The 54124-nt window shown below is 39.8% G+C and overlaps 1 protein-coding gene across 1 annotated transcript; it reads right to left on the reverse strand.

Annotated features, from left to right (window-relative positions):
* Positions 1–11602: 11602 nt before the first annotated feature.
* On the reverse strand, positions 11603–39012 carry LOC125914294 (dynactin-associated protein-like). The gene is given in 6 exon segments (XM_049619551.1): positions 11603–12206; positions 18949–19106; positions 21229–25230; positions 31845–31927; positions 31930–31972; positions 38947–39012. Coding segments are annotated over 4 exon segments (1068 nt in total). The 3' UTR covers positions 11603–12206; positions 18949–19106; positions 21229–24354.
* Positions 39013–54124: the final 15112 nt, after the last annotated feature.

Below are 54124 nucleotides of genomic sequence, written 5' to 3' on the forward strand. Positions count from 1 at the left end.
GGGGGGAGTCACATGAACTAGAACAATAGATTATTTAAAAATCTCTTGCTTTTGAGACAGGAGTATCTTCCTTGATGTTTAATCATTCAAAAAATATTTATTGAGCAACATGACCTCCTTGTCTATCTCATGGGTGGAAAAAAACATTTCTCTACACACTTACAAATTATTCTTTAAACTATTTCTAACTACATTTCCACATTTGTTTCTATTACCAAGACAAATATAAAGACAAAACAATGGGTTAACTCTTGGGTATGAAAAACATAACTGCCAAAATGATGTCTACATGAACCAGGGTTTCTTGGTTGTTTCACTGAAGTTTTAGAGTACATTTAAGATTAATTTCTTGATTTTCCAAGTATTAGAATTATTTGAGAATTTTTTTTTAGAATTTTTTTTTAGAATTTTTTTTAGATTTTTTAGATTTTTTTATTATTTTTAGATTTAGATTTTTAGAATTAGCCTTAAAATCTAAAAAATAAATTTTTAGAATTAGCCTTAAAAATCTATGAATTATACACCAAAACTTAGATATCAAACTTAAAAAAATGCTTTTACAAATGCTGAACCTCCTTTATGCATGGTTATAACAGCATATTATATTTTAATTGTAGTCCCAGGAAAATACTAATATTTTAGGTTAATAACACAGAAAATAAAATTTTAAGTTATGTTTACATGTAGCACAAATAATACAAGATTTCTGATTTATAGGTATTGGTTGAAAAGCTAATAAATTGCCCTTTCCTTACCAATTATAATTGTTTATGGGTTTTTTTGGTAAAGAATACATAAGCATTGTTTCTGTGATATTATGTGAAAAGCATTAGGGTTTTCTATTCAGACTAGAAATAAAATTCATATAGACAAGTTATCAAATGAAACAACAAATACTCACAGGCTGGTTTCTAGAGGATTCCACATTTACTATGTATTTTCCACATTTCTTCTCCATTCTTGAGCTGTCAGTTTAAACCCAGGACTATTTTTCCTTTCGACCACTGACATTTACATCTGCAACCTTGTGTAATATTGTAGTTGACAGAGGGCAGATTGACTGTGATGCACCTGGCAGGTGTTGATAAAATAAATATTAAATATCATTCCTAACAGAGGACTCACCTTAGAGTCCTTTAAAGTAAAATATTAATTAACGATGGGAAAGAAGAAAAGCAATGCCACCTCTGAGAGGTATTGTTGCTTTTCTCTCTGCAACCCACCTAGCAGAAGCAAACTATGATAATCTTACATAATACTTCCTTCTCTCCCCATTTGTGAGCATACCTCAGACCTCTTTCGTCCAGAGTTCAAGGCCAATCTATGATAGGATTCTGAAGTAAAAGAAGTTTCCAGTTGCTTCCTTTCAAACCTAGAATGACCAGCCTTTCTCCCTATGTTGGTACCACCTTTATGGCATTCATGCCTCCTGATCACCTGGCCTTGACCTTCTCCAGCTGTCCCCAGTGCTATGAACCAGCACTGTGATAGTGCTCCCTGCATTTGACAGAATGAAATTCTGGGTCACATTGGCTTAGGTTCCAACTCCATGTTTCCTAAAGTGAGAGCAACATGATCTAATAAATCAGGAACCACTAATACATCTGCCAAGTTTCTTTTCTCCTTGCAGAGTACTAGATAAACATAATTGTTTAGGCTGTTGGCACACTTTTGGCACCTTAAGAGTTATAGTTAAGAGGTATAACAGTAAGCATTCCATTCTAGTCCTTCCATTTTACCTCAAAGGGAACCTTCCCTTTTCCTCTTTGTAGAAATGTCTTTATTATCAAGATATTTTTAGGAGTTAAGAAATAAGTTAGCTACTGAACGGAAAAGCTACCCAACAGAAATCAAGCACATATGTCCAAAGTTACCTACATAAAACTAGCATGAAAAAAATTGGGGTGAGAGTTATATTAGAATATTTTAAAGTTTTCAACTAAATTTATCTGAAGGACTAGAGTAATCATAAATAACCCCTTGCAAACAAAGCGATCAGGGTAAAATAATTTGGTTCTTTTGGAAAAAATGCCTCCTTGTCTAGACATCCATCAAATTTGTCAGACCAAAATCACCCACTGACAGGCTAAAATGAAAAGACATCACCAAGACATTAAAAACGACATTACCAGGGCACCTGGGTGGCTCAGTCAGTTGGGCATCCGACTTCGGCTCAGGTCATGATCTCACAGTCTGTGAGTTCGAGCCCCACATCGGGCTCTGTGCTGACAGCTCAGAGCCTGAAGCCTGCTTCAGATTCTGTGTCTCCCTCTCTCCCTGCCCCTCCCTTGCTCATGCTCTGTCTCTCTCTGTCTCAAAAATAAATAAAAAATAATAATAAATAAAATAAATAAAAATGACATTAACAAGTGTTGGTGAGAAGTGGACCAACTAGAACTCTCACACATTACTGGTAGGAGTACAAAATGATATTACCATTTTGGAAAGCTGCAGTTTCTGCTAAAGTGATATATATGCCTATCCTATGAACTAGCAGCTCCCCTCCTAGATAGATCCCCAAGAGACTGAGTGCATATGACCAAAAGAGGCATATAGAAGAATATTCATATACATATAGCTATTCATAATAGCCATAAGCTGGAAATGATCCAAATGCCCACAATGAATAAATTGTGGCATACTCACAATGGAATTCTATACATTATATCAAACTCATACATACACACACATATATTTTTTAAATCAGCCATTATTAGATATGACATGTTCACTTACTCCATCTAGCAAAGGAAATCAGACATGTGTATGATTCTATTATACGAAGTTCAAGAATGAACTAAAGTAATCAGATGGTGATAGAGATCAGAACTATTGTTTATCCCAGGGTGGGGTAGACGAGTTGACAGGAAAGGAGCATGAGGGAACATTATGAGGTACTAAAAAACTTTCTAGATCTTGATCGGTGTGGTGGTTACACATGCGTATAAAAACATAAAAATGTTCTAGCTATACACTTTAGATCAATACACTTTGTGAACCCAATCCTTGAATAAAATGGAAAAGAAGTAAAATTAACCATTAACAGAGCTGAAAGCGAATTCCCGATGAGGAATCTAAAGTCTAGGAAGGATCACACATCCTATGGAGTGTGGATCCCATGCTGACGGCTCCATCTGTTAGTCTTATGCCCTTGCCCACTGACCATCTCCTAAGAGGCTGTATAGAAAGCTAGACATTCTAGTAGATAACAGGTCCTTTAAAACACAAAGAAAAGCAAAGACTGAAGTCTCAAAATTGGAGAAGACCCTACGTGGCAACTGCTCTTAAGTAAAGATTTCTGCTCTGCTCTCATCCCAGACTTAATGATAAAATGGATCTGAAGTTGAGGTTTTAGGACAGAAATTTAGATGATACTTATATACCTAAGTGTTTGAGAAACTCTCAAGTGGAGATATTTATAATACATAAGATATACCCTTTAAAACTCTTTCAAGAGAAATATTTTAATAAATCCAATTTTTCTTAAACTTAAAAATGCTTAATTTTTTTAATATGAAATTTATTGTCAAGTTGGTTTCCATACAACACCTAATGCTCATCCCAACAGGTGTCCTCCTTAATGCCCATCACCCACTTTCCCCTCCCTCCCACCCCCCAACAACCCTCAGTTTATTCTCAGTTTTTAAGAGTCTCTTATGGGCCCATGAAAAGATGCTCAACATCACTCCTCATCAGGGAAAACAAATCAAAACCACACTGAGATATCACCTCACACCAGTCAGAGTGGCTAAAATGAACAAATCAGGAGACTATAGATGCTGGAGAGGATGTGGAGAAATGGGAACCCTCTTGCACTGTTGGTGGGAATGCAAACTGGTGCAGCCACTCTGGAAAAGTGTGGAGGTTCCTCAAAAAATTAAAAATAGAGGGGTGCCTGGGTGGCTCAGTCGGTTGAGCATCTGACTTCGGCTCAGGTCATGATCTCGCGGTTTGTGAGTTCGAGCCCCGCATCAGGCTCTGTGCTGACAGCTCAGAGCCCGGAGCCTGCTTCAGATTCTGTGTCTCCTCTCTCTGTCTATTCCCCGCTTGTGCTCTGTCTCTCTCTATCTCTCAGAAATAAATAAATAAATGTAAAAACATTTTTAAAAAATTAAAAATAGATCTACCCTATGACCCAGCACTAACACTGCTAGGAATTTACCCAAAAAATGAGGAAATTTTTAAAAACAAGTAATTCATTAAAAAATTATTTAGGGTCTATGCTTTATACTAATTGCTAAGTGTTCAGTGGTAAACAGGCAGCGTTCTTGCCTGCTGGAACATAATTTTATAGATATCAATTATGATTTTAAAGCAAAATATATGATCTTTGCAAAAATGGTCTCATAAATCTGCCTTTAGCTTATAGAATGCCACTGGAACAAATGGAAGCTAAATAACATAGCTTAAACTCTCACAAGGAAGGAAGTTCCCCCCAAGGGACATCTGGCAATGCTGGGAGACAATTTTGATTGTCGCAGCTGCTGGGAAGGGTTGTATGGGCATTTGGTGGGTAGAGGACAGGCATGCTGTCAAAACACCCCCTAATAACAAAGAATTATTAATCCAAAACATGCCAAGGTTGAGAAACTGCTCTAGAACATGATGAGCATGAAAAATCTGTGGAAAGGAAAAGGTAAGAAAAAAATTCTTCCAAGGAGCAATGAAAACATGATGACTGCTCAGCAATAAAATTAGGCCAATTAACTGCTGTGAGATTATAAGGGGATGAGGGGGGGCTCACATCATGTGAGAGTTTCCATGATAATGAACATGAACACTGAATTTAACTAAGTCCATTGAAAAACAGTATGTTATTATTAGCCAACAAAATTTATGAACCTTAAAAAGAGCAGAAATTAAACTGGCCTTTCTTTAAAAATCTGGCTACATATTTAAAAACACAAGTTATCCTAAGTAACCATTCTTCCCTTCATTCTTATTGTAAGAGAACCCCCATATGGTTAACCAGGCATATGGATAGAATGAAGACCTCATTTGCCAGTCCCCTTTGATGCTAGGTGCCACCATATGACTAAATCCTATCTAATGGGCTATTAGCCTAACGTTACATTGTCAAGTCAAAGTGAGTCATTGAAAAGAGAGGACCTTACCTTCTTTTTTAACTTCCTACTAGCTGGAATGCAGATGACACGATGCCCAATCTCAGACTGTACGTTTAAGGTCAACACCGTAACGATAGTGGAACAACACGAGACGAGGTGAGAAGGATCCCGGACCAAGTCTGTGTAGAAAAACTCAGGAACAGCCTAAGACACTGCCTTAGTACAATACTGAGATGCACATTTTAATTTAGCACCGAGACAGCATAACTACAGAGCAAATGGGATTCCATAAGCATTCGATTGTACCTCAATGTTATCTAATAGCCTGGATAGTGGTACCTCCATCCATCATTCTATCACTTGTGCAGAAACTTTTAATGCCCATTGTCAAAATCCTAAATGACAATGTTATTGTGTACAATCATGCATTATGATAGAGTTTTTTAATCCACATTCCTTATGCATTTCTTATTCCATAGATCAAAGTAATTAGATTAGAATATGTACAAAAAGTATCTGGATATATCTCACTATTTCTCATACTTTCTTATGAAGACTTGTTTTTTGTTTTCTTTTTTTACATTCTATTGATTGATTGATTGATTGAGGACAGAATCTGAAGCAGGCTCCAAGTTCTGAGCTGTCAGCACAGAGCCCTACACAGGGCTCAAACCCACAAACCATGAGATCATGGCCTGAGCCAAAGTTGGACTTTTAACTGACTGGGCCACCCAGGCGCCCCTGAAAGCTTATTAACTTGAGTGAGCATTTTGGCCAATTGAGAGCTTTCATATTTGAGTTTTTGTTAGCCAAGCTTGTTAGCAGTGGACCATTTTAGAGTTCTTCTATTAATAGAGTGAACATCAATATTATCTTAAATGCTGGGTCATCACTGACTTTTTAAAAAATCATTTTATCCATATAATATGCTTTTGTGGATGAAATTTGACCATGAGCATCATGTTGATAATTAAAACATCTGTGTGTCCCTCCTTTTCACTATTGCTGAGAACTAATATCAAGCTCTCATAAATCTAAGAGCTCAAGCTCTTTAAAATCTGGCAATCAGTTAAGCAAAGGGATTATTGTATCTATTACATTTTCTTATGTCGTTGATGTAATTAACTAGCCAGCTATCAAATTTCAAAAGCTTACTATAGTTGTTATACCATTTAAATAGTTCTAATATATAAGAATACCATTCACAGGAGATACAAAAGAAACTTTCATGAATGATATTGGAATCATTATCAGGACAATTACTGTGCTGCATAAAATATAATTGCTTAAAATCATATATATCATATTCTGTTATGTTAATATAGATTATTATCATAAAATAAGTGTTTTGATTGTATTTTTCATAGTTCATGAAGCTTAATGATATTTTGAGTTGATGCTGTAATGGGTTGACTTGGTGAGGGGGGCTTAGGATGGAATGAATGTATTTTAGATGTGGAATGGATATGAATATTTGGAATCAGCAGATGGACGTTAGTCTGAACAATGTCCTCCAAAGTTACATATCCTAATCCCCATGTTACCTTACGTGGCAAAAGAAGAGATTTTGCAGATGCAATTGAGTGAAGGATCTTGAGATGGGGGGGGGGGGTATTAATCTAGATTTACAAGATAAACCAAACATAACCATAAGGGGACTCATAAAAGGGAGACAGGAGGGTCAGAATAAGAAAAGGAGATGTTGTCAAAAGATGGAAGTGATTCAAAGAAGGGGCCATGAGCCAAGGAATTCAGCAGCCTGTAGAAGCCAAGTAAGACAAGAAAATACACCTTCCTGCAGAGATAATCATTTTTATTAACTATATTTTAAGATAGTAAAATCGTGTTGTTTTAGACCACTACATTTTTGGTAATTTGTTAAGGCAGCAATAGGAAACCAATACACAAGTCAATTAACATTTATCTACACACATAGTTATGCAGGTAGTTAGGCAGGTGAACAACATGGAACAGATATTTATTAAGCACCTATGTCTCCAGCCTCATTTTTAAAAGAGTGTGTGTGTGTGTGTGTGTGTGTGTGTGTGTGTGTGTGTGATTGACATGACTTGAAGAGAAGGCAGTCAGCAATGTCCATTATGGTTGTAAATTCAAAGTATGCAAATTATAGGTTTGCCTCAAGTACTGGCTACAGAGAGCTGAGAAGTGAAGTTTGTGTTGGCTGTCATGTCAGTGATTGTAAATTCAGCTGAAGTATTAGTTGCCATTGTGGATGTAGCTTCAACTGAAGCGATTACACTTACGGGGGTTCCAGATTCACGTGAAGGGTTATAAATTCTGTTGAAGGGTCGTTTATCTTAATAGGAGCTCCTGACAAAGGTGTGAGTGGTTATTTTTTTTTCAAGTGTGAGTGGCTATAAATGTAATTGAAATTCTGGTCCTTGTATTTGGATCTCTACACATTTAGTGGTATCTATAGCTTCAGTTTAAGTAGGAAGGACTTTTCTGGTTGCAATCTCAGTGGAACGGGTAGATGGTTTAGGTTCACTTCAAGGATAGTTGGTGCTGCGGCTAAGGGTTTAGCAGAAGTGGAAGTCTGGCTTCTAACGTTTGTAGTTTCAGCTGAAGTGGTTGTTCTATTTCTAGGTGTAGCGGGATCAGTAGAAATTGTAGTGTTTTTAGGTTCAGGGGATGCATGTATTATAATTTCAAATGAAAAGGCTATGGTATTTATAACAGCAGTAGATTCAGCAGAAATTGCAGTGTTTCCTCACTCACTGGAAGTGGTCGTTTCTCTTGTGGTCATTAGTTGAGGTGAAGCACCTGCCATGAAACGGGTCACAGGATTAACCAAAGAGGTGATATTTACAGGTTCATGTGAAGCAAGGATGGCTGTTGAGGCAGGCTCAGAAGAAGTTGCAAAGGTCATAGGTTCAGGGGGTATACGTTCTATTGAAGTGATTATTGTTGCAAAGTCTGTTGGAGGAATGCTACTTATAATTTCTGTTGATGTGGCTATAACCATTGTGCTGGTATTATGCTCAACTCAAACGGGAGATTCAGTCTGGGTGGTGGTAGCATCCACGGTAGTAACAGGATCAGTTGAAATTCTGGGAGTCACCACTACGGTAGTAACTTCCACTATGGTAGCCACTATGGTCGCCACTATGGTAGTTATATTTGTAGGTTCAGTTGAAACTGTGTTGGTTGTATATTCAGGTGACAAGGCGGTCGTGGGCATTACGGTAGTAAGTTCAGTTGAAGTGGAGTTGTCTGCTGGGGTGGTTGTGGGTGCCTTTGCTGTGGTCACAGTAGATCCTTCTGGTGTAGGGGCCACTGTAGGCTGAGAGGTAGGCAGTGAGGTTGTTTCCGGAATGATTATTATAGGTTCCCTATCTTCTGAGGATATACGGATAATAGCGGCCACAGTATTATTTCCCCCTATGCTGACCAGACAAACTATGAGTACTGATTGCTGTTGTTATTACACAGGCTAAGAAACTAATAAGGAAGGTTTTCCGCAGAGACCAATCACCAGATAGATTCTGTGCTACCTAAAAAGGATTTAAATAAAACAATAGTAAGAGTGAAACCAAATATTTCAAGAAAAATAATGGTCATTTTCATTTTAATTTGTACTTGCAATTTATAGTTTCTCACTTATTTACAATTTGCTTCGTGAAAGAAAAGTATAAATGTCATTATTATTTGTCCAATTTTCATAATAAAAACTAAATATCTACACTTTCATCCCTGGAAAAGGATTGGTCTTGTGCTTTGCATATCACTGGAGTAAAGAAATGTACACAGCTATTACTTTTTTTAATTCTTATGTCTGAATCCATTAAAGGTTAAAAAAAATAGCTAAATACTATTAACACCTATCCCAAATCTCCAAAGAAAGAAAGTTTAATGATCCCATATTATAAAAAATGGACCCCGCAAATTCTCCTGGTTAACATACCCTCCTATCTAAGCCTGTCAATACGCAAAATTCTCCCAATGATCAGACTTCCCAGAAACCTTCCAGTGATATACATTTTAATTATTAAACCAAACACATACTTTGGCTGATCGCCAACTCAGATTAGGACTTATCAGCATGAAATGTTTCAGATGGAGCAGCTTCTGCAAGCTACCAGCTATTGTCGCTTGGAACATGGCTCATCCTCTTTGATGTTATGTCCTCGTCTGTAAAAGGCTAGTAGCAGGAACAAGTGACTTCAGTTCTAGCATAAAGACAAATGGAGGTGAAACTGCTTTGTAAACTATAAAGTGCTGTGCAAGTGAGAGGCTGAACACATGGTGGCTGGAAGGCACATAGTCTGAGCTAAAACAGCCGGGCTCTGCCACTCACGTTGTGGCCTTGGGTAAGTTAATTCAACTCTGATCACGGTCTTCATCTGTAAAATGAGGATAATTATAAAACCTGTCTGATGAGGTCTTTTGTGAAGCTTAAAGGAGATAGTATGGGTAAAATGCTTGTATGACTTCCTGGCACTTAGTAAATGCTGTAACAGTGCCTGTGATTATGTTGCCAGTGATGATCATCATCATCCTGCAACAAATATTTTTTGTTACTACTTACTGGACAGGCAACATGGTAGTGGGAAAATGATACATTTTTGTATTGAGCATTCCTAGGTTTAAGTCTCAAAACTATGAGATCTAGTAAAAGCTTCTTAACCTGCCTATACTCGTCCCATCTCAGCCAATAACTAGCTGTAGAAATTCTAGCGAAAGTTTCAGCTTTCCTGAGTTCTTTTTTGAGTCAATAAATGAAGACTGGATTAAATGGTATCCAAAATCGGGGTGCCTGGGTGGCTCAGTCGGGTAAGTGTGCAACTTTAGCTCAGGTCATGATCTCACAGGTCATGACTCTGAGCCCCACGTCAGGCTCTGTGCTGACAGCTTGCAGCCTGGAGCCTGCTTCCGATTCTGTGTCTCCTCTCTCTAACCCTGCCCCACTCCTGCCCTGTCTCTCTCTGTCTCTCAAAAATAAATAAACGTTAAATGGTCTCCAAAATCACTCTCAGCTCAAAAACTGAAATACTTTATCTCACCTTTGCAAACAAAAAGAAGCATCCTCTTACCTCTCCCCTTTCAAAATCTCCCTCCTTCCACATTGCCTCAGCTCCACCAAAATTGACACTTTATTACTTTATTTCAAGAACTCGAGCTCCCATCCCCCCGAAAGATGCTCCACAGCAGCAAAATGCAGAGTGGAGGTAGATTCAGAGCCAGGATAACCCAGTCCAAGTATTAAGCATGCCACCCATGGAGAAACGTCAATTTTATGCCGAGGTTGAGGGCTGAAGGGTCATGCTATGAGGGGAAGTAAACACAGTAAGCATGACAAGAGCACAGAAATATGGGAGATTTGAGCCTTGGCAACAAACCAAGAGGGAAAACACTGGGAAACCAAGTGAGGTTTCTAAGCAAAGGTTAAAAAAAAACTAAGATCAGAACGCAAAGCGCTAAAGACAGATTGTGGTCTCTTTCTTAACTAAAAGAAACCAGGGGTCCTTGGAGAAATAAGCAATTCTAAGTGTGGGTCAAGGAAAGTACAAAATGCTACTCCTAGGACATCTTCTTATGCCAGAAAGCAAGTCTGCCAACTACTAATCAGGCTTTGTCAAGACACAGAGCCAACTTGAAAGGGCTCCCAACTGGCCTCAAAGGAAAATTCAGGCAACAAAAAACTAACGACTGAAATCAATTCTGAAAAAAATATCCATTGATCACAACCGGAGGATACACGACCAACTCATTTCTGTGAAAAGTAATTAAAAAAATAAAATATTTGTTATCTTTTCTCTGAGAACTGTATTCCGGGATAATGAAATCGCTGGTTATCCTTGCCAAAGAACTCCAAAGAATGTAGATGAAAATATATCATCAGAAAATTACCATTTTCCAATCTCTAATGAAAACAAAGTGATCTAGGCAAATAATTACCAATAGATATTAATACCATTAGGTGAAATAGCTGAAGAAAAATTTGAATGGAGGTATGAGCTTGATGCCATCTGAATCTATAAATAAACCTAACATCACAAAAAGTACAAAACCAGACTTAATATGTGACACATGATTTCATGCAGTAAAATGAACACAGTGAACACACATAAATTATTCTTGTCTCTGGTTCGCAGGAAATAGAGTATAAAGAAACAGATCAAAAGATATCATGAAGGAGCAACCAACTCAATCCTGAATGTGGCATATTCTACACAGCAAATGACCTAGTGTCTTCAACAAATTAATGACATCTAAAAGAGAGAGAGAGATGTTTTCACTCTTAGGTGGATCCTGAGAAACTTAACAGAAACCCATGGGAGAGGGGAAGGAAAAAAAAAAAAAGGAGGTTAGAGTAGGAGAGAGCCAAAGCATAAGAGACTCTTAAACACTGAGAACAAACTGAGGGTTGATGGGGGGTGGGAGGGAGGGGAGGGTGGGTGATGGGTATTGAGGAGGGCACCTTTTGGGATGAGCACTGGGTGTTGTATGGAAACCAAGTTGACAATAAACTTCATATATTGAAAAAAAAAAAAAAGATCGACATAGCAAAAAAAATAATAATAATAACATAAAATAAAAGAGAGAGAAGGGGGAAAATGTTTTAGGCTAAAAGAGATACAGATACGTAACAATCCAAGTAATATGTAGATTTTATTTAGATCCAATCTTGAACTATTTGTTAAAAAAGAAGTCAGAGTCCAGAGTCCTGAAGGAAAGGCATCCAGACAGACTTAGAGGCTGGACTGGGGTCCGAACGTGAGGCAGGTCACCACAGAGCAGAGCCCTGAGTCCTGGAATGCTGACTGTGCACCTCCACTGTGAAATGGGCATAGTTCACGTGCCATACTCTATTCCATATAAATATCATTATGTCTTTATAACATTGCATATGTCCATGTGTATATACATACACATAGTATACATATACTGAACCAAGGGCACTGCCATGGGCACAACACTGGAAAAGCAAACAGTGTTGTCACAAACATTACCTGTCCTTGTTGGAACTGCCTTTTGGGGAATTTCAAGTATTCAAAGGTTTCTGGGTTGGTGCAAGAAACAGTGACAATGGTACAAACCACACCGGTGACCTCTCTTGATGGTGGAAACTGATATGCTGAACTGTGGGCTTCATGGTCATTTGGACTCTGGAAATATCTACAGGAAGAAAACAATGAGACAAACTGAAAGAAAAAGAAGCCACCACGATGAATTTTGAAGTGAAATTATTCTGAAAATTCTAAACAAGCTTGTGACACGTCATGAGATTATTAGAAGATCAGTATTTAAAACAAGATTTCTTTACGGAATCAGCCAATGCCACATTTTATTTTATGAATAAATAAAATTTTCAAATAATATTTCATTTCAAAACAATTAAATCTGGTCACATCATTACCTTTTCTTATTTTAAATACTTTATTAATATTTTGGGGTCAAGATTACACACCATCAAATGATTATAATATGACATTTCTTTATTAAATATCTCCATGTTTCTTTTTTTCTTTTTTCTTTTTTAACGTTTATTTATTTTTGAGACAGAGACAGAGCATGAACAGGGGAGGGGCAGAGAGAGAGGGAGACACAGAACTGGAAACAGGCTCCAGGCTCTGAGCTGTCAACATAAAGCCCGACGCGGGGCTCGAACTCACGGACCGTGAGATCATGACCTGAGCTGAAGTCGGGCGCTTAACCGACCGAGCCACCCAGGCGCCCCAATATCTCCATGTTTCAAGCGTATAGGCGCATCCTATACAGTTGCCCTACCACGGAGCTTTTATGAGGTATAGAAATAAATGCTTATAGATCATCAGAGCTAAAAGGGACTAACAACTTGCCTAAAGCAACCTCTGCCAGTTATTTTTGAAATAACAATTCTGAAACTAAAAGTGGTTCAGAGACTTGCCCTTAATGACACAGTGTAAAAAGTGCGGGCCGTCCAATTGTCTCTCGCATCTGTTATAAATTAAGAAGTATTTGAAATAGTTTTTAAACTGTTAAAAATGATACACTATAGCACTCAGCAACATACTATATGAATAGAAATAAAAGATTTGTAATTGCCAATGAGTAGTTGATGAGTTTTCCTTAATAACTAGAGGTATTCATTCCTTTGTGTGTGTTTTGTTTAACATTTATTTATTTTTGAGACACAGAAAGCAGAGCACAAGCAGGGGAGGAGCAGAGAGAGAGACAGACAGAATCCAAAGCAGGCTCTAGGCTCTGAGCTGTCAGCACAGAGTCCAACATGGGGCTTGAACTCATGAACCATGAGATCATGACCTGAGCCAAAATAGAACACTTAACCAACTGAGCCACCCAGGCACCCCTGTTTTATTTTATTTTTGAGAGAAGGAGAGCACATTCATGAGCAGGGGAGAGGGGTGGCAGGGAGAGAGAGAGAGAGAAAGAGAGAGGGAGAAAATCTTAAGTAGACTCAATGCTCAGCATGGAGCCTAACATGGGCTCAATCCTACAACCCTGAGATCATGACCTGAGCCGAAATCAAGAGTTAGACAGTCAACCAACTGAGCCACCTGGCGTCCCCATTCATTTTTTGAAGTTAAAAAAGTTAATAGAATTTCCTATAAAGACTGAATATAAGACTCAAATAAATAAGCTATCAAAATGGAAAAACAAATTCACTGGCTGTTTTCCAAGAGGATTCAATATTCACCATATATTTTCCATGTCCTTTCTCCATTCTTGAACACTGACTACCACATACTTAACTCCAGGAACAATTTTCAATTTGGTCATTGCTCTTTATATCTAAAATGTTAAGAAATAATTGAGTTGGTGGATATTACTATGTTATCAACTATGGCACAACTAAGATGAACTAAATTAAGTAATAAGCTGTTATTCCCCAATATTCACCTAAGAGGAAAAAGTAAGGCAATAATTAATACAAAAAACAAGATAACCAGTCTTGTCTCTGGAGCTATTCTAACTTTCCTCCTGGGCCTCCAGACAGTAAAATTCTCAAATTATAGGTCATATTCTTCTACCTTTTAGCAACATTCCTCATTTACTTTTCCCTCTAACTTTGGGGACATCTCCATGAAAAATTCTGGAGCAGGTGGCATTTACCACTGCCTTCTTTCCAACAAAGCATGGCCACCTTCCCTCCCATTTTTGGCATCTTCTCTAGGGATCCATAGTTCTCTGTTCATTGGGCTTTCACATTTTCAGACTTTCCTCCCTTGCTCTAAACCTTTCCAGAAAAGAAAGGTTTCCAAAGCAGGAAAGGCTTTTCTGCTCCCTCAGCTTCCAGAAAAATGTGGCACTATCCTGAGCTCACTTCCTCAGGGCCCCAACTCTGAGAGCTGGTGAGTTTGATATACAAATAACTGTTAATATGCCCACCAAGGTCCCTCATCTTTCAGAAGGGCACTAAGAAATGTAGTACAGGGGAACTTAATTAAGCAAGGATCTTCCAACATCTTCGTACTTAATCTTCATACTTCAAAGGCAACCTCTGCTTTACACAAGTAGGGGTGTTCTTGTTATTCAGCAAAACCTAAGTGGCGAGGGCTGGAGTTTAGAAATAACTGTCAATTATGGGGCGCCTGGGTGGCACAGTCGGTTAAGCGTCCGACTTCAGCCAGGTCACGATCTTGCGGTCCGTGAGTTCGAGCCCCGCGTCAGGCTCTGGGCTGATGGCTCGGAGCCTGGAGCCTGTTTCCGATTCTGTGTCTCCCTCTCTCTCTGCCCCTCCCCCGTTCATGCTCTGTCTCTCTCTGTCCCAAAAATAAATAAAAAACGTTGAAAAAAAAATTAAAAAAAAAAAAAAGAAATAACTGTCAATTTAAAAGCTAACAGTCAGCATCCAACACAAGTACCCAGGGAGATCTCACAAAAGTGGCACAGAAAGTTCTTGGTGAAGAACAGTCTCTGAAGGGGGGGATGGGTGAAGTAGGTGAAGGGGATTAACAATGCACTAATAAAAAATAAATGGCATATGAATAACATAAGTTTTTAAAAATGACTCTTAGACAGTGAGTAATCAAAAACTAATTCAAAAGTAATTTTCTTTTATGATAGATGTATCATTAGCACTAATTGAGGAGGTAGAGATCTATCTAATTTAATACAGCTCAATCTTCCAATGATAGAGCTCAGACATGTAGGCGACCATCTATTCTAACCCTGACATTCACAACTGAAAACATCTAGGCTCCAAGAGAAGTGACACAACCAGTACAATAATCATGGTCAGAAGCTCTCTGTTGTCTTTCAAGCTAGGAGCCACCTATTTGTCCCAGCCCAGGATGGAGGGCAGAAGTCCATTAAAGGGTCCATTAGATCTCCTTTTGAAAACACAGAGAAGCAAGTAAATCCAAGCCCAGAGTTGGAAAGGGATAGGATATTTTTGGAGTGCTCATCCCTGGGTCTCACACCAGACTAAAGAAATCTGAAGGGGTGCTGTATGCTGCTTAGACAACTCATATACACCCAAGTCTGAGAACATCTAGTTTAGAAAATGTTTTAAAGAGAATTCTCTGAGACATTTAGGAAGAAGTAGTTTGTGTATGTGAAAAATAACCCTAAGTTTTCAAATTATGTGGCTAATGTTTGTTTATTCATTCAACATATGCCAGGCATTATGCTAGATGTTAAGTGAACAAACAACGGCTCAGCCCTTTTGAAGCAGTACCAGAGAGGGGTGTGTGTGTGCATGAGTGTGTGTGTATGTGCATGTCTGTGTGTGCACATGCTTGCGTGTGTGCATGTGTATGTGTGTGTATGTGTGTGGCTTAACCTTTTCAAAGCCTTATCATAAATGTATTTGCTATTGTTAGCTGACGAATTCTAATTTGAATCAACCAAAACAGTGTCGTTACTTGTAAAATATACTGGCGATGAAAACATTATGGAAGAGGGGAGAAACTGGGGGAAAGATTGGTCCCAAAATCAGTATAACACAATGCCTGCCAAAAAATGAATCTTGGGGCTGCAGGCTATAAAAATCCATGTGACTGAAACATTTCAATCATACTGAACATTGATAGTATCAGCAAACAAATGATACTGCACTTGAAATGACCACAAATTAGGCTTTTTTTCCAGGCTGCATACATGTTAGACACACTACTAGTTATCCCTAATTACCGTTCTCTCTTTCACTTTCCTAATAGGCAAACCCCAAAGTTTTTAGCTGGGTTCATGCCTGCCAACACTAGAGGCTACACTACCCAACTACCCACGTAACAAGGTGTGACCTTATGACTGAATTCTGGCCCAAGGCATGAAAGCAGAAGATAGGTATACAACTCCTGGGTTGTGTCCTTAAGAGCAAGGGGTATGCCCTTCTTTTCCCATTTCCCTTCCCTTTTGTGTGACTATAGATCGGCGAGTGAGCCATCCAATAACATAGAGATTAGGGCAATATTCTATGACCAGAAGAGCAGCGAGCTGAAACAAACCTTGGACCCCTAACTCCTTAATAATGGAGAGCTATATAACATAGGTAAATATGGAGAGCTTCTATAACAGCTGAATTATATCCTTCATAATATGCTATCTTACGATGATATGGAGACATATCTCGATTTGGCCCTGGAGCACCATAACCAGAGAGTAGACAAAATTGTGCATCTATAACTTATTTGGATAGCCTACAGAGGAGTAAGTAAGTTCTGATACTTGTGTGTAACTGGAATGTTCCAGTTTCAAAATGCCTAATTAATTAAATTAATTTCAAAACAGTGAAAAGATATGTTACTATGAAATTCATATGATCTCTGTCTTCTCAAGGAACACTCCTTATGCAGGTATTACTTACTACCTTACTCAAGAAGCAGAACACATCTGGTTTAATATAAGAGAGCCTATGGGTAAATCCAGGATTGTTACTTTGCCCAACATCAGGGGTGCTTTTGCATCTTGTCTTGTGAAAATGGTGGCTCTTGCAATTAGGTTTCAAATTATCTTCATAGTCATATTTTCTATAACTGGGTATATTTCATAGCAAAGGATATTCCCTACGAAGATTCTTCAACCTCCGGTGAATTTTCAGCCACAAGAATTTGGCAACCTTACTAAATTAATCCAGTAGTTAAAGTGTTTTGTATTTGGCCATTCTTTAGACAAAAGAACTGGGTGGTTTCTTTCAAATTCATCTATTAATGCTATGTCTGATAGCTTTATTTTCACCCACAAGAAAAACTCAACTTAAATTTCACTTTGGTCTGAGGTCAGTTAAAACATCTTTGGTCCACTAATTGGCTGTGTCCAGTCCATTCTCTTATTTTTGGCAATTTTCAGGTAAAAGGATTGTTTTCGTTCATACCAGACAAGACATTTAAAAATATAGTGCAGTTAGTTGAATCATATTATTCAACTAAGTTAAATGTATGAAAAAAATCATTACAAACATATACCAAGGGTACAAAGACATTTTCAACAATGCTTTCATAATTGGTATTTAGTCTATTAGTGCTTTGCATAAAATCATTAAATGTAGAAGTTAGGGATGCCTGGGTGGCTCAGTTGGTTAAGCATCCTAATCTTGATCTCAGTTCACGTCTTGATCTCAGGGTCGTGAGTTCAAGCCCCACACTGGGCTCCATGCTGAGTATGGAGCCTACTTTAAAAGAAAATGCAGATGTGGGAGAAGAATTTGATGTATTTCATCTCTCTCCTTAAAGAAAAGAACCAGGGTAAACAAGTTGAAGTTACTGAGAGGAAGACTTTGACTCAACATAGAGAAGAATGATGTCGCAGGAGAGTCAACCCAGAAAGGAATATTGAACCCTAGAAAATGGCTGGACTCCCTGATCACTGCAAGTGGCAGTGTTTAAAAAAGAACAATTTTATGTATTCTTTCATGTGATTATAATAAAAGATAAGGGTAGCTCTCTTTTACTCAATTTGATTCTCAATATCTATGGCAGATGTCATCTCAACAAATTAGAATTAAATGAAGGGTTAGTTAAGTAACATCTTGGACCAACAAGATTATCAGTACTACTCAACATAGAACCAAGCAACTGTCTGACCCATATCGGTGATTTTTTTTCTAATCTACATTACTCTACATTCCATTCTAAGTCTACTTAAAAACATCAAATGCATTTTTATTGGTAGAATATTAGAAGGGTTCATTCAATAAATGTTTATAGAGAATATACTACTATCAGACATTTTTGTGGGCGATGGGGATTTGTACAGCAGTAAGTAAAACAGACAAGTGCTTGTCCTATTAGAGTTCCCATTCTAGTCTTATTATAGCCTGCACTACTTGTAACATTTGACTTGTGATTCCAAATTTCAAAGTTTATTTATTTTTTTTAAGGTTTATTCATTTCTCAGAGACAGAGAGACAGAGCATGACTGGGGGAGGGGCAGAAAGAGAGAGAGGGAGACACAGAATCTGAAACAGGCTTCAGGCTCCAAGCTGTCAGCACAGGTCCCGATGCGGGGCTTGAACTCACGGACCGCGAGATCATGACCTGAGCCGAAGTCAGACACTTAACCAACTGAGCCACCCAGGTGCCCCACAAATTTCAAAGTTTATTTAAATAACAGTTGTGCTTATGGGGAGCCTGGGTGGCTCAGTCGGTTGAGCATCCAGTTTCGGCTCAGGTTATGATCCCCTGGTTTGTGAGTTCGAGCCCTGCATCAGGCTCTGTGCTGACAGCTTGGAGCCTGGAGCCTGCTTCAGATTCTGTGTCTCCCTCTCTCTCTCTGCCCCTCCCCTGCTCATGCTTTGTGTGTGTGTGTGTGTCTCTCTCTCTCAAAAATAAATAAACATTAAAAAAAATTTTTTAGTAATAATAGTTGTGTTTCATTGCGAATAACACTCTGCTTTTATAAATGCATACATTATGTTTGAGTTAAAAGGACCCCAGACATCTAGGTCAAACTCCAGTGAATGAAAGTGAACTCTTACCCCACTCTCTGTGTGCCACTTGCAGTGATCAGGGAGTCCAGCCATTTTCTAGGGTTCAATATTCCTTTCTGGGTTGACTCTCCTGCGACATCATTCTTCTCTATGTTGAGTCAAAGTCTTCCTCTCAATAACTTCAACTTGTTTACCCTGGTTCTTTTCTTTAAGGAGAGAGATGAAATACATCAAATTCTTCTCCCACATAAAGCTTAGTTATTTTGGCACCGCATCGCGTCCCTCGTCGTTCATGTGTGTGTGTTTAACCTACTTCTTAGGAGGCAGAAGGGAGTCATCTGATTATTCTTTTTAATGTGCGAGAGGTTGAAAAAAAGCATCATAGCACCATCTATTGCTGCAACATGTCACTACAACGTCCTAAATGAGTCTTGACACCTGCTGCATCAGCCATCTGGACTCAATAGGGCATATGTAGTGATTTGTCTCTTAGAATGTGAAATGGGCACACAGATGCTCAATGTAAAATTCTTTACGTCTCTTTGTGTATTTGAAATATTTCCTAGTTTGAAAAACAGCATGGCTACAACATAGCAAGTGTTATATAAGCGAGCACACAATGATGTTTGAGGGATAAGCAGGGGCTAAACTTAAGGTCTCATGGGGCATGTTAAGTTTTAGCGACTTTCTCTCTGTAATACCATCAGCACTTACTTAAGCCTATCAATTACCAAAAATTTAAATAACAGAATCCAAATTTGTAAGTTTATTACCATCTGCATTGCTATTTTCTTTTTTATGAATTTTCTCCAGCATTTCGGCAGATAGGCCTAAGTACATGTTTACTCAAAGTATTTAGTTGGGTGTCTTTATAATGTCACTGTAAAAAAGAGTAGAAAACAAATTTTTAATTGAAAACAGTGATAACACATCTGTTAATATTCCTTAAAAACCAAAATGATTTAATAGAAAATGAGGGGCACCTGGGTGGCTTAGTGAGCTAAGGGTCCAATTCTTGATTTCGGCTCAGGTCATGATCTCATGGTTCATGAGACTGAGCCCCACGTGAGTCTCTGCACTAAGCATGGAGCGTGCTACAATTCCCTCTGTCTCTCTCTGCCCCTCTCCTGCTGTGCTCTCTCTAACATAAAATTTTAAAATAAAGAGAAAATCAAAGGAAAATAATTTCACACAATCTAAAAAGAAAATGTGGTACTGGCACTTGGGTGGCTCAGTTAGTTAAGTGCCCAACTCTTGATTTCAGCTCAGGTCATGGATCTCGAGGTTCATGGGATCGAGCCCCACAACAGGCTCTATGCTGACAGCATGGAGCCTGCTTGGGATTCTCTCTCTCCCTCTCTTTCTGTCCCTCCCCACTCTTAGGTGGGCACATGTGTGCTCTCTCTCACAAAACAAACATTTTAAAAATAAAATGTAATACACAAATGTATTTAATATACCCTTACCATATAGAATGTTCTTTCTCTATTACATATGGAATTTGTGTATTAAAGACTAAAACTTCAGAATAAAAGACTATACTCACAGTAACCTTTTATTTAATCATAATAGGTTTTCAACATAAATACATACATTGGATTTACTTTGTGTGAAAACTGTACTAAAAATTCAAAAAAAATAGACACTCTCCACATTAAATGATCAGGTCTAAGAAATGATAATATTAATGTTTTGGGAGTGAAATTCATTATCATTATGATGATAGTTGAACTGGTCATTAAGAAAATCTTGTGTTAGAAGTAGTTATGTCGGTAACTGTTATAGTTATATGTTGGCAGTTATTGGCCATGGAACCACCTATGGTATGAATAATAGATACAGGTTCTGAAGTGGGGGTGATAATAGTGGATGTTAGGATTTAATTTGCAGGCCTCCTAACTACAGCTGCAATGGAAGAGGTCATTATGAATCTGCCATTTCTGAGTGATGGTGTGACTTACTGGATTTACTGGAAATACCGGCAGCATTAGTTCAGAGGAGTAAGTAATGGAGAGTTTGAGTAACATGCCCGTACAGATTATAGTGCTTATAGATTCAGGTGAAAGGTACTGAAGGGTTTGGTGGAGTTTTGTCTGTTGTAGGAGTACATACGGTAGAAATGGAAGTGTAGAAACGGTTTGCATAGAAATGGTAGTATGACTGTAAGACTGACTGATGCAGTGACTTCTATCATGAAATTTCAGTAGAAGTTATGGTGCCAGCATGCTTCATTAATGTAATGCTATTATTGTGGCTAAGGACTTATTTGAAGGGGTGGGGCAATGGCTAGCTGTATGGCGATAGATTATTTAAAATTTGTGGTTGTACTTTCCATTAGCAGGTAATGTTGGTCATAGATCATACATTCAGCTAAAGTTACTATGGTGTTGTGATGGGAAAGTTCGTTGAGTTGGTAGCATGCGTAGTTATTTTATTTATACTTGAGGTGGTGGCAGTGGAGATCAAAGGTGATGTTTTAGTGGAGTCAGAAAACAGACTAGATTCAGTCATTGAAGTGGAGGTGGCTCTGGAAAATGAGGTAAATTCAGTCGAGAAGCCAGGAGGAGTACCTAGAAATCCTGTCAAACTGATGGTCATCATAGGTCCATTTGAAACAGGAATGATTCAGATCTTACTGAAAGTTGTTGGATGATTTATGTAGCTGTACCTTCAGTGGTGGTGGGAGGGACTGCCAAGGTGGATTGGAAAGAGCTGAACTGGTACTGTAATCTGATAGCAGAATTTTCAGTAAAAGTTATAACAGTCATAGATTCAGTTAATACAGTCCTGGTAGAAATGGCCGTGGGCACAACCAAAACGATAACAGCAGTTGTGGTGATACGTTCCGTTGAAAGACAATGCTTGGAATTACGGTGGTGGGTTCAGCTGAATAAAAGGTGTTGCCGTTGTGCTTATGAGAAGATGAAGCGGCAACTGCTGTGGTGGTTACAGATTCGATACAAGCAACAGTGGTGGCCACTGTGGTTCTAGCCTCGGTGGCGGTACCGGCAATCATTGTGGTAGTGGGTTCAGTAAAAGCAGTGGCTATTGCTGTGGTTGTAGGTTCAGTCGAGGCAGCAGTACTGGCTGTTGTGGTTGCAGCCTCTGTGGTAGTACCACTCGCAGTCACTGCAGAAGCAGTTCAGTGGAAGTGGCGGCAGTTCCTGGGGTTGTAGGTTCAGGAGAGTGGTATAAAGTGTAGCGATGGCTGTGGTGGTCATAGGTTCGTTAGAAGTAGCAGTGGTGGCTGTTCTAATTATAGCTTCCGTGGTCATGCTGGCAGACATTGTAGTAGCTGGTTAAGATTAAGTGGTGGCTGCTGTGGGGGTCATAGGTCTCGCAGAAGCACTGACAGTGGCCATGGTGGTCACAGGCTCAGTAGAAGTTGTAGTGGCAACCATGGTGGTTGTAGCCTCAGGGGTAGTGCTGGCAGTCGTCGTGGTAGTCAGTTCAGATGATGTGGTGGCCATAGTGGTGGTTGTGGGTTGAGTAGAAGCAGGATTGGTGGCTGTGGTGGTTGTAAATGCAGAAGTGGTAGTGGTGGCCGTGGTGGTTGTAATTTTGGTAGAAGTTACAGTGGTGGCTGTAGCCTCAGTGGTAGTGCTGGCAGTTACTGTGGTAGTCAGTTCAGATGCTACAGTGACTGCTGTTACGGTGCTAAGTTTGGTAGAGGCAATAGTGGTGGCTGTGGCAGTTGTGGGTTCATTAGAGGTTGTAGTGGTGGCTATGGTGATTGTAGGTTTGGTAGAAATTATAGTAGTGGCCGTGGTGGTTGTAGGCTCAATAGACACAACTGTGGGTGCGATGGTGATTATAGGTTCGGTAGAAGTTGTAGTGGCGCCCACAGTCATTATAGGTTCAGTAGAAGTGGTACTGGTGGCCGTGGCGGTTGTACCCTCAGTGGTAGTGCTGGCAATGGTTGGGGTAGCCAGTTCAGATGAAATGACGGCTGTGGTGGCTGGTGGTTGTAGGTTCAGTAGAAATGGTAGTGGTGGCCCTGCCGGTTGTAAGTTTGGTAGAAATTATAGTGGTGGCTGTCGTGGTTTCAGGTTCAGCAGAAGTTATACTGGTATTTGTGGTGGTTGTAGCCTCAGTGGTAGTGCTGGCAGTTATTGTGGTGGTCCGTTCCAATGAAGTGGTGGCTAATGTTGTGGCAGTAAGTTCAGTAGAGACATAGTGGTGGCTATGGCAGTTGTGGGTTCGGTAGAGGTTGTGGTGAGGGCTGTGGTGGTTGTACCTTCGGAGGAAGTTATAGTGGTGGCCATGGGGGTTGTAGGCTCAGTAGAAGTTACATCGGTGGCCATGGTGGTTATAGGTTTGGTAGAAGTACTAGTGGCTGTGGGTAGAAGTAGTAGTGGCTGTGGGCTTTGGTGGAAATTGTGGTGGTGGCCATAGTGGTTGTAGGTTCAGCAGAAGTTATAGTGGTGTCTATGGTGGTTGTGGCCTCAGAGGTAGTACTGGCAATTACTGTGGTAGTCAGTTCAGATGCTGAGGTGGCTGGTGTGGTGGCTCTAGGTTCAGTAGAGACAACAGTGGTGGTGGCCATAGCGGTTGTAGGTTTGGTAAATGTTGTAGTGTTGGCCGTGGTGGTTGTAGGTTAGGTAGAAGTGGTAGCAGTGGCCTTGACGGTTGTAGCCTCAGTGGTATTGCTGGCAGTTACTGCGGTGGTCAGTTCAGATGCTGTGGTGGCTGCAGTTGTGGCTTTAAGTTCAGTAGAAACAACAGTGGTGGCTGTAGGGGTTGTAAATTTGGTAGAAGTTGTAGTCATGGCCGTGGTAGTTGTAGGTTCAGTAGAAGTTGTAGTGGCTGTGTTAGCTGTGGCCTCGGTGGTAGTGCTAGCAGTTATTGTGTAGTCAGTTCAGAGGAAATGGTGGCCATAGTGGTTTTTGTAGGTTTGGCAGAGTCAGTATTGGTGGCCATGGTGGTTACAGGTTCAGTAGAAGTTGTAGTGGTACCTGTGGTGGTTGTAGCTTCAGTGTAGTGCTGGCAGTTACTATGGTGGTTGGTTCATACGCTGTGGTGCCTGCTGTGGTGGTGGTGAAGTTTGGTAGAGACAATAGTGATAGCTGTGTTGGTTGTAGGTTCATTAGATATAGTGGCGGCCATGGTGGTTGTAGGTTCAAGAGAAGTTTTAATGGTATCTATGGTGGTGGTGGCATTAGTGGTAGTGCTAACAGTTATTGTGGTAGTGGGTTCAGATGCCACGGTGGCTGTTGTGGTGGTTATAGGTTCAGCAGAGACAACAGTGGTGGCTGGGCGATTGTAGGCTCAGAAGTGGTTGTAATGGCGGCCATTGTAGTTGTAGGTTCCATAGAAGTTGCAGGTGTGACCATGGTGGTTTCAGGTTCCACAGAAGTTACAGTGGTGGCTGTGGCAGCTGTGGCTTCAGTGGTACCACTGGAAGTTGTGATAGTTGGTACTGATGAGGTGGCAACTGCTCTAGTAGTTGTAGGTTCAGTAGGTTGTAATGGTAGCTGTGGTGGTCATAGGGTTGCTAGAAGTCGTGGTGGCCATGGTGATAGCAGTTTCAGTAGAAGTTGTAGAGGTAGCCTTGGAGGTGGTAGGTTTAGTAGAAGTTATAGCAGTGGCCTCGGGGGTTGTAGGTACCGCAGACATTATAATGGCAGCTGTGGTGATTCTAGCCTCAGTGTTAGTGCTGGAAGTTTCTGTAGTGGTCAGTTCAGATGAGGCAGTGGCCGCTGTGGTAATTGTGGGTTTGACAGACAGAGTGCTGGTGACTGTGGTGGTTGTAGGTTCTGTAGAGGCAGGAGTGGTGGCTGTGGTGGTTGTAGGCTCAGTGGTTGTGCCGGTAATCTTTGTGGTAGTGGGTTGAAGTGAATCGGTGACTGTTGCTGTGGCTGCAGGTTCAGCAGAAGCAGGAGGAGTGGTCTTTGTTGTGTTTGCCTCAGTAGCATTGCTGGCAGTCATTGTGGTTTTCGGTTTAGTTGAATTGCTTGTTCCTGCCGTCGTTTTAAGTTCAGTAAAAGTGGGAGAAGTTGCAGTGGTGGCTGTTGCTATGAGAGTGTCAGTAGAAGCAATGGTTTTTGTACTAGTTGGTTCTCTTGAAGTGCTAGCAGTGGTCATAGTGATGGTAGTTGAATCGGATGTGCTGGCAGAATCTGTTATCGCAGTAGGAACTATAGTTTCAGAACTAGTAGATGAGGTTGTCCCGTGGTTTTGAGGAAGCTGAATAACAATGGAGGTATTATTCTTCCCATTATACACCAGGCACTCTATGAGTACTCCAATTGTTGTTGTTATAGCACAGGCTAAGAGACAAGCCAGGAAGATCTTCCAAAGAGACCAGTCGGTGAAGAAATTTTGTGTCACCTGGGAAGGATTTAAATAAATTACTGCAGATGAAACCAGATGTTTCAAGAAAAACTAATGCCTTCGATAATCCTTTGTATATATAGATTACTTCATTGAAAGGATGTACAAACATAAGATACTATTCTTAATGGTGTCAGTGATATATATTGACTTAATTTTAAGTTTGTATTTAGGAAAGACTTTGTCTTTATACTGTGTTTAATATAGGAACAAAGAAACTTCCACTGACTTTCATGCTTTCTTTTCATATATCTGCATCTCAAAGTAAGAAAACAAATAAATGTCTTCCTGGAAATTCCTTCTTCTTTCCACTATCAAAAGAAGTCTCTATACATGTTGGTGGCTCCTGTATACTGTGACTTGAGGGACCCCAAAGATCTAATTAAGTTTTCTACCCCTTTGGGCATTTCCTAAATTTGTCAGCTTTGGAGCCTTCTACTTTAACAGCATTAATTAATGCCTTATCCAATTTCCTGGCTAACTTTTCACACAGGTTAGTATTTGGCAGCATGAAATTCAGAGTCTGAAAACATTTGTGAAATCCACTTTCTGCTACCACCAGCTATTTTCATTTGGTAAGATGTTTCTGTGACCCTATTCTTTCATTCCTCTATAAAAATTTATATAATAAAATTAGCATCAGGATTAACATCAGTAAATTTACTTTGTAAATTCTAAAGTACTATGCATACATACTTTGTTATTGTAGAGGAAACACTGCATAGTGTAAAACACGTAAGTCTTGAGATCAGAGAGTCTTTAATTTAAACGCCATACCTCTAATATTCTGAGCATGTTTCTTAATTTGCCTATCAGCTGGACTTATATCAAAATTGGGGATAATAATATCTATCTCAACGTGTTAAGAAAATTAGAACAAGAGGGGCACCTGGGTGGCTCAGTCAGTTGAGCATCTGACTCTTGGTTTCAGCTCAGGTCATGATCTCATGGTTTCGTGAGTTTGAGCCCCACGTCAGGCTCTGCACCAGCAGCACAGAGCCTGCTTGGGATTCTCTCTCTCTCCCTCTCTCTCTCTCCCTCCCTCCCCCACTCATACTGTCTCTGTCTCTCTCAAAATAAACTTTTTTAAAAATTGAATAAAATTAAATTAAAAAAAAAGAAAATTAGAATAAGAAATATCCTCCATAATTAGATTTTTGCAGAAGGTAGTACACTGCAGTAATTAAGAGCATAGGCATTGGACCCTAACAAATTCAGGTTTAAATTTTAATGCCACCTTTCACTGGATGGATGGAGATATGTGGAAATTTGCATTATCATGCAAAGCCTCGATGCCCTCACATGGATAACATCACCTATTTCATAGGGTTGATATAAATAGTAAATAGTAAAACTGAGTGCATAACATTTTCCTAACATTTACTAAATATTCAAAGAAACATTTGGTTTCACTAACTAGCCCATTCTTATCCCTTTTCTCATAACTGAAAATAGATCACTAAAGGAAGCAAACAGAATAGACACCTCTGGAGCATGCCAAGCAGCTCTTGAATGTCCCAAATATGGGACACTGTTTCAGATGATAAACCTCAGTTTGGGTGTTGTGAGTGGTGCTTACTAGGCAATCAGGAGCAGTGCAAAGGCACTGGGTACCAAGGCCAAAGGAATTCAGGGCACCAAATAAGAGAGCCCAGAGATAAATGGTACCTCCTGTCCCATGTCATCTAGGCCTTAGAAAGGAAGTTAGAGGTGAAGGAGAGGAAGGCCTATGCTCATTTCTTAGATAAAAAAGGCAATTACCATAATTTTCTGTTTGAATCTTCCAAAAAAAGGAACAAGATTAATGGAAACTCATCTAAAGCAGACTTCAGACCTGTGCTCCAGTGTCATTAGTTGCCACCAACCGGCTTTGTGAATTCTTACAAAAACATTCTAAACTTCCACATTGTTTCCCATGTGTGGCTAAGTAAAGGCAGCTAACGTAACTCAGTTCTCTGAATCATCAGAGTCATATTCCCTAAATAATTCTCATCAAAATTAGTCTTCCACAATGTCTCTTAACATAGAGTTTGTCTTCTCTCAATTTGTCACGGTCTCTTCAAACTATTTCTACAGCAGGATTAATCAGAGGAAGGGTGTAGTCCAGAGCTAGAAGCACTGAACCAAATTGCCAAGATCATCAGCAAAATCAAGTTCTTCCCTTGATGGAAAATTTCAGACCTTAAGGTGAAGAAAAGAGAATAACAAGTAACAGTAAAGAATATAGGAAATCTGCTTCTGGACACCAAACCAAGATGGTTCTAAATGGTTTCTGAGTCGAGGTTGAAAACACATGAGGTCACAACCAGGAGGTCAACAGCAGCCCCACAGTCAGGCTGAAAGGAAGGAAGGGAAGGAGAGTGAGACCCGCAGACTAGAGCCCCAGGGCCTTAGCACATGACTTTATCTTCCATTGAGCGAGGGTTACAATGTTATTCACTGCCAATGCAGTTGCTGTCACCATCTACTCAGCCCTCCAAACAAAGGGACCTCAAAACTTTGCTTTATTTCCTTTGACCTTATATATTGTCTCTCTTTTGTTCTATCAAGATCATTAGCTCCTTAAATGATGACCCCCATAAATCTATGCCTTTCGCATTCTCTCTCAGTGACTTGACATGTTCAAAAGATGATGTACATTTTCAAAAGAACAACAGTAATGTTAATTGGTTGGATGTTTCTCCTTCAAACTATTAGATCAATATCATGTGGGTTACATCATAACCCAGAGAAACAGTGTTGCCCCAAACATTACCTGACAATGTTGGAATTCTCTGTTTGGAAATGCTGAGTGTCCAAGGGTCCCTGTGTCAGTGCAGGCACCAGTTAAATCAGTACCAGTCACAGTTACATCACCAGTCACATCAGTTGATGTTGGAAATTGACATGCTGATCTGTGAGCTTCATGGTTTCTTAGGTTCAGGAATGACTGTGCAAAGAAAAGAATGGGGAAAAAAAGAAGCTATTGTATTTGATGCCTGAAGTAATATATTCTGACAAATATAAATCATACTGTTAAATATCATGACATATCTATTCAAATAAGATCATGTGAACCCTGATTAAAGGAATAAAAGAACACATTCATTATATTTATTCTCAAAACATGGAAATCTAGTGACATCATCCTAAGTTAAATTTAATTATTTTATACAATTATTGAGGTTAAAATCCAGGAATACGCACTATCTTTCATCCTCTTCACATTTAATACATTTGTTAAATATCATTACATTGCAAGCTGGTGTAGGGAGATCATATTAAGAAAAAAAAGTGCCACTATGAAAATTCTAGAGACCTTAAGGCTTATCAAGAACAACTCTTTTGGGTTATGTTCAAAATGAGAAAACCAAGATCTAAAGAGGTGAAGTGAGGTTCTGGATTTAGCAAATTGCAAAAAGCCACTTCTCCCACTACAATAAACAAACAAACAAATGAAGAGCTTTGAAAAAACGGAAGTTAGATTATTTAAAACTTAAAAGAAGAAGCTTTTCCAAAGTTGAATCTTACATCATAGGCCATCTTTTCTGGGGACATTTGTGGAGCCTGAGCATGAGCCTATGGTTCTGACTGCCAAAAGAAGTCAGCAAAACTTTTGGTATTCATGTGAAGCTGACCGGACTTATTTGAAAATAAAGGAGCCCCAATGTAAAGTATCTTTAATGTTCCAGGATAGCTCCAGACGCTAGAGGCCTGGGACAGAAAGGCAGAGTCAAGTCTACAGCAGTATCATAGTAAATAGAAGACAAAATCACTGTAGGAGAAAGAGACTTAACCACAAACACAAGACTGGTTTCCCCCCTCAGGACATTTGTCAGACTTTGAGGCTTCTGGAAACAGGAAGCTAAGGAGTTATCTTGAATCCTCTGAAGATCAGTCTCTCAAAAATATAGGCACAAATATTCTTTAAAGAAAACAGGAGTAAATAAAATCCAAAAATGTATAAAATTCCAAAAATTTAATGACCATTTATGGTGAAATTTCTGGGCAAGCTAGTAATAGAAGGGACTTTCCATAATATGATAAACAGTAGCTCCATGAAACCTAAAGCTAATGTCATAATTAATGGTGAAATATTTCATACTTTCCCCGATGAATCTGGGAAAAATGCAAGATGTCCACTTTTACCACTCCCATCCAGTCTTACATCGGAGGTCTTAGCCAGTGCATTTAGTTATGAAAACAAAATGTGTTAAAATTAAAAAAAAAAAAAAAAAGAATAATGACATGACTGTGTTTATAGAAAATCCAAAAGAATCTACAAAGAAAATATTAACGAATAAATGAATTAGTGAGGTCACTGGATACATGGTAAGAATACAAAAATCATTTGGATTTCTGTAAAATAGCAAGAAAACATTTGAAATGGAATTTAATGTACCATTTAAAACAACACAAAAATCGGGGCACCTGGGTGGCTCAGTTGGTTAAGCGTCATGATCTCACGGTTAGTGGGTTCGAGCCCCCCGTCGGTTTCTGTGCTGACGGCTGGAGCGTGGAGCCTGTTTCAGATTCTGTGTCTCCCTCTCTCTCTGCCCCTCCCCCACTCGCACTCTGTCTCCCTCTGTCTCAAAAATAAACAAACATTTAAAAATAATTAAAACAACACAAAAACATCTAGAAATACATCTAAAAAGAAAAATACTTAATCTCTACATTAAAATCTCAAATGATTGCCAACAAAAATTAAAGAACACCAATATAAAAGATAAAATAAACCATGTTCATGGATTCGAAGAATTTAGATATTAAGATATAAAGTCTCACAAATTAAAATGAAGATTCAATAATCTCCCAGTCAAAACTGCAAAAGTATTTTAGTAAAAATCAATAAGTGGATTCTAAAAATTTATATAGAAATGCAAAGGACCTTGAATAGCCAAGATAACTCGAAGAGCAATGTTTAAGTACCACAAAATTTTAAGGCTATAAAGCTAGAATAATAAAGAGAGTGTAGTAGTGGTACAAGAACAAATAGAGCAATGGAACAGACTAGAGTCCTAAAACACACCCACAAATATAAATCACTTGATTTACCAAAAAAGCATCAATTCAGTAGAGACAGGATGATTTTTACAATTATCTGTACAGAAAAAAATCTCCATATTGAAAAAAATGTTTAATCCTACTTCCTGCCATATATAAAATGAATTTTAAGTGGATCATAAACCTAAATGTGCAAGTGAAACAATCAAGCTTCCAGATAAAAACATTGGACTTTTTTTTTTTTAGTTTATTTATTTATTTTGAGAGAGTGTGCACAAGCACACAAGAGTGGGTGAAGGGACAGAGAGAGACTCCCAAACCAGCTCCCCTTTGTCTGCACAGAGTCTCATGTCAGGCTCGATCCCACAAACCATGAGATCATGACCTGAGCTGAAATCAAGTTAAGGTGGCTTAACCGACTAAGCCCCCCAGGCACCCCAAGGACCTTCTTATCTGAGTATCTTGACACTATGAAGACACAGGGAGAGAGTTGCAAGGCTAGAAGGACCATGAAGAACATCTTCAGGGGGTGGAAGTGCTGACCTAGAATCAAGAGAACAATTTCTTTGCCTTGTAATTTCCTTGTAAGGGCATGGGGACAAAAATGCTATTCCTCACAAAATGTAACTGTCCGTTCAAACTTGTACTGATCTCACTCAGCACATTTCCACGGCAGTTCCCATTATCAAGGTCTCTACAGACATGCACAGTCACATAAAAGGCAGTCATAAAACACACAGTATTGGGGCGCCTGGGTGGCGCAGTCGGTTAAGTGTCCGACTTCAGCCAGGTCTCGATCTCATGGTCCCTGAGTTCGAGCCCCGCGTCAGGCTCTGGGCTGATGGCTCAAAGCCTGGAGCCTGTTTCCGATTCTGTGTCTCCCTCTCTCTCTGCCCCTCCCCCGTTCATGCTCTGACTCTCTCTGTCCCAAAAATAAATAAAAAACGTTGAAAAAAAAATTAAAAAAAAAAAAAAAAACACACAGTATGGAACCATTTCTTCTAAAAACATAAATAATAGTCAAATAATATTGTATACAATTGAATTCTAAATATTTCATCTGAATATAGTTCTTTACCAAAAAAAGAAATTCATAAGTAATTGAAGAGGCCAATCTGAAAGATTTACTAGATAGTTTGCAGCTCAGGCTTAGACTTCATTCATAGGATTACCACTGACATTCAAAGACACATAGAAATCTTTGAGCTATGGCAAATCTATACATGACACTAAAAATTTAGGCAGTTAACACAAAAATCTACATGCCACATTTAACAAATATAACTCGTTAATGCAATCAAATGCAGATTTGTTGGCTTATGCTTGAATTATGATAACTGCAGGGATTATGTAAATAGGGTATTAAATTGTTACCCCCAAACTGCCAATATCCTAGATTAATAAATATTAAAATAAATTTCTCAAGCATGTATGTACTGATACGCAGACATGTTTTATTTTCTAAGCAGTAACAGTATGGCTAAAAATTGGCTCCCATGTAAAACTTGTAAGAATTCCACTTTGGGAAGAACCATGTTGTAATAAAGAAATATTAGAGATGTACACAGATTGGAAACAAGACTCTGGGCCATCAGAACACATCACAGTGATGCCACAATACTCACCGGCTGGTTTTCAGAATGTTCGACATTCACAATGTATTTCCCATGTTTTCTGTCCATTCTTGAACTGCCAGTGTCACAAGCTACCAGAAACATTTTTCTGCCTGTTCACTGCCCTTTATACCTGCAACCTTGAGAAATAATTAAGTTGATTAATATTAAATCCACTATGAGACATCACTGCCAGTGTGGATTAGACTAAATAACAAATCCTTCTTCTTTATAAGGGATCCACCTTAAAGGAAGAAGTGGGGTGTTAAGCAATTACGTAAGAATGCAAGAAAATCCACCTGTATAATTACGCTCTCGGTTCTACTCCACCAGGCAGCCCATCTAGTAGAAAGAGCAACCATACAATTCTCTCTTCTATCGTATCTTTCACAGAACTCTTCCTTCTGACTTCACGAACAGCTCCAGACAGAACTCCGAAATAAGTGAATGGTGCCACTGTTTCTTTACTAACAAGAAGTGAACGTCTTTCTCCTCTTATTGGCAGCAACTTTTAGGCACTCAGGACCCACTGCTCTTCAAGTCTTGACCTTCACAGGTCTCTCCCGAGCTCTGAATTTTTCCAATCCATTCTCTCTGCTTCTGGAAAAAAAAAAATCAATCCAACTTGGTTTATACTTCCTTAAACCCTAATTGAATATAGTTAATCTGATGAACAAATCTCTGTAAATGTTTTCAACGGGGTCCCTTCTCTTCCCTTCTGTGGGAACTATCTGGCATAGTTTACCTAGAAGATTACTTCTGATTCTGCTTATAATTTAGTAACAGGCTCTTCTAACTTTTACAAATTATACTCAAACATAAAGGACTTGTTTTCTTATTGTAGAAGTATCTTTGGCAAGATCTAAAACACAACTGGCAAGAGATCAGTAATTTTTAACCTCAAATGCAAAGTTATCAATCAGTTCCCAACACACGTATCCACAGAATCCCAAATAAAATTGGTACAGAAAGTTGTTTGTGAAGAATAGTGCTTAAAAAAACTAAAAATCTACAAATAACTCCAGTAGTAACTAATCCATAGAAAATTTCTTGTAAACAAAGCAACAAAGTACTCATTTTTTTGTTGTTGAAATGTCTCACATAGCACTTTTTATCTGACAGATTATGTCAGGTTTAAAGATAACAATTACTCAATAATAGAGCAGCAAGAGGTCTGAGAGATCTTGTAAGTTCAGCCTTATCATTTTTTAAAATATTTTTAAAAACTTATTTATTTTGAGAGAGAGAAAGAGAGTGGGGAGGGGCAGAGAAAGGGGGAGAGAGAGAGAATCTCAAGCAGGCTCTGTGCTATCAGCACAGAGACCAATGTGGGGCTCAAACCCACGAACCATGAGATCATGACCTGAGCCAAGATCAAGAGTCAGACGCCCGACCAACTGAGCCACCCAGGGACCCCCAGCCATTTCATTCTAAAGGTGAGGAGATTTGTGTCCAGAGAGGGAAAATGATGCAACCATCTGCGTGGTGCCACCTGGTTTCCTTTTGGTCTGATAACCCCTCCATAACTAGCTTATTAACAGGAACTTCGTAGAAAGATGGACAGCCTCCCAGGAAGTCAAGCAAATGTTTTTGAAAACAAGTAAAACAAACATTTCAAAGACCTGGAGTCGGAAAGGATCCTAGAAGGGATGCCTGTTCTAGACCCAGAACCATCTAAGACTGACTAAACAAGACTTTCAGGGACAGGATCTGGGAGTCTGACTTTCTGGCCAAATGTCAAGTAATCCTTATCAAACAATGTTTGAAAAGTAATTTACTAAACAATGATCCCAAGGTGATCATGGGGTATCTTCATATCTTTAGGAAGAAAAGCGTGTGTGTGAAGAAACCTCAGTTTTCTTAAATTAAAAAAGGGGTGAGTTTCAATTGCTTATTCATTCAACAATCACTACTGAGTCCCTACTATACCCAAGCATCTGTCATGTGCTGAGTGTTCAATGGCGAATAAAAGACTCAAAATTCTTGCCCTCCTGGAATATAGTAAAACATATATTATGTATTAAAACACTCTTTTGATAATTTCTAAAGGTCTCTTATAAATGCTTCCTTTAGCTATAAGTTTCCATGGAATCCACAGAAGCAAAGTAAAATGGCCCTGGAATCTGCAGAACATAAAAGGTGTGGAAAATCTAGGGGATGGTTTTGTTCTAAGAAGGAGTGGGAGACAGTGCTTTATACCTCCATGCTGAACCCAAGCCAGTGAAACAGTGGCTTCTGAGACTGTACACTTAGAGTGCTCATATAATTTAACACTCCAAACCAAAATACTTTTGAGAGCAAAAGGAAGCAATATCAATAATTTAACTGAACAGAGACAACACTGTTCCATGCAAACTAGGACATGTGGTCACTTAGCTATAAGGAATCCATGTGAATGAGAAGATTCACTAGTACTAAACATAACCACTCAATAAGCCAATGAATTTAAAAATAAATTTAATATCTCTAGTGAACACATACTTCAGTTGAATAAAACACATATGTTACTTGAGTTTTTAACAAAGCTAGTGTGGCTTGGGATGCCTGGATGGCTCAGTTAAGCGTCCAACTTTGGCTCAGGTCATGATCTCATGGTCCATGAGTTTGAGCCCCACTGTCTGTGCTGACAGCTCAGATCCTGGAGCCTGCTTCAGATTTTGTTATCTTTCTCTCTCTCTGCCCCCTCCCCCACTCATGCGTGTTCTCTCTCTCTCTTTGTTTCAAAAGTAAACAAACATAAAAAAATTTTAAGCTAGTGTGGCATTGTGGTACTAAGACACACATATTTAGATAGTTCAGTGGAGTTCTATAAACATTAAGCAGATAAAATTCCACATTACATATCAAGAAGTCACTGACAAAACAGTATCAAGGTTCTACCCTCACTATCGTTAATTAACAGTTGCAAAAGCCAAAGTAAGAATGAATAACAAGCTTATTGGGTACAGATTTTCAGTATAAAATTCAAACTTTCTCTATTTCCAAAGAACACATTGTGTTCTTTTACTACAGCTTAGACCAGCGCCAGAGTAGAGTGCACCTGGGTGATTACAATGTGCAAAGAAACACAGGTAACTCTCCCTGGTATGCTGAGCATCTCCTACTGAAGCTCTTTGATGTCTGCAGAATTTTAAGCCAAAAGAATGTGGAGGTCTATCTATATTAATTGAGAGTGGTCTACAGTCCTTTAACAACCAGCAAATTGTTTTAGCCCAAAGAATGCAGAGCCTGTTAAACAACACCTGTTATAAAATGAACCACGCTCAAGTCTTCAGGCTCAGAGCAAAATTAATGTATTGATCAAGTTACCCACTTCAGACACTTCCATGACTGAAATGTCACTACAATTTGATACTAATCAAAATACTTTCATATTTCTGCTTCGGTTTCTCAGTGTGATGACGACCAATATGATGGCTCCAGCTCTCTCATCTTAATAATTTTTTTTAGGCCAGGTCATGATTATAGTTCATTAGGTGCTGAATGGCCAAAATGATAACCAAACAGATACCACATTTAAAAGACTTCATTCAGTACAGTATTTAGATTTTAATTTCCTATTAATTTTAACTTGATAATTATTCAAAATAGTATTATAAAAGAAATTTTCAAGCATCAAGTCAAAATCAAACCGATGCTAAGACTGCAAAAAAAAAAAAAAAAAAAGATCAAAGTGGGAAAATGAACAAACTAAAAACTATCTGCATATTTGTTCAAGAAGCTTCCTCTCCTGCCCTGCCCAGCAGGAAACAACTCAAAGAAATTCAGGGGTTATTTTTCCTTCACATCAAGAGAAGGCTGAGGAGGGTAGCTCAGATACTGATGAGTGGTAAAGAAATAAACATTTCATCCATGTCACTGGGGACACTAAATGGCCACTACTCCACACCTAGGTGGCTTCCAATTCAGCCACATCTGGTCATTAATATTATTAACATTTCTTGTGAAGGGGCACCTCTCCTAGTGCATATCACACTGATCTTATCTAATCCTCCTAATATCCTCCTGAATTAAGTATCATTACCCCATTTTCCTGATGAGCCCTGAGATAAGTTTGTGGTTCCCATTCATCCACCCAAGAAATGGTTATTAAATACTTGCTATATTCACTATGTCACATTAGATGCTGAAAAAAATTGGGGGGACGGAGGAGAGGGAAAGATACTTAGAAACTTAACCTCCAACAGATAAAAAAATATGACCAGAGACTCTGGTGACATCCCTCAGAATATATGAAGGCAGCACAGTTGTTCATTGGCAGCAAGAAAGGAGTGGTGCTAATACTTGTGAGAAGATGGTGGGATTTACACCCAAAATATCAAAGATTTAGAAATTCCTGGGCAGAAGTTACGACTTACTAGCTCTGCAGACTGCCTCTCTGTCTGGGGTTCAGGCAAATGATCAGCATGAGAGAATCCAAACAAAAATATCAGGACTTCTCAACAGGTGCAATTCAATTGGAGAAGGATCAGGAGTTTGAGCATTCGTTGCCATCTATGTCATGATTTGCCTACAGGTAAGCAGGATTCTAGCACCTGGAGAGATGAGACTCCAGTCTTTAGAGATGAGAACTAAAAAAGAAAAAGACAAGGTTTCCAGCTATATTGGGGAACCAGGGGAAACAAGGGGAGACCCAGGAAGATCTCAGGCCTACAGAATGAGCCATAGAGAGAGGACTTAAACTTGTAAACTCTAGTGTCATAATTTGGTTATCAGATCTGGGGCACTACTGAAAATTGGGATGGGCACTGACCCCCACTTCACAATGGACATACTAATCATTCGTGCTGTGAGTGCCTGGGCCCCACGTTTCCTCTCGGCAAACCTCCTCTTCTTTCCACCCCCAGCTTGACTGAGGCACAGTGTCTCCACGGGGTCTCAGGAGGAGTGTCCCCTGCCCTCTGCTTCTCTGTCGCCTCCAGTCCTGCCTCTAAATGGCTCTGGTATCAGTGTTTGTGACTAATTATCTGCGCATCTCTCTTCCTTTTCAAGATTTGAGATCCTCCGGGAAAGGAAGAGTGGAGAGAGTTTGCTTTTCATCCTTATCTCTTAGCTACAAAAATTAGTAAACTGAAGATAAGGAGAAAGTGTAAACACCTGGCATCCACAAAGCCAGGAAATGTAATAGAGAAATTTTTTTTTTCCTCGCTTCCATTTTTGACTGTAACAATTCAGGTTTAAACGACGTGTCTAGTTTGAAAGTTCCTCACCAAGCATAGTGCGAAATGACCTCAAGTCACTTCTTCCCTTCTCTCCTGAGCACCAGGTGCTGCCTCACCCAAAGTCCACACAGGCTGGGGCATCTAGAGCCTTCTAGTCCCTGCTCGTGACTTAGAGCCTGTGTCTCAAGGGGCAAGGCTGCTCACTTTCTCCAGGTGGGTGTGTTTGCCATAAAATCCATGTCAGCCACACAAAAAGAGCTTGCTCCAGGGATTAAAGGAGGAGCTGTGGAGAGAAGAAAATCGAGGATGTAAGAACTCCCACAGGTTTAGGTGTTAGGGCTGTAGGCCCTAGAAATAAGATGGTCTCTTAGTGGCTGCCAGGCCCTAAATCCAAAATGGAGACCAGGAAGCCATTACCCTAACCCATGATGCTCAGAGACCAACATCTTCCCACAATGGAAGCCCTCCAGCACCATTTGTTAAGTAGGAAGAAAAGACTTCGGTATCCCAAACCTAGGAAAAGAGTCTTTTACTTATATTTAACAAACGCTTTTAAATAGTATTTACTTAGTCCCAAGCAAATGTTCTAAGCACTCTATAAACATTAGTTCATTTAATTCTCAAAGCAATACTAATAGTTTCCCAATTTTACAGACCAAGCAGCACTTTTTTTTTTAAGTTTATTTATTTACTTTGAGAGACAGAGAGGGAGGGAGAGAATCACAAGCAGGTTCCTCACTCTCAGCATGGAGCCCTATGTGGGCCTCGATCTCACAAACTGTGAGATCGTGACAAGAGTTGGATGCTTAACTGACTGAACCACGCAGGGGCCCCAAGGCAGCATTTCTGAGGCACAGGTAGGATAAACAACTGGTCGAGGTGGAAGCTAGGAAGCAGTAAAGCCAAAATATATACCCAAGAAGTTTCGCTTTGGAATCTAACTTTTAGCCACTATACGATGCTGCCTCATGTTTTAAAACCGTAATTATTTTCATATTAAAGCAATGTCCCAAATTCCTGAAACGTTGGCAACAATTTTAATAATCCTTTAAATCTAGCCAATTCACCAGATCCTATAAAATGGCCCTTCCCTGGGGTGCCTGGGTGGCTCAGTCGGTTGAGCGTCCGACTTCGGCTCAGGTCACGATCTCGCAGTCCGTGAGTTCGAGCCCTGCGTCGGGCTCTGGGCTGATGGCTCCGAGCCTGGAGCCTGCTTCCGATTCTGTGTCTCCCTCTCTCTCTGCCCCTCCCCCGTTCATGCTCTGTCTCTCTCTGTCTCAAAAATAAACGTTAAAAATAATTTTTTTAAATAAATAAAATAAAATAAAATAAAATAAAATAAAATAAAATAACCCTTCCCTGCCACCACCCCTGCCGGCACCCTAGCTCAAGATTTCCCTCGCTCTGGGTTCCCTGCAGCAGCCCCCACAGCCTCCCTGCTGACAGTTTCTCCATGTTCCATGCAGGGAATATATTGCTTCCTACTCAGACTTCTTGGTCTGCTCTTCATCAACAGTTTCCTATTTCCTGGTGGACTGGGTTCTCCCTCCTCCTGTCTGGCCTCCAAAGCCCAGCGATCCCTTCTCTTCTGCTCAGGTGTGTTTCTCATGACCTCTCTCCTGTAACAAGTGTCTTTCATCCAAGTCAAGCCATCTCCTCAGTGCATGGGGACCACTCTCTTCTTAGTCCTACTTGAGTTCCTTCCCTCGTGTTGTTCCTCTGCACTGCCTGGGATATCCTTCCTCTTCTACCTATTTAAAAGTGACCCATCGGTGAAGGGCCACCTATGGAGACTTCCCCCAAAGCCTGAGCTTCTCTGAGTCTCCTTCCACCTGAATTCCACCTTAGAGCCTCGGTCAGTTTTCAGTTCTGCACAAAGGAACTCTGACTTGAACTGTGGGCTCCTCCTTTTTGTCCCCTTCTAAGTGTGCATCCTGCATTTAGCCTCAAACCTGAGGTCCAATCTCCTCGTCTGCTCCTTTCTCACTCCCTTTGCTCTTCTCGCTACTCACTGCCATCCCCACTTATTTATTTTATTTCTTTCCTTTTAATACAGATGTGGAGGGTTGGGTGACTCCTACTCCTCATTTCATAGCACAGTATCGTTACTGGTTCCTGCATGGCTCTTCCCTTTTTTCATTTAAAAAATTTTTTTTAAGTTTATTTATTTTCAGAGAGACAGAGACAATGAGAGCAGGAAGGGGCAGAGAGAGAGGGAGAGAGACAGAGAATCCCAAGCAGGCTCCGTGCTGTCAGCACAGAGCCCCATGTGGGGCTTGAACTCACGAAGTGTGAGATCATGACCTGAGCCAAAATCAAGAGTCAGATGCCAGCCAGGCACCCCCATTCACTTTTATCTCCACAACTTGCTCCCATTCGCTTCCACCTTATAGATTTTAATGTGTTTTTATGAATGTTTTTGCAAAATGAGAAAGATTGTTTAAATTCTTGCTGTTTTTGCTATGCTTCTAAGACCCAATGATAGTGTGCTCCATACATTAATCGACCTGCTGTTTGTGCAGACACCCCATGGAGCCATCCCCCCTCCCAGGTGACTATCCAAGTTGTCTCCAGCTTCTGCTCGCTACAAATAATGTTGCAATCAACACCCCCTCTAAGTCCCTTGATAGACACAAGGAAAAATTTATTTGAGATACACACACACACACACACACACACACACACACACACACCTAGAAGCAGAATTGCTGAGGCACAGATAAGTATGTCCTTAATTTGGTCAACTAGTGCCAGAATCTCTCTAGAATCAATGCCACCCTGCCAGTATTTACCCAGCTTTGTACTTTTTGCCACTGCACCAGGCCTTTCATTTGGGCTAAGCAATACCGGGAGAAGTACCTCGGGGACTTTTAAATAAAACCAAAGCTCAAGCCCTACCCACACAGTTTAGATTTGAATCTCTTAGGGTAGAGCCTGGGTGTTGGGTTTTTAAAAATCTTTCCAGGTGATTCTAATGCACAGCCGGGGCTGGGGATCTCTGGTATAACTCTTTATACGTCTTTATATTGTTTATACCTCTTAATATTGTTGTAACTGTTTGTATTGTTTTCATTTGCTTTTTTTTCTCTGATTAATCATGACCTTGAATATCTCTTTATATACTTATTAACACTGGGGGTTTCTTCTTTAGTAAACTGTCTATTCTCCAGCATATTTACCTGACGAGAAAGTACGTTAAAGTGATGATCAGGTACAGGATTGAAAGGGAAAAAAATCATGGGAACTGAGCTATATAACAGCATGAAAAAAACCAATCTCACTCCCAACAGCCTCACTGATAGTGGAATTAGGAAATCTATCCTAGTTTGTGAGGCTTTGGTTTCATACATGCTCTCTGGACACCCCCAACTCCTTACCTAAGTGCCGCTTTCTGAATTACTACTCGGTCCCAACAAAATTAAGGGTGGGAGTCAAAGCAAGCAAGGACCCAGGCAGAGGAATCCGTCCATACCTCTATATCCTCAGACTCTGCTCTTTTGGCCAGTGCTCTGCCCTGGCCAAGTGGCCAGGGCCAGCAGCTGGGAGATGTGTCTTGCAACTATTCCATTGGAAGCTCTTCTGTCATCACTGGCTGGCAGTCAATGGGAGACAGTTACTATTCCGGCTCAGACATGTTACAGAGCTCTGTAAGTAGCTGCCAGGCCGGCTTTGCAGCAAAGAACTCTTGTCTGCAAGTGAGCTGGCGATGGCAAGGCTCATCTCTTCATGCGTATTTCCTACCAGCTAAGCCTGACTCTGCAAGTGAGCTGGCAACAAGGCTCAGATCTTCACACGTATTTCCTTCCAGCTAAGCCTGACAGCTTACCTAGCTGGGGCTCTGAATGTGCACAACATCTGAGATTGAGTCAGGAACTCGCTCAAAGATTCAGGGTGCATATTCATTATGCTGCCTCCAGGCGGTGCAAGTAAACAAGAGTCATTTCTTTGTTCTCCACTCATCCTGGAGACTGCTGTGCTAAAGGCTTAGACTCTGTTAGCCAACAATGCCAAGAAATTGCAAGAGTCTATAATAATGTTTGAGACCTGGTCCCAAAGGCCCTAAATGACTTCAACAGTTTAAACCAACACTTAAAAATTGATATACTCACAATTAGCACAATATGACTCATGTAATCACGTATCAATTATAGTTAATGTGAGATGTGGCTGCATTTTAATATGTTTGATACGAGGTGGGGTGGGAACTCCAAAAGCACGAACGCCCTTGGGTAAGAAGGTCTTAAAATGGTCCTAGAAAACCTGTGAGCCCAAGAAGGGATCAAAATGACACTTAAGCACCACGTTTTCTGTATCTTTGGAACTCAACTTGTCAACCTTAGAAATACTATACAACTTTAGAATACAACTTTATAACATATAATAACTTTATAATACAAGTTAGAAATACTATAGAATGCATTGCTGCTTGCAAGCCAGCAGTAGATCTCATCCTTGGCTGCATATTAGAATCACCTGAAGAGCTTTGAAAACTTCAGCTGTTGGGGTGGCACCCCACCCCAGTTACATGAGTGTCTCTGGAGGTGGTACTCAGGGAGTCCGTGCATGTTAAATTGCCAGGTGATTTCAATGCGCATGGGAGAGTGAGAACTGGACTGGAGAGTGCCTTCACCAGTCTCTCTTCACTTAATCTGACCAAATAAGAGACGAAGGCTCTCAGGGAGACAAAGGCCAAACAGACCTTTTTAACAAAGTTAAGCTTTGTTTCGAGAGAGGAGTTATTTTTCTGAAATCTCTAAAGCAGTTTGCTGGATCTAGATACACAGCTAGAATCTTAGTTGCTGTGAATACCAGAAGCATTAGGGCAACTTTTTAATTCTTTTAATGTTTATTTATTTTTGAGAGAGAGAGAGAGAGAGAGAGCAGGAGAGGGACAGAGACAGAGGGACACAGAATCTGAAGCAGGCTCCAGGCTCTGAGCTGTGGGCACAGAGCCTGAAGGGGGCTCAAACTCATGAACCATGAGATCATGACCTGAGCTGAAGTTGGATGCTTACCCAAATGAGCCACCCAAGCGCCCCAATTTTGGATACAGTGTTTTAACTCAGGATTTTTTTTTAAGTTTGGAAATTTACAACTCCAAATTCACCATGGTAATTGTAAGAACATGTCAAGACTTAAGCAAGCATGGACCTGAAGCCACCAGTTCCACAGATTCACAGGGACTGAGAAATGCTTTTCTCAGCTTCAGAAGTCTGGCCCCTCTGTCCCCATCTTCAATCTGCACTTTGGAATTAAGTAAAATAGAAATTTCTCACCATTGAGTCTTTTTAACAGGAGTGTGGAATGGAAGGTTGGGGGAGCGGGGGGAGGAAGCAAACATTCCTCCACTGAGGCTTACATCTAAAATCACCCACAGAAGAACAACCAAATTCATGCATCATGGTTATACTGTTTGCAGTTTTTCACCTAAATAAATACAGGTTTGAGAAAAAGGATTCTGTCCCAATTATAACTGATTTAAACAAACTATTTTGTACCACATTCATGAGTGAATTTCAGAATCTTGCATTTCAAACCCCTAAAACCAAATTCAGTAACTGTTTTCATTCCTCAAATTAATGAGTTTGTAAGTCTCTTCCTTGTTCAATATTTTTTTTTGAAAAAGGAAAATCAATGTAATTGGAATCGATTGTGAATCTGCCAAGCAATTCTTGCCAGTTATGAATATCAGCCTGTTTTGTTCAGCATTTAGCTGTAGCAAGAATTTCTCCTTCATTAGTCATTTCCATTCACCAAACAAATTTAATCAGAATGAAAAGAGATAAAACTTGTCCAGACTTTTAAGAACATCTTATTTTCTGAATCAGATTTTCTCTTAAGGTTTATATCAAAAAGCTCTAATTAATGACTATTTTCTTATTTTGTGTTTAAGGCAAAAGTTAAAATTATAGAGCTTTCATACTCATAAAAAACAATTGGTGTTAAAACCATAAAATCTTAAGTCTCTAGTACATCCTCAGTAAGTACATATTTGGTTGTCTGATAGACTGTAATTTATTTCCAGCATGTTCTAAATGCAACTTCTACAAATCACCCAGAGCTATTTCCAGCACACGTAGGTATTTGAACACAGCACAAATAATGGGAGAATGTGATTTAAAATGAATGAATAGGCTTTGTCTCAAGTGGGCAGGTAGGTTCTAAAAGCTGGAGTTGAATTTTTGGTCTTCCTTTGGATCTGGAATTACGAACATGCTCTATTTTCTGCCTCGCTGCTCTGGCTTCCTGTCCCCTAAATTGTTCTCATTCCAGTAAGCTACATGGAGGAAATCTTGCTTTGTCTGAATTACCTCTTTCAACAATTTGCTGGATGAGAGCTCCAGGACAGGCTTTCAGCTGTGATCTGCTTTCGAAGGCTGATGTGCTCAGGAAGCCTGGAAGACACAAGTCCACATTCTGCTCCAGGGGACCCAGGGGACCCAAATCCTAGCAGTCCAAGTAGGGACACACACCGTAAGTCTGATATCCTCCTAAACATACATGAAATGTAGTTTCTGTTCCACTGGAACATTTTCTCCTTTGTTTTCTGTGTTAATAACAACACTTCTTTTCTGCTACAGCTCAGAATTGCTTCCTGCTAAAGAGAATCAAAACTTTTTACTGGCGATTTTTTCAGTTTCTGATCACACATCCTTTGTTTTATTGCCAAGTTCTTTCTGAGATAAAATTCCGAAGTCATTTTCAGAAATCAGAGGTTATGGTTGATACTTGCTCTTATTACAATGCTTTTTTGTCATAAACTTTACACCAATCGTAGAATTATGTATTTTAAATAAGTGATTATTACACAGATATAATTCTCTATGATTCTGACCATATACCTAACTGGTGGGTATGAATTATTTCTCTCAAAATGATGGGGTTTTGGAGTGGAGCGGGCCTGAGATGACAGCCAAGAAAGAATTCTTGAGAGGTCTTTGGTGCAAAAAGATGATTTCAGGGGCGCCTGGGGGGCTCAGTCGGTTAAGCGTTTGACTTCAGCTCAGGTCATGATCTCATGGTTCATGGGTTCGAGCCCTGCATTGGGCTCTGTGCTGACAGCTCAGAGCCTGGAGCCTGCTTTGGATTCTGTGTCTGCCTCTCTCTCTGCCCCTCCGCTACTCATGCTCTGTCTCTCTCAAAAATAAACATTAAAAAAAATATTTTTTTTTAAAAGGTAATTTTATTAAAGCACAGGGGCAGGACCAGCAGGCAGAAACAGCTGCACTGGGGTTGTAAAGAAAGGTTATAAACTATGGAGTTGGAATAGAGACAAAAGGGAGGCTCCAAAATGACTTTCATATGCTAAAGAGGACTCAGTACAGACCTGAGGCCTTGCTATTGTCAAGCTAAGGTTGTCTTCCCCCAAGTAAGGGATTAATATTAGAACAGCTGGGGGTTCCCAGAGATGTGTTATACTCTGTATTTGCCCCAAGTATTTGGCAGTGGGCTGCCAGGTTATAAAGAAATACAATTTTGCCTGCCATCTCCTTCTTGCCTTTGTTCCTCACATCTCTTTGAGGGGGGAGGTTGGGGCTCCAGGAAACTGAGTCTCTAGGTTTCTGGAGATCAAGCTGTTAGATATTTGTAAAGTGCTGGAGACTCCCGGTCCTGCAAGACTGTGATCTCGTATCAGTTAACCATTTGTTTTTCCCTTTCCTTTGTTCCTGGGCAGCCACAAGAGCCTGAGGACCATCACACATATCCCCCCCCCCCCCCCCCCCCCCATGTAGTAATAAACAAAACCAACAAAAATCCCTGACCTGCAGTTTCTGAGTGGGAGTGTGGGGGGGGTAGGGGGAGTGCTTTCTGGGTATCCTCTTCTTACGCTCCCTCAGCACAAATGCACTGAAAACAAGTCTGCCTCAGTTCACAATCGGCCTAGTAGTGACTGAACTATTAAAAAACTGTATGCTTTCCTGACGAGGGAGCATAAAGCAAGCAGAGGGGCCGCAAACATCCTCCCACCCCTACCCCACCACTGGGTGGGATATGTGTGATATTCCTTGGGCACTCCTGGCTGCCCAAGAAGAAAGGAAAGGGGGAAAACAAATGGTTAACTGATAGAGCTCATAGTCCTGCAGGACCTGAGTCTCCATCTATTTACAAATATCTTAGTAAATCACAAGAAAAAGGTGATCTTATCAATAGCCTAATCTATAGAAACCTATAGACTCTTTCCTGGAGTCCCAACATCACCCCTCCATAGTGATGTGGGGAACAAAGGCAGAATGAAATGGCAGACAGAACTCAATTTCCTTAGAACCTGCAGCCCATTGACACATCCTTGAGGCTAGCAGAGCAAAACTTGTTATTCCAGGAACTCCCTATGTCTCAATGCTGATGCTTTGCTAGAGGGAAAACAACCTTAGCTTGACAACAGCTAGGCCTCCAGGATCCAGGGAATCTTCTTTAGCATATGGAAATCTCACTGAAAACTTCCCCTGGACTTTACCCCCTCCAACCCATAGTATGTAACCAGTCTCCTCTCATGGTCCCTGGGCAGCTCTTCCTGCAGGTCCTGTCCCCCTGCTTTAATAAAATCACCTTTCCACACCAAAGATGTCTTTAAGAATTCTTTCTTGGCCATCGGCTCTGGACCCCACAAACCCCACTATCACCCCCAAAACCTCATTTCCCTCTTATATTCAGTGATTGTCACAGAAAACAGGAAAAATGTGATTTAGCATTTTTTATGCCTGCTGTTTACAGTCTGTCCTCCCCCTCCCCCCCCCCACCCCCATTCAGGATCCACAGGTCAAGGGTATTTGTTGGTTTTGTTTACTAATGCCTCTCAGGTCCTAGGAAAACACCCAGCAAACTATAGGCATTCAGCAAAGACTTGTTGCTAAATGTAGATAACTTTGTTTTCAACTACCTTAATATATTTTCTTGCCTATTGTTACCTCAGGAATGTTCCTGGTATCTGCATATGTCCACCTCGGGTTTACTTGTTCGGTTTTTCATTAAAACTTTTAAAAATTAACTAATAAGTTGTTTAAAAATATATAGCATGCATGCATAAAACTGCATTAAATATACATGTATGTATTAACTAATGATAGAATTAACAGCCACCTCAGCAGCATTCCAAGTTGAGATGTGAAAATTTACCAGTATTCCAGAAACCCTCTGCACCCCTTCCAGACCTCGAGGACTGCCTCCTGCCTGGAGGCAACAGCTATTCTGGTGTTTATAGTAATTATTTCCTTGGGTCTTTTTCGTAGTGTTACTTAGGCATACGCAAGTCTAAACAAGTTCTATTACTCCACTTTTTAGTCTCCACAAGTGTGAAACGTTTATATTTATCCTAGAATTCACAACTTGTCACAATCTAAGCATATTGAAACCCTTACCCTTCTATATAAAAAAAGGCAAGAATATTAGAATCCATTCGTTTTCTTTCTCCCTCTTCTGACATATACACTATTGTTTCCTGGTATTTCAATTCTGTCTTGTTGGAGGTATTTCTTAATCCCATTGTATATCATTGTTTATATATTATTTTCTATATTTTTAAAATATGCTTTATTTTATATATTATTGCTTTGTACAATCAATGTTTATTTACATTTGCTGTATATTTACCAGGCTCTTCGTTTTTCATCCTTTCCTGGACTCAAACTTTTCCTCTGAGATCACTTTCCTTCTGCCTGAAGGAAAATCCTTTAGTATTTGCTTTCACAAGCAAATGTGGGTGACCAATGCTCTCACTTTTAGTTTGTCTTTAATGTCATTATTTTGCTATCTTTTTTCTCTGGCTGCTTTTAAGATTCTTTCTTAATTCCCTCTTGAATTTTGATATTTTCACTATAATGTGTGTAGGTGTGGATTTCCCCTTATCTTGCTGTGGGAAAATAGGTTCTCCTTACATAAATGGGTTAGAAAAAAAGCTTAGGGCAGAAACCAGGGGGCGAAAGCGCCGGAGGTTAGCTAGCGCGATATTGTAACGGGATCACGAGTAACTTGTTACATCACCAGCAGGAAATTACTTTCCATCTGGCGACACCGTACCTTGATCACACACTCCACTTGCCCCCAGACCCTTTGCTTCTTACACCAGTTAATGATTACCGTGTAACTGTTTTCTCCGCGTTCACGTGTGTAAGATCTTGTTTTCCCCACGTTCACCAGGTGGGTAACATTTTGTGAGCTCAATAAATACGGAGCTGAAGCCGCTGCCCATGGCTCTTGTCTCCTCCTGGACATCAGTCTCTGTCATATTCAATTCTGTGTCTGCTCTCTTGCTGGACAAGAAAGAACTCCCGACTCCCTGCTCTGCAACACCTTACTTGGGAATTTCTGTGTATCTTAGGCTGGGGCTTTATCAGTAAAATGTGGATAACAATCCTTGTTTTGAGGATTATTATTTGGTGTAGCCACCTTCACTAATGATCTTAGCCGGACCTTCTGGATAATTTGCTATGGCTTCTAGGTCAACACCTGCTTCATCTTGCACTTTGCTATTATGGACATGGCTTCTCTCCATAAGCCTCATGTACCAACCGCTGGAGCAACTCTCCTGCAGCTTCCTCACCCCTCTCAGCCTTCACAGGATGGAAGGCAGTTAGGGCCTTCCTCTGGATTAGGCTTTGATTTAGGGAACGTTGTGGTTGATTTGATCTTCTATCCAGATCAAGAGAACTTTCTCCATATCGGCTTTAAGGCTGTTTCACTTTCTTATCATCCATCTGTTCTTTGGAGTAGCACTTTAATTTCCTTCGAGAACTTTTTCTCTGCATTGACAACTTGGCTGTTTGGTGCAAGAAGCCTAGCTTTTGGTCTATCTTGGCTTGCAACCTGCCTTCCTCACTAAGGTGAATCACTGCCAGCTTTTGATTTAAAGGGAAAGCTATGTGACCCGTCTTTCACTTGAACACTTGGAGGCCAGTGTAGGGTTATTCACTGGCCTAATTTCAATATTGTTGTGTCCCAGGGAATAGGGAGGCCCGAGGGGACAGACAGACAAGGGGGAAGGGTCTCGTGGTAGAGCAGTCAGAACACACATGACATTTATAGATTAAGTTTCCTGTCATATGGTGCCATCTGTGGTACCCCAAAACGATTTTTTAAAGTGTTTATTTCTTTTGAGAGCGCGAGCGAGAAAGAGAGGGGGTGTGGGAGAGGGGCAGAGAGAGGAGAGAACCCAAAGCAGGCTCCACGCTGTCAGCACGGAGCCTAATGCAGGGCTCAATGCCAGGCTTGATCTCATGAACTGTGAGATCGTGACCTGAGCCAAGATCAAGAGTTGGAGGCTTAGCCAACGGAGCCACCCACGTGCCCCTCAAAATAATTAGAATGGTAACATCAAAGATCCCTGATCACAGATCACCGTAACAAATATAATAATAATGAAAAGTTTGAACAGTTGTGAGAATTCCCGAAATGTGACACAGAGCTGCAAATAAGCAAATGCTGATGGACAAATGGTGCCTAAAGACTTGCGTAACCTAAGGTTGCCACAAACCTTCACTTTGTAGAAAATGAAAGATCTGCAAAGTGTAAGATGAGCACAGTAAGATGAGCTGTGCCTGTACGATTACACAGGGCTAATTAGGGGCCAACTTCACACGCCAAGTTCTAACATGAGTCTATATACCTAACAAGGAAAAGAGATTAAAAAAAAAAAAAAAAAGGCAGGAATTTTAAAGGTTTTATACATGGATGTATTTACATGAGAAGGTTGGATTACAGTACAACTGGCTAAGTTTTTTTTCAATTTACATATAACCGTGTTTAGAGTACTCAGTCTGTGGAGACCTCCATCTTTTTCTGTTTAGCTAGGACACATTACTAATATAGTTATCACTTATTGAGTACCTATTACATGCCTCATAAACATCTTGTGTACGTTGTTTAATTTGCTTTTCATAACAATGCATTGAAGAGGTTTTCTTACCAAATGGTGACAGATAAGGAAACTAGGGTTTCCTTCCAGAAATTTGAGGTACTTCTCTACATGATGAAAGAGTGATAATCCTGGATTTACACCAGACATGTAAGATTGCAAACCCTGTACCTGTTAACACTACACAATTTTATTCCATCAGATAATCAATAATTTTATTTCACCCATTAATATTTAATGCTTAAGATCTTTAAAATATTTCTAAAGGTGTTTTATAAAATACAGCCATACGCTCTTTATTATTTTAAGATTTAATGTACTATATCCTTAGGTGAGCTATGGCAACATTAAAACAATCTGCAATTAGCATTTATGACCACTTCGAAAGGGTTTTTGTGACTCTCTCTCTGCTACCCATTTGTGTGGGGGGAAAAACTGTATAATAAATTTTATTCTACCACATCTGTACTAGTAATGAATTGTTGCTTAAGTGGAAAGAAAAACAGAAACAGCAAGAGAAGAGAATGCAATTAAAAACAAAAATAGCAGACTATCATATGTACATAAAAGATTTAAATATTTCTTCAAAAACTTACTGGCAGTCTTTTGCTTGTTTCATACCCATGGAACTTTCTCTGTATTTCTTGTCCATGCTCAGGGTCCTGAATATGTGGAAAGAAACTCTAGCATTTGTCATTTTACACTGGAATTTATAGGTTTGTATGTGCAAAGAGCTGCATTTAATTGGATATCAATTGTCACAAAGGATCTAAACAGGTATGGATTAAGTGAGCAGATTAAGTTGACCAGACATCATCCCATACACTGCATACACCCCTACAAAACAGATCTGCTGGTTTTTACCTCCTTAGACTCCATGCTATTTGGGGACTCAACCGCCTTCCCCACTACCTCCAAAGAAAAGATTTCAAATGTCATTTTCTCTCTGTCTCAAGATTAAATACTACTTCAAATGTACACAAAGCACGGAAGGTAAAGTTTAAGTTTGAAAAGCTTAAACATATAATAGATGCCCAAGTATAAGCCACCCCCAAAATATTTATATTATTCATGGAAAATTCTAAAAAAAGCTGAACAAAGAGTAAGCAATTAACAATTTTTGGACTTGAATTAGAACTCTAAGCACATTGATAATAATTCATCCTAATATCTAAAATTACTAAAGGATATTCATTTTTTTAATGTTTATTATTTTTAAGGGAGAGAGACAGAGTGCAGGCAGGGGAGGGGCAGAGAGAGAGGGAGACACAGAATCGGAAGCAGGCTCCAGGCTCTGAGCTGCCAGCACAGAGCCAATGCGGGGCTCGAACCCGTGATCCGTGAGATCATGACCTGAGCCAAAGTCGGCTGCTCAACCCACTGAGCCACCCAGGCGCCCCCAAAGGATATTCATTTCAAAGTATCTGTATATTGAGATAATTAGTATTTGAATAAGCACAACTTGTGGGATATAATCGTATCATAACCTCATTTTGTTTCCCTCTGCCTTTTGACATTTCTTGGGAGGAACATAGTCCTTTCTCTGCCCCTATGTGACAGTTCAAGCAGTCTAAAGACTTTTTATTACTTTTAAGTAATTAATAAGTTGTCCCAGAATTAAGTTCACTTGCCAAATACTGTTGCAATTCAGAAATCAGGATACTTGTGATACAAACTCTAAATGTGATGCAAAGTTAAATCCTTTTCTCACCCCCAGACAAGGTTGGCTGAAGAGGAGGGCAGCAGCGTGGAGGTAGAATGGGGTCAGCTGTTTCTCTCTTTTTCCACCCGTCTGGGAGAAGGCAACGCAAGGAGGGCAAAGAATTCTTGACCAACACTGCTACAGAATGGCTTCACGCTTCTTAAGCTGGCACGTAATGGAACCTGACACCTTCCCTCTGTGACAATCAGCATGGGCTCTGCCCACATTCCGCCACCCACATTCCTGGGACATCTCAACCTATACCACCCACTGGATCCAGTAAACGAATCTCCACTCTGCTTGATTTCTCTCACAACTTACTTTGTTTTTTTGTTTGTTTGTGTTTCATATTTAGAGAGAGAGAGAGAGAGAGAGAGAGAGAGCGTGTGACAGAAGAGAGGGGCAGAGAGAGAGAGGGAGAGACTCTTAAGCAGGCTCCACGCTTAGTGCGGAGCCAGACACAGGGCTCCATCCCACAATCCTGGGATCATGTCTGGAGCTGAAATCAAGAGTTGACGCTCAACCCACTGAGCCACCCGGGCGCCTTTCCCACAACTTACTTTGAAATCCAATGTACCTTTTTGCAGGACTGCCATGACAAAGTACTACAAACTGAGTGGCTGAAACAAGAGAAATGTATTGTCTTACAGTTCTTGAGGCTGGGAGTTTCTTTGAGATCAGCGTGTTGGCAGGGCTTGTTCCTTCTTAGTGATGTGAGGAAAAAACTGTTCCATGCCCCTCTCCTAGCTTCCAGTTGTGTGCTGGCAATCCTTGGTTTTCCTTAGGTTGGCATCACCTAGTCTCGGCTTCCATCTTCACATGCTGGTGTGTGTGCGTGTGGGCGTGCACGCGCGCATGCAAATATCCCCTTTGTATAAGGGCATCAGTCATAATGGATTAGAGAGGCTCACCCTATACCAGTATGACTTTATCTTAACGAATTGCACCTGCAACAACCCTAGTTCCAAATAAGATCATATTCTGAGGTACTGACTTCAACATACATATTGAGGGAGGACAGAATTCACCCCATAACATCCATTTCGCTTCACCTTTAAGTCTTGGCTGCCGCTTCCATTTTTAGTTCTATCTTTGTGAGGAAGTCACAGTGAGAATTATTACCTCAATTATCTAATTCATAAATTGAGGCAAAGTATAGGTAAGTACTCAGTAAAGATCAATAAACTTGTCATTACCTGAGTGCACATCAGAAAGAAGGAGAATTGTTTCAGCCCTCACTTAAAAGAGTTACCCTGTCCCACTCCATTGCATGGTCAAAATCTCATATGAACCTAGAATTGAAAATATGGTGGAAAACAAAGTTTTATCTCCTTCTTGACAAGCTGTAATATGTGAGTCTCTAGGAAAACAAATTATGTATAACGACATATAATATACAGAAAAGCAGCAGTGGTGTTCAGTAATGCTCCGTGTTTTCCTGAATAATGACATAAGTGGAGAACACCAACTCCAGAGTCACACAGGACTTGGTCTGAATTACAGTTCTGCCATTTCAAGCTATCTACATTTGGTATAGTTCTTACTTCCCTTTTTAGTTTTTACTTTATTTTTACATCATACTTTTACTTCACTATCTACGTTATAATGGGGCATGCACATTATCATGTATTTAAATAATACCAAAGCATTAAAGTAAAATTAAAATCTTTCTCTCATCACAAATTTTCATGAATACTCCTCATACATAACTATGTTAATATTTTATGTATTTTATTCCAGGATTTTTTTCTAGGAACATAAATATATAGAAAGTAAATGAATTGATTTTCCCTCCCAAATTTTAATTATACTAAATATATAACACAATGCAACGTGGTTTTTACTATGCATGGAATGTTGCAGACTTCTTTATAGTATAACATTTCATCTAGATCTATTTCACTCCTGTGTTTGAGTGGATATATAGTATTCAACAGTATGGAAAAATGATAATTTATGAAGGCATTCACTTCGGTTGTTTTGGATTCTTCACTGTTACGAATAATGATACAATGAACATCTTTGTACAAATATCCATATATATTTGTGTGACTATTTCTTTAGAGTAGATTTCTATTAAGTTGAATTGCTAGATTGAAGGGTATGTGCAGTCCCATTTTTAATGGATTCTACCAAACTGACCTCTACTGAGTTTGTGTCAACAATGATATTAATCTTTTCACATTTTGCAAATCTGGTAGGTGAAAAAACATATCTCACTGTAATTTAAATGTGTGTGTCTTTTTTAGAGAAACTGGTAATAGCAGTATCATATGGATATTGGCCATTTGTTATTTCTTCCAGTGTAAACCATCTGTTTACATACTTTGCCCACTTTTCTGTCATTTATTTATCTTATTTTTTTATTGTAACCAACTCTTTTTTACATGGCTGTGAATCCTTTGTTTTTTCTCTCAGCATATTAATTGAGAACAAGGATTCTGAAGTCAAACTGATGGAATAAAATCCTACTTCTGCCACCTTTTAGTTATGTGTTTTTGTACAAGTCCCTCAATCTCCCTGAGCCTATGTTCCTTCACATGCAAATACTAATATTAAGATATTGATACTTACCTCCTAAATTACTGTGAGGACTGACAGAGAAAGAGTATAATTTAAACTGCTTGAACAGTGCCTGGCACATAGCCATCACTCAATAAACACTAGTTCTTACTTTGTTTCAAAAGGCATGATTTTTTATATGAAATTTATTGTCAAATTGGTTTCCATACAACGCCCAGTGCTCATCCCAACAGGTGCCATCCTCAATGCCCATCACCCACTTTCCCCTCCCTGCCACCCCCCATCAACCCTTCAGTTTATTCTCAGTTATTAAGAGTCTCTTATGGTTTGGCTCCCTCCCTCTCTAACTTCAAAAGGCATGAATGATTGATAGCCTTAATAACATTAATTTCCTCATCTATAAAATGGGATGAAAATACCTACATCCTATCCTACATTTCTTGTGGTGCTTATATAAGATAAAATAAGGGACTCAGAAACAGTAGTAGAATCTCAGAATACAGCAGCTCTTTTTATCACCTTACCTAAAAATCATTATACAACAAAAAATAGCATCTCTTAGCCTCTGGCTATGTGCTAGTATTTGCAGCTGCTATTTAAATAATAGTGAGAACTTATATTTCTTGAGCACTTCATATATGTCAGGGAACAGACTAAGGGCTCCATGCATATAATTCCCAACACCTACAAGGTGGGTACTGGTGTTACCTCTATTTTATAGACGAAGACACTAGGGTGTATATATAAGTATTATCAACATGTGAACTTGGACAAGTGTAAATGGCAGAACAGAAATCAAAACCAGAAAATCCGACTCCAGAGTCTGTGACCTTGCCCTCTATACTATGCTGATCACTCAGCAGAGATAGAACCTGTAAGAGCTTTATCTTTCCTTTTAGCATAATAGATGAAGTATTCAATTTAGTAATTTTTTTTTAGAGAGAGAGAACACACAAGCAAGCAGGGAAGGGGTAGAGGGAGGGAAGACAGAGAAGGAGGTGGGGGGGGGGGGACAGAGAGAGAGAGAGAGAGGGAGAGAGAGAGGAGAGAGAGAGAG

This window comes from Panthera uncia, assembly GCF_023721935.1.
Source record: "Panthera uncia isolate 11264 chromosome D3 unlocalized genomic scaffold, Puncia_PCG_1.0 HiC_scaffold_8, whole genome shotgun sequence".
Lineage (NCBI taxonomy): Eukaryota > Metazoa > Chordata > Mammalia > Carnivora > Felidae > Panthera > Panthera uncia.